Source organism: Gossypium hirsutum, chromosome D11 (genome assembly GCF_007990345.1).
Source record: "Gossypium hirsutum isolate 1008001.06 chromosome D11, Gossypium_hirsutum_v2.1, whole genome shotgun sequence".
NCBI classification, from domain to species: Eukaryota; Viridiplantae; Streptophyta; class Magnoliopsida; order Malvales; family Malvaceae; genus Gossypium; species Gossypium hirsutum.
The window spans coordinates 13,443,754-13,514,142 of NC_053447.1; the positions used below are offsets into that span (position 1 = coordinate 13,443,754).

Below are 70,389 nucleotides of genomic sequence, written 5' to 3' on the forward strand. Positions count from 1 at the left end.
GCGAGCTCTAAACCATGATTTGACGATCAGTATATGGATCAGTACCCATCGATGATGACTCCACAATCTCCACATTGTGATGTCGCCAACTCAGTAAGTCACATCGCGACTTCATGTATATCGATGTTGCAACGTCACTCATTGTCAACTCACGTTGCGACGATAGTAGTTGGTAGTCGTGATGAGACCCTTGTTTTTGGTAAAAATATCATTTGATTCCAATCCAATAATTTGTAACACAATCTAAATGATTCGTACATCTTTTATACCATAAAAAAAAACCATCTCAATTCCATACCATTTCATGTCAATAAAATCACTTACCATTTCAATCAAGCATTGAATATGTCGATTGCCACAAAATCATCAATTCAGTTCCAACTCACCTTTACACGTAAACATACCAAGTTTGAACTTATATACCAACTTATCACACCTTAACTACCCCACCTTTCAATTCATAACTTAATAAATCATGCAAATTCATGATCACCCTATTCACTAATATCAAACATAACTAAACATGCATCATCTAAGTCATTTATCAACTTAACATCCAAAAACATGTATCAACTTAGTCACATGAAAATTTAGCAAGTGCATACACAAACATTACCAAAACCACCTTCTTGGTACAAACGTTATGTTCACAATTCAAGTGACATATTGATCATATATACATGCCACAACACTTTAACCAAAATGAGCATAACTCTATCGTTTTGATGATAGTGTGAGCTTCTCTTCAATCCGACTCGAGAGGTTCGCAAGGTAATGATTTATAAGGAAGAAAACGACTAGAGTAAGCATATAGAATGCTTAGTAAATTCGATTATAAATTTACCATGCTTACCTTGTTCTTATATAAGCATAAACACAACTTTAATTTGGCATAATGTTGGCTAGTACAAGACATTCAAATAACAACAAAGTGAGCTTATAACAATGTTCAAGATCATCAATACTACATGAGACTTAAGCATACCAAATCACAATACACTCCCATATTCATTACAATGGCATATTCAATCCACAATTCACAATTCCATATCAAGCATACATGATTCAATACAAATATCTTTCTTCATAATCAATATATAAATGTATCCAATTACAATCAAGTCCATTTAATGGCAATTCAATGTGATTACTAATTCCATTTCATCCTCTGTTCAAGTTTCCAATTTCTTTTATAAGATTTTGCCCAATGAACCATAGTAAAACGGACTCGGATACATGGGTTAACTATACCACACCAAGTTATTCGTCTAAGCTAAATATATATATAAATCAGGTTACCCGTTCGAGCTAAACCTATATTACAACACATCAGGTTACTCGTCCAAGCTAAACTTATGTCACATAATACCCGAGAATCTGAAACAAATATTGGATCTCGTTAAAGTTTGTGATAATCCTTGTACAAGCGTGTATAAGACCTTATTGGCATGTTAATCGTATCCTAACCTTTTATTAAATTCACTCGGGCATCAATTTCACAAATTTCAATATCATTGCAGTAATTATCTATATTTCATATTGTACCTTGTATGTAATTGCATGTTTCAATTACATGCTCTGTACACATTCAAAATTTTACATTTTTACCCTATACTATTTTATTATAACCAAATATCATATAACTTTTCAATTCAATCCATACTAGTTATTTATGCCAAATTCACAAATGTTCTAATTTTGTACAAACATATCTAAATGGAATCTAATACAAAATCACACATAACATAAAATAAAATAGTAAATTTCATATGAACTTACCTATTTAACGAGGTGAAAAGAATGGATACTTCAGGGACTAATCCATAATTTTAGCTTTTCCTTTATTAGCTCCGCTTGGATCCAAGTATTGATCTATACAATTATTTTATATAACTAATCAATTGTAACACCCTTAACCCGTCTACATTAGTACCAAATTTTTTTCATATTATGTCATGATATTAATGAACCTATATGAACTCATTTTTAAATATCCCTAAATATCATAACACATTTTATTCAATTTAGTCCCCAAACTCAAGATAGCCATAACTTTCAATTCCTAACTTCGGATTAAAATTCGAGTTTATATATTCTCATTAGAAGCCTTAAACTTTCTAATTCTAACCTAATTTCATGACAAGCTTCACATTTATTCAATTTGGTCCCTAATGTAACAAAGTTAACTAACAAGCTAAATAACTTTACAATCTAGTCATTTTTTATAATTTAAGCTTAAAATCTATCAACTTCAAGCCTAATTTTTCAAGAAATCAACAATCGAAAATTTGTAAAACTTCAACAGTTTTACAAATCGGCACATGGACTAACTAAATAAAGCTCCCATGACCTCAATCTTATAAAAATTATAAGTAAATGACTTAAATTTCACACCTAAATGTTGGCTGAATGTCAAGCTTGTTTTCGAAGTTTTTCACACTTTAGCGGATGGCAAAGAGATGAAATGGTTAAAGAAGATAACCTTTCATCCACTAATTTAACTTATATAGTTTAATTAAGGTTTAATTAAACTATTTTAATTAACATAAACATGGTTTAAATTAATTTAATCTAACTTGATCATTCTTAATGGATTTTGACATCACCATCCACTAAATTCAACTTTAAAATGGTTTAACAATCATTTTGGACCTTTGGCTAATTGCAATTTAAGTCCTCAAGCCTTTTGCCAATTAGAAATCTATAACGACCAGACTTTTATAATTTAGTCCCTGAGCCTTAATTAATTATTAATTTAGCAAAATTACTAGACCAATCTTAAATATATTTTTATATTATTTAATATTTATGAACTCAATTTACGAAAATGAGGTTTCGAGACCGCATTTTCGATACCACTAAAAAGTAGGTTGTTACATATTTTGTCTTTATATATGTTTCACCAAACTTGCCTTTAAAGTTCTCGTCTTCAAGATCACTATACAAAATTTGTCTCCAAGGCATCTTACTTTGCCTCTCTAGGTCGACTTCACCGAGTTTGCTTCTCATGCATGTGAAAACCATCGACAAACCTTGCTAGGGATCCATAGCAAGCATCGTCAATAAATCAACTCAAGACAAATCACTTTGTAACCTACCTTTTGTCTAAGGGTAATTGTTATACCTATTCTTGCATACAACTATCAAGGCACCTTGTTGCAGCTTAATGAATCACCTATACCTCTATAACCACCCTATGTATAATAGGGCGTCATTCTAGTGGGACTTACACCAAAGCTTCATTTTTCCTATAAAACCTATTTCCATCACAAGAAGAAGGGAAGCTCAAAGAAATCTACCAAAGTTTTGCCAAATCTCTCCCAAAAAGCTCTTTCAACTCATAAGACCCCTTGAAACCACCATTCGTAATGGCTCTCTGTACTATCTACGGTATGAATCACCTCCACTTTAGCAATTCTTCATATCTTCTATGGTGTGAACTGCCATTACAAGCCACCCTTAACTTATTATGTTGTAACAATAATAACCAAATACCTGATAAAAATAAAAAATGCCTATGTTCTTTTCAGCTAAATAAAGGGTACTAGAATTTTCTACTTTTGATTATATTTGATCTTAACCAAAGAAATGGGATTTGGAAGGGCCAATAAAAAAAACAATAACGTGCATTATTAGCGATACAAACATTGTTTATTAATCGTCATTATCTCGAAATTGTAACATTGCCCTCTTAATTGTAATATACCCAAAAAAAATTGATAAAGTCTTTGGTTTATTGATAAGGATGAAGTCGAAAGATCTCAAAGTCAAGCTCAACGGAGCTCTTTCTAGACGTATTTTGGTTATTAGAACATTTATAGTTATTCAAATTAATAATTATAATTATAATTTTTTCAAAAAATAAAAAAATAATTATAAAGAAAGGATTTAAGGATTGAGGTTTTAAATATCAATCTGACTATAACATGCATGCAAAAGATATATTTTCTTTGGCAAGCTAGATAACCTTATATAGCTCCATTGAATTTAAACAACTACAACCTAACACCTATGCAACAACTACCAAAATGACATTAAGGACTAAGAATTCCAATGGTGTATTTCTAGGTTTGCCTCTGGTAGCTAACTAACAAGGCATTACAAATGACGTGCTATTATTTCCTGACGCTCTATTTCTGCTTGGAAACTTGCGATAAATTGCTCGTCCTTTGCATCAATTTCATTTATCATAAGCGATGCCAGTACTAATGATCGACTATCACACAAATCATCTCTCTGCTTTTCTAGTTCCTTGCTTGTTCTTACCTCAGCAACAACTTCGTCAACCAGCTTCTTTTTCTTTTCTGGTGGTTGCTGCGGAATATACTCCACCAATATAATGAGAGGTGCCTCTTTAAAAAGCTTATCAATGTAAATAGGCATAGCTGCAGTAGCTTTATTCTTGGAGACGTAGTAGTGTTGGAACCCAAAAAGAAGAACACAACGTCGCTTGTTACGGAGGTGTTGCCCCAAGAAAAGTGAGGGCCTTGTTGTTTTCAAAATAGTTGTTTGTAGATGAGTATTGTCGAGTTTCTTGATAGTTTTGGATTTGTGAAGTTTATGTAGTCTGGTTTGCAGTTTGGAAGTAAAGCTCTTCCATACTTTCTTGGCTAGAGGAAGCCTAATCTTCAAGCAAGACATCAAAAAAGAGATAGTAGGAGATATGGGAAATGGCAATGTAAATAATGTAGGAAAACAAGTGTTCAAATTGCGTATTTTTTATAAAAAAGACAGATGGCTTAGAATCTATGTATTGTTACCATTTGTTCTATGATTCATATTTTATCCATCTTGCAACTTTACGGGACTGGCTTAGATCTTATGCTAACAACTAGCCTTGTTTTATTTAATTTATGGGAATAAACCAACTGATTCAGGCATTTATCTAACCATTTGATCTAAACCCTTATTTAATATGTTTATGGGACAAACTGGAACCACATTTTTATGTATGTAAATTTATATAGCCATTCGATCTACCGCCAATCATCCTCCCCCCCCACCTTTTATTTTTACACTTCGGATATTACGCAACCCCTATGTTAGTTCACAAGATACCTCAATGGTGATGATCACTGGGAGACGTAAAGTTAAAATCATATATATTAGTATTAGAACAATCCATGCAAATTCGTGACTCAATTTTTCCAACTTTTCTAAGATGCTTTAATTCGGTTGGTATAAAATTGTACAAGTGTTCCAACAGGTTAATCCATCCTATCCTACTGAATGGCACAGAATCTAGTACCATCATATATTAATCTGTGTTAAAAAAATCCTAGGCAAAATCTGACACTGAAATAAACGAGTCTGTCATTGCCAAGTAAATTCTTTTATTTGCTCAAAATAATTGAAAAAATTTCTCTGGAAGAAAATTGTAACACCCCTTACCCGTAGTCAACACCGAAATAGGGTACGAGGCATTACCAGAACACATACGCTTGTAAACGTATATAACCGAGTTATAAATTTCATCTAAATTAAAATTTTCAAAATTATTAACATGCTTTTATAATTTTTCATAATATATCATCAAAATATTATGATCATAATAATTAGGGCCTACGAAACCCGATACATACTCATGCAATTTAATGCTTCATTTCCATTTCATTATTTCGATATTTCATGTACCATCATTTTCATGAATTTTGTACATACCAGTAATAGTTCATTTCAAATTCATGTTATCTCACTTCAAAACTTTACCCGTTATATCATTTAAATATCAATGGTTACATTTATTTCAGATAAATACCAATAATAATTCAATTCCATATTTTCTAATACCCTTATTATTTTCCATGTTTATCCCGTTGAATTTCTCAGAAATTCAATGGATTTTCAAAGGTACACTTTTAGTGTACAATTCCGGGTCCGTCAATTCATATTCATATGCGCACATTTCCATTTCAGAGAGCACACTCCCGTGAACCTCATCCTTACAGCGGGATTACCAGTCCAGGCTAAATCCCCTGCAAGATAGCACACTCCCGCGAACCCATCCTTACAGCGGGATTACCAGTCCAGGCTAAATCCCCTGTAATAAAAACTCATAGAGTATTGTCGGGATTACCAGTCCAGGCTAAATCCCTGCAACGACAATTACTCTAATGAGCTTGGATCTGAATTACCAGTCCAGGCTAAATTCAGACCTTAATTCGGATTACCCGTCCGGGCTAAATCCATTTTCCACATATTCTTCGGGAGGGCTATATCAAGATCACCCGTCCGGGCTAGATCTTTTTCACACATATTCTTCGGGAGGGCTATATCAGGATAGGATCACGCGTCCGGGCTAGATCCTTTTTACCGTCAATTCCTTTTCAGAGATCCATCGAATTTTCCTTTCATTCAACGGGGATTTATTTTCTCTTTTCATCAAGAATATCAATACTTCATCAATTATCATACAATAAACATCCAAATCATATTCACATCAATAAAAATATATTTCAAGCATTTAAGCACATAATTCAAGTTACACGAACTTACCGGGCTAAATTGTAAAAATACTAAAATACAAGAGCATTTTGGTAATTTTCAATTTTCTCAATTTTCTACCCGATCTTGATCTAAATTAATTTTTAATTTTAATAAAACAACTCATTTCATGCAAATTGGTCATTTTTGACATTTTTCCAAAATTGCCCCTAAAGTTTTACTTTTATTCAATTTAGTCCTCGAACCCAAATCATGTAAATTAACCATTTGTAATGCAAATCCATAATATTCATACATTTATTTTCCTCCTCCTCCTCTCCATTCCACATCCTTAATTTATATAACATGCTTATAAGTAATATTGTCTATAATTTTCACTATTTTCTTGTAAATTTATTCAAAGCTGTCCATTTGAGTCATAGTCACTAAATTATTTTTATCTTGAGATACAGAAATCAAAATTAATATCCGTTAATTTTCCCTGAAACTAGACTCACATGTCTTCTTGCCATAAAATTTTCAGAATTTTTGGTTTAGCCAAATGGTACAGTTTATTCTTTAAAGTTTCCCCTGTTTCACTGTCTGACAGTTCCAACCACTCTTCACTAAAAATGAATTATCTTATTGTACAGAATTCAGATGATGTTTCCGTTTGTTTTCTTTGAAAATAGACTCATCAAATATTCTAAGAATATAAATTTTATCCCATAATTATTTTTTTACAATTTTTAATGACTTTCCAAAGTTAGAACAGGGGAACTCAAAATCATTCTGACCTTATCTCACATAACCTATTATATCTCATAATTTATAATTTCATTGCTTACACTATTTCTTCTATATGAAACTAGACTCAATAAGCTTTAATTTCATATTTTATTCATCCTATAATTCAATTTCCACAATTTATGGTGATTTTTAAAAGTTAACCTACTGCTGCTGTCCAAAACTGCTTTAGTGCAGAATATTGATTACTAAGTCTATAACACTCTTATTTTCTTTTTTTTTACACTATTTCTCAACACTTTCTCTTATTTTCTCTTCACTAACATATCAAGAACATATAACTTTATATAATAAAACCCTACATTAACAACAATCTCACACTTTTTCAATAATATCAAACTCAAAAATATATTGAAATCATGATGTTCTTACCTTGCTCAATTGACTTCAATCTTTAACTTGATTTTCTCTCTCCTCCAGCCTCTATTTCTTGAATCTAACTTGATGTTCTAGCTCCCCATAGTCTCTTTGTCAATTTTCTCTCTTGGTGGCAATGGAAATTTCTTTGATTTCTAAGTAAAAATGGTGGATTTTTGGTGAAAGGACCAAATTGTAAAGAAAGCAAAGCTTTCTTTCTTCCTCTCTTCTTCTCACATTAATGCATGCAAAAATGGTGGGGATGGGTACTTTTCATCCTTCTTTCCACATATATATATATACTAAATAAATTAATAATAAAATAATATCATTTTAAAAAAATTAAATTAAAATATTAATAAACTAATATTTATTTATTTATTAATCTAAAATATCTCCAACATCATCATTATCTTCTAGATTTCTCTCTCTTCTAATTGACCATTTTGCCCTTTATGATCTTTTAAAATTCCATCATTGAGTCATCACTTTATTTGGTAAAATTGTGATTTAGTCCCTCGAACTTCTTCACCTTTTTCAATTTGGTCCTAATCCATCCATTTTTCTTAGTTTCTAGATTATTCCACCCTTAAAATATTTACATCATTGGTCCTTCAACTTTTTCATATTTACACTTTAACCCTTCAACTTTTAAGTATTTACTCTTGGGTAACAAAACTTTTCTCAATTTTGCGATTTAATCCTTTCTTGAATTAATATGTTATAATTTACTTCCCAATATTGCCATAACTCAAAATTACCCCTTTTTAGCACTTTATTTCCTTATTTTACTATATCAGAGATATTATCTTACTTTCCTTACTATAGAAATTTTCGGGGTATTACAAAAATTACTTACAAAACCCAGAGAGGATAAGCAAAAATAATAATAATCAAAGTAGGAGAGATCAATATCATTTTACGACATCCATTTGTAAAACCCCCTCCCCTCTTTTAAGATAAAAAAAACACTAGAAGAGGGCTTGTACATCGATTTGTTGCATTTCTCTAAGCTTCCATATGAGGTAGAGGGCACCCTCTCTGAGTTCTTCTACATCCACTTGTTGCATGGCCCAGGCATAATACACAGTGTGAATTGTATCCTAGTAAAACACAAATTCATCAACACATAGTCAATGTCTATGCTATACACACATGAAATGGTAAATTAAAGATCAAAAATCATTTAAAACAAAGGTATAATTAACACAACACTAACATATCTCCCACCGATTTATCCAAAAGTTCAATTAATGTAGTTAATTTCATACACAAATTTCACCTGAAACAAGATATGAGCATATGTACCAGCAATGCATGCAAAAAAAAACTAACTAGTTAGTCATATACCTTCTCGCCTTCTGTTATTTTACCCTTTCTATCACGTACGCAATAGATCTACTGAGTTTGAAACTGTGAACATTGAAAGGGAAAAGACAATCAACATCAGCTTCAGAAACCTTAAGAAGCTTGAAATCAAGTATGAAAAAACTGTTGATGCAAAAAAAGAAACTCATACTACCACAATGATAATGGGGGATGTCCTCATCATTTTGGTCTCTCTAACTTTTATTTCAGATATATGTAGAAGCTGCAACAAAGTAGGCCCAAATTAATAACATCACTTCATATCAAGTATACTTCAATATGACATGTAGAATGAAATCATCCCGAATGCAACCTGAATTGCCAAGGCCAAGATAATTTAAAAATCATATTTGTTTATATAAGGTCAATATTTTCATACTAACTTTGTTTGCAACAAAAACTTCATACAACTCAGCTTACAAGATTAACCATCTTATCGAGATCCATATAACATGAGTTAGCTATATAGTTTAACAAACTTGTCACTTTCTTACCTTATTTGTAATACCCCTTACCCGACCCGGTATCCAAACCAGAGTAAATAGATACTATAGTAACATTCCACAACCAATAATCACTTACTAAACAATAGTTACTTATTGATAATTGATATTCTAAATAATCAAGCATAATAAGTTTTAAAACTCTAAAAGCACCTCATTGTAAAATCCAAGCATAGAATAGGATAGGTTTACAAAATTTCTAAAGTTTTAATGAAAATATTGAAAATCCGTAGTTGGTATCAATATTGAAATGATACCTTTTTGAAAATCGATACCAAAATTGACTATTGTTTTCTTTGCAAAACAATGGTATCGATACTTATTTTAGGGTACCGATATTTTATGAAAAAGTATCAATACTCAAATAAAAATCGATACCAAATTAGCATTCTGTTTAGTTAGAAAATTGTTCAAATGGTCAAATATCGATACCAAATGCTAAAGTATCAATACTTGTTTTTAAAATGGTAAAACCTCATATTTAAAAGTTCAATTCAGGCCAAAATTCACCTATCTTACAATAGACAATTAAAATAACCTATTCAAACATCTATAAGACTAACCAATGTGTCCTCATTGACACCACAATTCAATATCCAAACTAAAATAACATTCCAAACCAAAGTAATTGCTTTTAAAGTACTTAAACATCCTTAACAATACATACCAAGATACCACCTCTTTCAATCTATAAGTCAAATTGTCATATTCACTCACTTTCATAAAATTTATGCCAAATATACCAAACAAGTTCCAAACATAAATATATACCAAACCAACAACATATTCACATGTACCAAATACATCTAAAGACAAGCATCATTCAAGTTTAACAACTTCACAAAATATCCACATAAATTCATTTAACCTATTACAAGCCATATAACCTAATACGATCATTCAAAAACTACCGATAGATTTTCGAATAGTGTGAATCTTGAAGTTGATCCGATCACCCGTATTTACAAGTACATATCTACAAGAAAATAGTAAATAAGCACAAGTAAGCTTACTTAAGCTTAGTAAGTTCTACAGAATAAAAATAATAATTAACTTACTGAATAAACTTAATCAATACAAAAAAGTTATAAATCATAGCCCTGTCATTCATAATCAAATCACAAGTGAATCAAAAACTTGTATACGAATGAATCAATTCAATCAATTATGTTATAACACTAAATATACCCGATGAACGTTGTAATGGATTTGGATACATGATTAACCAACCAAACACACCAAATCGCTCAAATGAGCTAACCAAACAAGAACACACTTGGGCACCAAGCATCAAGCCATAGGCTGACATCCCTCTGAAACACACCCCGGCATTAAGTGTCAAGCTCGTAGGCTTTACATCTGCCCCCGAAACACACCTGAAGCACTGTAATATAATGCGACAGTTCACAACAAATGCTGAACTTCGGTATATTCAGTAAACATTAATAAAACCAGAATAATCATCTCAGTATCAACCAAATCCCGTATAGTGTGCGTTATGACCTATTGACATGCCAAGCGTATCCTATCCTATGTTCATCGGCTCACATATCTATCATGTATCAACATTTAATACAACTTCTTTTCCAAATCATTCCACTTGCCACAATTCAATACTTCCAAGCCATTTTAATATTTTCATCCATAAGTAATTAAATGTTTAAAAATATATTAAAATTAACCCGTACGAACTTACCAGGGCCAAAATGCAGAAACATTAATTGTTTAGGGACTAATCCACAACCTTCCCTTTTCCATGATTATCAACTTGATCTTGATCTATAATATAATTTATTCCATTTATTAGCCTCAACTTCACATTCTATTCAATTTAATGTATCTAATTTCTTATTTACAATATTTACACATTTACTCCAAACATTTACATTCTATACAATTTGGTCCCCAAAGACCAAAACATGATTATTTCTAAAATTAACCTTTTTTTCCCATAGGATCAAATTTTAACCACTCCAAACCGGCCCCTACTCATGCTAAAATTTCTCAAGAAAGCGTAATAATTTTAACATTCTATTTATTTTATCCCTAATCTTAAAAAATCTTAAACGAAAATCGTGGAGAGAAAAAGAATTGGATGTATTTTCCTTCTCTCTCTCTCCAAAATCGACCTAATCCGATAATTTAAAAAAAATTGGCATTCTGGGGCAATTCACCCAAATATCTACTTTTAGTTATAGTTCCTCTTCATTTTTTTTAACTAGATCCTCTTCATTCTTAAATTGTAAAAATGAAGGAAAAAAACTTGGTTAGTTCATTCAAATCAATATTATAAATTAACTATTTATTTTTTAAAATCAATAAATGTAAAAATAACTACATAATTTTTTACTTCTCGTCCACGTTGCAGGTATATTTTTTTTATTTTTAGTTTCTCAAACATCAATATTATTATATTTATGGTCACTAAAATATTAGTAAGTTTACATTTTAATCACTTAACTTTAAAAGGTTATAAAATGATCATTGAATTATTCAAAAGCTTTCATTTAAGTCATTAAACCATTTGAAAGTTTTTTGTTTAAGTCATTAGGTTGTTAAGTTTTTATTTTAAAAAAGCCTGGCTTGCGAGCTCCAAGCAACAATTTGTATGGTAGATCAATAGCCATCAACAAGTAGAAAAACATATTATAAATCCAAGTCAATCTGACAATCAATGTTGAAGATTAAAGAATAAAGCTATTTTGATTTTGGTTCGCAGATTTATGATATTCAAATCTATTTCATGAAAAAAAAACTAAATTGTAGAAGAGAAGGAAAGTGAGAGAATTTAATTGGTGAAAACGGTGTGAGCAAAGAAGGCCATACAGTAATAATTTTAACAGCTCGATGACTTAAATAATTGAATAGTTAAAAGATCATTTTGTAACTTTTTAAAGTTGAGTGACCAAAACATATTTTATTAATAATTTAGTGACATCGAGTATAATTTACCCTGAAAATAATAATATTGATGTGTGACAAACCAGAATAAATAAAAAGAAAAAAAATTATACCCACCATTTTCATGAATAGGGTTCAAACTTCCAATTATACTATTAACAATCATCACACTAGACTTTGTAGTTACGGTATAAATGCTTTAAATTTATTTCTGCCAAGGATTTTTATCATTTTAAAATATTGTTTATAGTTTAAAACTAGTATATATTTTTTAAAAATGAATCAGTAATTCACAAGTAAAAAAATAAATATTTGACAAAAACCCAATAAAAAATTTGAAGATTACGGAATAGTTGAAACTGTTGGTAGTTCTGGTGTTCGGGAAAAAAACAAACATGTCAAAAGTCAACAAGAAAACCTCAAAAAAGAGAACGCTCCGGACGCGAACACCTTGATGCTATAATCTACTATTATCAGACCTTTAATGCCAGCGCTGGAAAGCAATACAGCTACTAAAACCTCATCTGGTTTTAATCTATAAAGGATCATATTCACTCTGCCCTCAATCATGTCCTCATATGACAGACATCAAATATAGCTATTAATTAACCAGAAGCCATTAATATCAGTACAACATGTTACAAAGTTAGACGCAACAGTTTACAACAAGGGAAGTTGGGGGAGACTCTATGCAAATAATTATCGATCATCTGTCAAGTCAAGGATAGTATTAGGTGAAATGAAAAAAAATAAAATAAAACGTACCAAGAACATTAATTCACTACACAATCCTATCCTATTTCTTATTTAAGACGTAGATGGGAACAGTGGGTTTGGTTTTATATCTATAGAGAACCTTCTTCTTGAGCAAGGGGTTATCAAAGGTTATAACTATCTTCCCTGGTTCACTAATATAAAATGAATTCCTAACACCCTCTCCTTTCTTCTTTTCCTTCTCGTTTTGGAGCAACACTTTGTACGACCCTTCATCGTCTGGAATGAACTCTTCCTTGTAGGATACATCACATGATACTACCACTGTTAAATCCCAAACCATTGTCACTCCAGCCTGATATAAATCACATACATACATTGGTTAGTTTTTTCTAGCTGGGTTTTTTTTTGGTATATTGGAGGGTTTGGGTCATTATATTTGTACCTGAGGAGCTGGAATTCGGATGTGCTCAAATGCATTTGCTCTAACCGTAACCTCTGAAACCTTGTCTTCTGGGGAAAAGTCGTCGTCGTTATCTCTTTTGAAACCTCCATATTCAACTGGAAGGTTTTCTGGGGGTATAAACCTAGTTTCCAGACAAAGATGGATTAAAAGGAGAAACAGGCTGTAAATATTTGTTACTGAATAGATTATAAGATTTCTTACTTGAGAAGAGTGGAAGTAACTTTCCCTGGTCTGGCAATAACAATCTTGCTTTTCTTTCTCTGAGTTTTCAGCCGGGAAGAAAACGTATGGGAGATATAATACCACAAGGGAACATTTATGATTATCTGCAATTATCTCAATGGTTAAGATATGGAGCAATGATCAATTAATCAAAACGTACGTACGTACGTATGTATGTATGTATGTATGTATGTATTATGTGGTTTTACATTTAGATGGATGAGGTGAGGATAATGATCTTGAAACAACTTCCAAGATTTTCGACAAACAGAACGAAGTTCCTTTGTGGTAGGCCCTTGTGCGTGCTTCATATCTATGATCTGAACAATGGAGTTGGTTCCACCGGGTTGAAACCTGAGTTCCTTGATAGCCTTCTCCATGTATTGAACTCTCCATCTCAAGAACTTTTCGCGCTTCTCTTCTGAAGCAAGTATCCTATATTGGGTTTGCTGGTCTTTCAAGGCACCGTATACGTTGTAATACACAGGGTGACCGTCCTTGTCTCTACTGTTTTGATAAGTCAAGTTTTCGAAACCAGGAACCAGATTTTCTTCCAGGATTTCATCGGCTTTGAATTCCTTCCGCCATTTTAACGTCCTCTGAAGCATCTCCAAGGCCTCAAGCACCTTGTAATCTTTTGCTTCCAAGAATTTCAACAGCACAATGTCGGTTCCTCCATGGCGTTTGCTTGGCATCAATGGTACACCCCAAAGTGTAATCTCTTTCAGTTGTTCAATGGCCTTTGCGTTGTCTTCTCCACCAACTTTGTTGCTTGGTTTCCCAAAGAGATAATCCCCAAGAATCGCATCTTCAACTCGGCACCTAAATTCAACCAAGGCCTTGAATTTCCTTTCCTTCATTCTCTTTGCAACATTCAGTCTATCTTCTCGAACGGATGGAGGTTCTTCAAAGGTTTCCTCATCGGTTTCTTGGTCGGAGTTGGTTTGACTTGGACACCCTTTCTCATGGCCCTCTTGAACTTGGAGGGCAATCTCATAATCAAATAGATTAGCCATGTTTTGATCCTGAACCTTGCCACTTTCTTTTGCTTTGTTGATGTTTTCTCTTTTCTTCCCCATTTCTAACCTTCTTCTGGTTAGGGGCTATTCCTTGAAAGAATATTCGGAATCTGGATGGAAACTGAATCCCTAAAGGTTAAGGGATTCATTGAAGAGGGATAAATAGAGAGATGTGGTAACAGCTGATTAACAGGCGCCAAATTTAGGGCGAGAGAAAAAGCATGAGCCCATTTGTTTGATTGCCAGGTTTGCAAACGCTTGAAATAGGTTCTTTTTGGGTATAAAAAAAATGTTCTCTTTTGGACCAATTAACATGACTTGTTTAATAGAGTGATTGTTTTGTTAGAAAAAGAAATGGGGATTTTGTATGCCACAATATAGATAACAGTCGAACAACAATTGAACATAATAAGTAAATTTATCAAAAACCATAATTATATATAGCATTTGCGGATGAAATTGAAACAAGACATGCCCATACATATACATAAAGTTAAAAACGCCCATGATACACCCTTATCCAGTAATAATAAATGCAGTGCAAGTGTGTCTATGTTTGTGTTTTGAGGGTAATGAAATAAAAACAATGACAAATGCAATCCAATACGAACTTTATATATGTTTTTATATTAGAAAGCATGTAAATTACACGACCTGATAAACTAGTATGCATTGGGACGGACTACTACGTAATCTTATTCAATACTTACAATAAGTCAACCATAAAGTTACCAGCACAAAAGTCGTGCATTGGAAATTAAAACCAAGGAAACGCTCTAAACTCCTTAATTCTCAATCGTGTTTTATTGTTACTGCTGGTTCATTAGTGTCTACTTTGTCGGAAGCACTTATCTTGGTTTCTTTATGGGTCGAGGGAGAAGCTGTTGTCTTGGTTTCATCATGTGTTGAAGGGGAATCACTGATCGTATTTTCGTTACAGGTCTCAACTGGAACAGTGGCATTAGCTGCAGTGGTGCCAGAGTTTTCGGTATGCTGTCTTCCAGACATTGAGCCGGCTTCCAGTTCCTCGAATTTGGAGATGACCTGTTGAAGCTCATCATTCAGATTCAGTGCCTCAAAGAGAATTCCATCATCATCAGTAGTGCCTTCTATGATCATCTGAATAACAGGCTGGGATTGCTTGCACTTCTCCAACATGCTCTTTGTCAACTCGTCCTGCAACCAAAAACTTTTCTCAGTTTTTTTTTTTCATTTGTTATATCATTCCAATTTGGAGAAGGGTTTGCATTCCGGGAGAATGCATTTAATAGATTCCTCGACTTGGAAGATATTATGCGGAAAAATTACATTGGAAGAACAACAAGCTTCATGATGCAGATAATAATAGCATTCTGAAAAATATAATAAAAACTAAATTGCAGTAACATTTCATTTCCTGGCATGCCAAAGGATCAAAGGCACTAGATCAGGTAAAAGTTAAATGAATTAAGGAAATAAAATCGCCAATTGAAGTAACAATAAATGTTCTAGTTTCAAATGACTACATAATATATATGGGTGGATTTGCAGCAAGGTCTGAAATACAGAAAACAAAGTACATACAGTTAAATCATGTTTTCAGCTAAAAACAGATTAATTACCATTGTGGGTTTCGGCTCGGTTTCCTTAACCAACATGCTAGAAAGCACCTCAAGGCTGTTCCGAGTTACTTCGAAAACTTCCTTCTTTTGCTCAACAGAAAGATTCCCATAGTTGTAGGCAAAATCACTGGCATGCAATTCTGGGTCATTGACAGGATAATCTTCAGAGGGAGGCAATCTCATACAAGACTCCAAGGAATACTGCAAAAGGCCTGATTTCCCGTTACCTACTGGTACATGTGTACTCCTTTCTTTCAAGCTCTGCTTTATGTCAAGATAGGAGAAAAAGTTAAAACAAAAACTAACGACAGGTTTCATTGTTGCTAAACATATTTTTGAAAAAACACCCATAGAATTTTCCTAGGCATAATCATAAATCAGTATGTTGATAGATTACAATGATATAGGATGATAGATTACAATGAAGAAACTACAAATGCTATTGCCCATTGATTGACATCAAAACACTGCCTAAACCAACATAACATGGAACACGGAAACGTAAGAAGAACACGAAATCAAAGTGAAAATTTGTTTTTTTCTTTTTACCTCATAAGTTTGGTGAAACACAGGGAGGTAAGCAAGATCCTGAGATTGTCCCCAAGCACGAATCAACTGCAAGGCCCTTCCTCTATTCCCGTGATCAGTGTTGGGATTCTCAATCATCTTCATCATCTCTTCCAAAACTTTCTCGGAAGCCACCTCGGAAGCTACCTTCTCGCAATTGGTGGTACAAGCTTCCAACAAATCGAGGCTCAACCATTGGGTGACGGCGTTTTTGCCCGAAATCTTCTTCTTGATGGCCCTAACAATTTCGGTCCCATTGAACTCTTCGCTGTTGATCATAGCACATATCTTCATGTTCAATCCCCAGTTGGGTTCTTCTAATGTCTCAGAAGTGGCCTCATCGACGACTTTCCACTCGGATGTGGGGCCTTGAAGAATTTCCTTCATTTTCCCACTAACCATTCTACTCATTTGAGCTCCACCCGTTCTCAGTTTCTCGCCCCATTCAGAGAGTTTTGCTTTATCCATACCTCCTTGTTTGCGTTACTAACCAAACCAGATCTCCACTTGATTTGAAGCTAAACGAAGAAAAATACCCTAAATTGAAAAAAATTGACTAGGTTAAAAAAATTGCCCCAAGTAAAGCACGACGTTGTTTATAAGCAGAGACGATAGAGAAAATGGGCAACTTGAAAACATCGTAGCATAAACATTAAATAAAAAGAAAAAGAGAATATCTGAGAGCTGAGTTACGGTAAGAGAGGGACTGAGTTGGAATCGGTCATTTGCTTAGCGAAAAGAGAGAGAGAGACGATGAGGAGGAGAATCGTCCGAGTCTAAGATACGCGTGTCTCGTCTAGCGACCTTGTGTTTCCTGGGCCCGCTAGGATGGGTCCTTTTCAAAGAAGTCGTACATCGGCTCACGTGTGTCAGGTTTTTTCAAATGTTTATTTAGGAAACTTGTATGTATATATTGATTTTTTTTTTAATTCAAAGATATTGGTGGGGTAGAGGTGTTCGGTAGGCTGAATTTGTGCTGAGCCTAGATATAATGTTAAATTTAAGTTGAATTCTTTATATTATTTTAAAACTTTTATATATTTTTATTTATTAAATTTACATTAACATTTTTTTAATGTTATATTATAATAATATATAATATTATTATAGATTTAATTTTTATGTATTACAAATTATATAATATATATAAATAATATAATATAAAATATTATAAAATTAAAAACAAGTCATACTACTATATTTTAAACAGGCTTAATTTTTTTATTTATTAAGTGTAATATTTTTTTTAAATCCTTTCAAATTTTTTGTGAGCCTTCGGACTTAAAGGACTAGCTTACCCCATAAACATGTATATGATAAAGTAGTTTGCATAGTAACACCCTAAATTAATTATTGAATAATCGATTAACTAAAAGACGCATGTACCATAAACCTAAATGGACTACTCATTAGTCGACTTACTGCCATGTCAGATAAGCGACTGTTAAGTTGTCGGTTTTAGGCTTTTAATGGTGAAATGTTGGGACCGTAAAATCGACCAGCCAATATCTATTTTAAGTTTAATGTAACAGTATTGGCTCAATCGAAGCCAATGTTGGATCAATCAATGATGGGTGAATCAAAGCTAGTATTACGTCAATCAATACTAGTGGGTCTAAAAAAATAACTTTAAGCACGGAGTAAAATTCGATTTGATTTAAAAAATTTGATAAAAATTTTAAATTTTAAATTAAATAGTTTAAAGTATTCGAGTTAATTGAGTTATTCAGATCAACTTGAATAAAAAAAATTAATTTTTTTAGTTTAACTCAAATATAAATTACACAATTTGAGTTATTCGAAAATTCGAATAAGAAAATATATAATTACTCCGTTTTGATAAATATTTATCTTTTCTAAAGTTAAAAGTCAAAACTATTAAATTAAAAGGCAAAACTATGTCGTTTTGATAAATGTTTACCCGTTAGCGTTACTTATGTAGTTAAATAATTTTGTATTTCATCTACTAGTTAAATAATCAGTCCATGTAAACATAACATTGATTATAAATAATATGATTCGTTAACTCAACTCGACTTGACTTGAAATTTTTCGACTCGATTCGAAAAATTTTCAAATTGAGTTTGGTTCTTAAAATAGGATTCGTCAACTCGACTAACTCGAATTTTTTTAACTTAATTCGACTTGACTCGACCGAATGCTCACTCCTACTTATTTCCGCTTCACCCTTTAAAACCTACCCCTAGGTTGTATAAACCCTCCTCTACTCCACTTCAAAACATATAGAGAGTTCCGAATTATTTGGGGTCCACAACACTACTGCACCTACTTTTACAATCCTAATTTTATTTTTTAAGTATTTATTTAACTTTCAGAATATTAAATAAGTATTGTTAATTTTTTATTTTTGATAAAAAATTATATTATATTATATTATATTATATTATATTATATTATATTAAGGGCCTTTATGGATATGTGTTTACCTTTAGTGCAGTGTGTTAACTTTCTTTTTATTTCACACTACAATATCGCTAAAGTATATAGTATCACTGCCACAATTGTTTTTACACCAACAGCAGGTAAACGCATCGCCCATCTAAAGGGACCCTAAGTATTGTTAATATATATTAATTTATTGCTTTTTTTTTGCAAGTTTAAGGTTCAAATATGGACAAAAAATTCTTTGTAAACAGTCTATTATAATAAAAAAATTCATGAAATTGAAGTCATTTTTATTTTTCAATCAAGACATCAGATACGTATATTTTTCAATACAACTGTCAAAATTGATGAATTAATGTCAAGGATCAATTAAAAAATCATAGCTCAATGTAGGAGGATATTGTTTAGACTGGTGCATAGATTTAAAATGTCATTTAAGCCACTCATTTATAACACGCTTGAACTTTATGATGATGATGTTGAGACTATGATACCAACCCATTTTTCAACTGAAAATGATGCAACAAAGTTGTAGCTGAGTTGTATGATGCTGAGCAAGATTGTGGAGTAGGTGATATTCCAAGTTCATCCATGCCTGTCATTAATATTTCTCCAACTATATGTGAACTACATGAGGGGGGAACCTGTATACAAAGTTATCATATGCACCAATGGGAAGATGATCGTTTATATATGGGTTGGATCCTGACCCAAACGAAGCTTTGGACGATTCGTACCAATATGTTGCACCATAAAAATCGTTGATGCTTATTAATTCGAACATGGATGACGAGCAATACAAATTTTTAAACGAAGAAGAATATATTAATGACTTTAGTGATCTTCAAATTAAAGGTGTTCCCAATGGCAACATTAATAAAGAGGAGGAGGGGGGAGAAGAAAAAGAATAAGAAGAAGATGATGATTTTGACAATAATGCCAACGACAATACTGCTGCAAATTGCTAGAAGCTTAAAGAGATCGTATCATTCTTCATCTCTATGAACCTTCATCCCATACGCACAACATTAACATAAATGAAATCGAGGCCTTGAAATTTCCAGAATATCCCGGCATAGTGCTAAGTTATATGATGAGTTCAGCTACAAATTGCAAATATCTATATGTAGAGGCATAATTTCCATTAACGTATGCAGTTGTGGCAGCCATCAAACACTACAACATCAAAGCTTGTGTTGATTATAAAATTGAGGTATCTTCACCGACTTTGTATGTTGGGCAAGTGCTGGAAGTATAACAATGGGTATAATTGGAGAGTTAGGGTTGTGTTAAGGAAGAGGACACAAATTTGGGAGATCCGAAAATGGAATGGATCACACACTTGCACTTTTTCTTGACTTTCACAAGATCACCGAAAATTAGATTTAGACTTAATTTGCAATCGCATTATGCAGTTGGTGAAGGCAAGCCCGACTATTCCAGTTGTTGTTCCAATCGCTGACATGCAATCTCAATATAATTACACTGTCAGTTATCATAAAGCTTGGTATGCAAAACAAAAGGCCATTTATTGATTATATGAAAATTGGGACAATTCTTATAACGAGTTGCAGTCATGGTTAGCAACAATGCAACAATTTACACTAGGTGTCGTGGTGGAATTGCAAACCTTCGATGGATATGAACCATCTAGTCAACTAGTTAAGGGCACAAAAATACTCGACAGATTATATTAGACATAAAGCGTGACCAATTGTAAGCTCGTTGTCCAAATAAACGGGACTTGGATGTAAGGTAAGTATATGCAATCTTTCTAATTGTTGTTGCTTAAGACACAAATTGAAACACCATTCTGATAACATTTGCGATCGTGGAGAAAAATAACATGAAGTCTTGACATTTTTTTTCTTACAAACTTAAGACGATATGTTATTAAGGAGCGTATATATGCTTGATATTTGATTGAGCCAAATCAATTAGTGCAACAATAAGGCTTTTTGGAGTTCAATGAAGTCCTCCCAATGCTTACCCAATTTACTACCTTCGTCATATTACATGTAATTTTATGGTGGAGTTCCATAATGCCAAGCTACGGAAAGAAATTATTAACATAGGTACATACCGGATGCATTAGTTCTTTTACATGTATAAATATCAATTCTAATGTTAACAATACCTAAACTTAAATAGGATACGAACTTTAAAGATTGGAGAGATTACATGTATATATATATTTGATGAAGTACTATATTATTTATATCTACTATGGGTACAATTTCCTCAAAATATAAATAAATAATATTATATTTTGTACTTTTTCATAATACATAAAAATCATTTAACTATATTTATATTTAATTATATGTGTTTGATGATCAAATTGATAGAATTTATAAATGTGGAGGGTTAAATTTATTAAATTATTTAGAATTATGATCAAATTAATAGAATGTGTAAGTATTGAGGACTAAATGTGTTCCTATACCAATTAGAAAAAGCCACATCATTATTTCCATTAACCATTTAACGGAGAGCGACCAAAATATAATCAATCTAAAACATCAGTGACAAAATTAGAACTTTTTATAGTTTAATGACAAAAACAAAAACACGCTAATAATGGGGCGACTAAGTGTATAATTACCCTTCATTATAATAGTTAAGTTTGCTATAAAATCGAATTTTTATATTTTATCTTCTATAACAACTTTTCATCTATAACATCAATAATAACTACGAAGAATGAAATTAGTTGAGATATCTATAACAAATTTTCATTTATAACATTAATACTCTTTAATGAGTTAGGTTTTTATAATAACCTATTGTCTCAAATTTGTGTAAAATTAATTGTTTTTCTAAATAAAATAAATATAATAAACTTTAGTTAAGTTATTATTGTAATAAAATATTTAAAATTTATATAAAAATATATTAATCAAATTTAATTAAATAAAAATAATATTTAATAAATGAAACAACATTTGTCAATCTTAATAAAGATATTGACTAAATCTCACAAATTAATAATATTATTAATATATTATAAATTTGAAATTTGAAAAATCGAAATATAATTTAAATCCCAAATATTATTATAATTGTCTTAAATGTTATTATAAATAGAATGAAGTAGAGAGATTGATGGAACATAAAGTATAGTAATTACTGTGTAAGCAAGTCTTTATTAATGGTTTATTATAAAGTTAAAATATGTTACAGTTGTATGTGCTCTTTTCAAAATTTTAAACTTTATTCTCTATATCTTTATTTCATAGAATTTAATTCTTCTAGTTTTCAAAATTTAAAGTATATATTAAATTACTAACACAGTTAAATCTTTTATCAAATTGGTTGGTGTGACATTTTAAAATTAAAAAATTATTTGGTAGCAAGATAATTTAAAAAATGACGTTGCAATGAGCTTGAATTTAACAAAATAATTTTAATAGTATTAACAATTGGACCTAAGTTTTAAAAATTGAAAAGTAAAAGGGCTAAATTTTAGAAATAAAAGAATAAGGACTAAATATCAAAATTAGAAAAAGTACAGTGACTGTTTGCAGATTTTAACCTTATTATAATTTCCAAAAAAGGGGAAAAAAGAAAAACAGGAAAAACCTCGGTTTACTTCAAAGTACATAAACCCTGCGAGGTGAATGCAAGAGCGCCACAAAAACGCCTTCTTTTGGAGCTTCACCAGAATCCCCCCAAACCCATGTCGCACGCACTTCATCTTGTTTCCAATAACGTTCCTGGTAAATTTCTCTTCCTTTGCATCTTATTTTCTTGGGAGATTTTAATTCAATTTCCTTCGTTTTCTGTTTGGTTGCCAAGAAACCATGAGAAATGAAATGAGAGGAAAGGAAATGTTTGCTCTATTAGGTTGAGGATGGGTATTTATATACATACATATCCCATTTTTGTTAAACATAGCTGCGCTCTAGAGGTTTCGTACTCTGTTGTTAACTTATCCAGACTGCCCTCCTTTTAAAAAAAGAACCTGTTTAATCCATACTAATCTTATATTATTTTGACCATTCATCCTGGTTTCTCTAAAATATTTGAAGATTATTCAGTTTTACATGTTAAATATATTTAGGTATGGGAGGTTGTTTAATTGTGTTATGCTTTCTTCTTTTCTTTTATTTTTGGGAAAAATATGTTATAGAATAATGCTTTTGATTGTAGCATCACCAGTCAGTAGTTTTCATAGTTAGAGCAGGCGAGAGTCATGCAAAAGGGTTAAATGGTCTTTGAGTTTTCTCAGACTCAGTGATGGCACACACAGTGAATATTTAATAGCTGATAGAGGGAAGTTGAGGACATTGTGCATCCATACAACCTTTAGACGAATGCAGAGGTGGTTGGGAAGAGGAAACTAAGCCTTATCTGCCATTTATATTTGCCCCAATAAGTAGAAACTTCGATGTATGTTTAGTAGGCAATGCTTATATATGTTTGAGAGAAACTTCGTTTTCATTTTTTCCTGTTTAAGTGATTTAAACTTTGGGACGATTGATGTTGATTGTGGGATTCACCTAAGGGAGCTATGAGACTAGATTGTCAAATCGTCAGTTTGTGTAATTTATTGACTATTTTTTATTTGGGTTTCTGGTAAGTGTCATGGGTGAAGAAATAGGCTATAAACGATCTTGCTTCTTAAATGGTTATCTTCTTAAATTTGTCTCTGAGTACTGATATTATTGTAGGTTATGGACCAGCAGACTGCAGATATCGCTCCTGCTCAGGTATTTCTGGAAGAGCCTTGACATTATCTCCTTGCTCTTCATATAGCGAACGCAGAATTTGTTCGCTGGTGAAGATAAGATCTTCAAAATGTGGTTCCAGGGGAACACCTTTTGCATGCAAAGCAAGTTCTAGTGGTCATAGGAGGAGCCCTGACTTCTCAAGGCAAAGACATGGGTTGCAAGGTAGGAATAGGCAAAATGAAGACAAATATAGTTTTGAAAATCTTGATGAATCTGAAATGTTATCTTCGAAAAATGGGCCAGTTCTCTCGCTATCCGGTTCGACAAATTTTCAAGCTACAGCAGCCCCATCTCCAAGGGAGAAGGAGATTGTGGAGCTTTTCAAGAAGGTCCAAGCTAAACTTCGAGAAAGAGCAGCTGCTAAAGAAGATAAGAGAGCTGAAGCCTTACAAAGAAAAAGCAATGAGAGTGAAACAGTTGATTCGCTCCTTAAACTGTTGAGGAAACACTCAGTCGAACAAGGAAAGAAAAATGACGGCATTGGCAACAGCAGCGGCCTGCATTTGGATCATCCGGAAGTGAATGACTCTTCCATTGAAGATAAAAGCTCCAGCTTCTTTGATTCTAATGTTAGAGTGAAGACCGAGGACAAAAAACCTTATGCCCCTACTTTAAGTAGACCAGCATCAAATTTTCGACGCAAGTCACCTGTTCTGCGAACAAAATATCAGCAAGTTTATTCCAGTGAGGAGACCATAAATTCAGACGGAAATTTGAGTTTGGTTGAGTCACCTGCTGCGCCTGATCACTTGCCGGAACTAGAGTCTGAATCTGAGGCTGAGTCAATCTATCAAGAACCTAACATGTTGGATGAGTTGTCAGAGAGCAAATCTACGGATGTTGGTAGAGATGAGAGTGAACAGCAGGTTGAACACGAAGATCTCAGTGCATTGAAGGTACAAGAACTAAGGGCACTTGCAAAATCTCGGGGTTTGAAAGGATTCTCCAAAATGAAGAAGAGCGAGTTGGTGGTCTTGCTGAGTTAGTTCACGATGAAGCTACCAAAAACGAAAGATGACTTGCATTTTGATAGCTGTGAGATGCTGGTTTTTAAACTTTTAATACCACTTACATTTTATTTATCATTGGGAGATGGGAAACCATGGATGTTTAGATATTCAGTCATTAAAGAAATCAATCTTCTTTAACGTTATATTATATTAACAAAGCGCAAGTACTCATTTTTTAAAATTCTAAAACAGGCGAGTTTTGTATATTACCTGATTACACAAAATGTTATCTAATTTGGTTAATATAAAAGTTGTAATAATTTATATAATTAAATAATATTTTAAGTTGTAATAATCTTTTTTTTGGTTTATGTTTTTATATTAGTAAAATTATAAACATTATTTAATTTTTTTATATTGTTCGTTATCCTCCAATACAGTCTTTATCATTGTTGACATTTTCTTTAAATTTTTTTATCAATAATTATTAATTGAGTAATATGCAATTTCTTTTATTAAAATCGTATACTTTTTAAACGATAACTATTAAATAAACAATCTTTTACATTTTTATTAATTTTAGTTTAATTTACGAAAATGTGATGGAATTGAACATGGATCCACTTGGCTGTTTAGGTGTGGCTATTCTCACCGTATCAATCTGACAAATTATCTTCCCTCAACTCTCTGTTTCCCTTTGTCTTCCAATTAATACAATGCAATATTTACAACTTCTTTAGAAGTTTCCTCCTACAAATCTTCATCACTACCACCCGCTTTCGCTTCCTTCAAACCTCTGGCGCACTTCTTGTTTTTGCTTCAAAAATATTTGTGGGTAAAAGCTTATAGATGGGTCAGAAACTTGATACGATGCGCCCAAAGCCATCAAAAGACGAGTTGCTTTATCAGGCTGCAATTGCCGGGAACGTGGATGGCATTAAATCTCTTTGCAGAGAAGGTACTGGCCTTGAGGTGCGTATACTTCAACTATTTGTTCCCCTTACATAGTTATATTCAGTCAGTTTTCTAAGGTAATTTTGATGGAAAGTCGATAAAGAGTTGGCCTTTAGGGAACGTTGGTTTGTTGTTCAGTTCGCCTTAAATTGTACATGTTAAAGTCTGGGTGTCGTTCGTGGTTCCCAGAAAAGCAGAAAATAAGTAAAAAAAGAAGTAATTTGATCATTTATGGTTGATTCTTGCTTATATGTGTGTTTTGTATAATGAAATTATGAAAGTTATAGTCTGAGTTGTTTTTGTGATGTAGTGGATAGACAGAGATGGAAAGACTGCCCTCATTGTGGCATGCATGAATCCTGAATTAATAGATGTGGCCAAGACACTGATTGAGATGGGTGCCAATGTCAATGCTTACCGCCCTGGTAGGTTTCTTTTGATAGTATATTTTGATTTTTGCCCAAGATTCGTTTTTGTAATAAGTTCTAAATTTCTGGACAAGTTATTTACTCTGTTGCATGGTGTACGCACTCTCACTTTATAATTAAAAGTTAAAAACATTCTGAATTGGGTGCATAAACATTGAACAGTTGTGTGTGTGTGTGTGTGTTTTGTTTTTTTTTTGTTTTTATGTTTTTTCCTTGGTAATAAAAAGCATCTTGTGTTAACTCTGCTTCTTACTTAACCTTCATTCGCAGGACGTAATGCAGGGACTCCGTTACATCATGCTGCAAAAAGAGGCCTGGAGCAAACTGTTAAGCTGCTTCTTTCTCGTGGCGGTATGTCTTCCTATTTGCTTAACTCGGGAATTATGATCTAGTTCGGTATTTGTTATTTGTATTATAAGCTCTTGTTTGACATTAATGTTTTCAGCTAATTTTTTATTGAGGAATGATGATTGTCAGACACCGCTTGAGGTTGCCAGAAATAAAGGGTGTACAAATATTGTCCGTGCAATTGAGGTACGCTTGAGGGAAATACGTGCATAATTAATTAATCTTTTTTGCTATGGTAGGTTGTTTTTCCTAGGCTTCATGCATGTGTTGTTCTATCCAGAATCATTTTTGCTGTTTCTCTGGCTGGTTTCGGGAGTTTCACGGTCCAAGCTTCCTTGGTGGATTTGCTCCTCAGTTGTTATCAAGGAAAATGTCTGTACAATGTACATTTACTGCCTTTATATCCAACTTTTCTTGATATTTTCCACACTTTTTAGTTTATCTAGAGCATATCTGATTCTCATTAAAATTATATATATAATGTTAACTGATCAAGTCCCTTTAAATGCACTACTTGTGTACTAATTAATGTGCTTTCTTACAGCTGGGTTGTGATTATACCTTGTGGTTCTGGTAATCCCATGAGGCCTCCCAGATTCGAGCTTGCAATATATTCCACTTTGCAGGTTAGGCCACTAAAATGGTCATCTTGTTTTCAACGCAATGCTTTAAATTTTCATTTACTCAATTTGCCCTTTACCCTAGTCCCCTGGAAGAATATAGTCTGACTTTGAGAATTATTCAATAAATAACTTGTGAAGAGAAGTTCATATAGCCATTTTATTCATCATATAATGTCATAATCCCCTTTTTGTTTTCCTTTTAAGTTTGCCTTTCAGGCATGGATATAACTTTTAAAAATGTCATATATTTATAGTTAATATCTACATTCTTGATACGAGCAGGATGCCCAGCCTCAGACGGTCATCGCTCTTTGGAAGGCCAAAATTGAAGAACCCAAATTTCTTAAATCAGATCCAGCACTTGTCATATTTGATCAGACTACCAGTAACTTCCTATAGCTGAACCTATTGTCCTTTTTTTTTCTTTTCTGATAAGAAACTGATCTGGTAAGTATTTGGCTGTTTTTAAGAATACTCTTAGTCATGTTATGGTTCTTATTGTTCTCTACTCTCCTTAGGCACTGAATGTTATTAATTGAATTGCTTGTTCCATGTTTTGGTGTTGCATATGACCTTTATGCATCTGTAAAGCTCCTGCATCATGCTTGTTATTCTAGTGATATGATCAACTTTGCTATTTGATGGTGTCTATATAAATATGATTAATATAAAAATGGTTGATTAAAGGCATAAGTTCAGATCTATGATTGCTCTTTTTCTCTTTTATCATACCATTGTTTTGTCATACATATATATATCAATAAGATGAGGCAAGCTTCATCATTGATTATTTAATTTGCAGCTTTGGAATTGGAAGTATTCTGTGATAGCAAATTGTTTAGCTATGAATGAATGCAGTAATAAATCTAACTGTTAAGTGAAATAGACATTGGCTTTCTCATTTTCCCATTGTATTCACCAACAGTCCTTTTGTGTATAATATCCTTTGGTGTTTGAACCTTTTTACTCATTCCATTTTTATCTGTTAGAAACTCGATACAAGATTGCATCTGGAAATGATGGAGACAAGCAGCAGCTTCAATGGTTATATAGTGCATGCAAAGGAAATCTTCAGGTTTAGTTGATTCTATATATCACCCTGCTGAAATTTGTATCTCTTAGTTTTTGCGCAAAAAAGAACTGAATACATGCATGTTCGAAATTCTGAGAGGTGATAAAAATGGTGTCATTGGATATTTAATTCATTATGAAAATCAAAACTCTTATCTAATCAGATGGGGAGGAAATGAGTGTATAAATCATCTTTGGAAATAGGTTCTTTTATCTTTTATAGGAGGAATACTAGTGTTACTTCAAAATGTGTATTTGTATTGACAATTTCAGGTAAACTATATCACAATACATTCTTGTGAAAATAGTCATTGCATCATTGTAATTGTAATAGGCTCTAATTGGTCTAGTTTCAATTAGATTGGGATAGACTTATGCTCGGATTCAAATGTGAACAGTTAAGAGTGGAAAACATGAGTTTGTTATTTTTCTGAGCATTTCGGTATAAATTATTTTGAATGCTGCTCTTCAAGTTATGGAGGCTATAAAATTAGAGGAGTGATGGAAAACATGCATGTGCTTGGTCCGTTGGTCTGTTAAAGAGGATTGCTTTAGAGGTCTGGTTTATGACTTAGCATCTTCATTTGTTCAGAAATCAAGTTAGTCAGGCAAGTGTAATTTGTTTTCTTGAAATTTCTGTCATTTTTCATTGGGGGACTTTGAATATTTTGTTGTAAGTAACTCAATGGTTATGTTGGATTAGTTTTGGAAAGTTGTGTTTTATGTTTCACAAATAGTACTATTTTTCTTCGTTTTGTTTGATAAATTGCATTATATAACATACAGGAAGCATCTTGCATACTAACAAGAGCTGCAATGTTTCTAGGTTGTCCCGTCCCCAACAGTTCTTGATACCCAAACTTCAAGTGCAGCAAATGCACATCAAACTGTTGCTGAATCTCCAGAACGTAATAATAACTGGTGCTCTGGGGCAGTTGATGCAAACGGTTGGGAGATTTCTACAAATGCTGAAAGTTATAATGGATGGGGTCCTACTGATGGACGGGAACATTCAGAGCTAGGTAACACAGGATGGATGGGTGGACCAACCAGAAAGGATTACAATGGTTGGGGTGTGTTAGATTCTGGACCCTCTGTCCAAACCCTTGGAGATCACAGTGGTTGGATGGATGCACGAACTAAAAAAGAGAACGACTGGGATGTGCCTGATTCTAGACCTACTGGTAAACAAAGTCATCAAGTCCAAAGCCTCTTGGATCCTCCTGCCCATGTCCAAACAAGTGGACTCAATGCTTCCATGTCTCCATCTGCTCCACCAATTCCTGATGATGTTTTAGTTGAAGAACCAAGTCAGTATCCTTCAATTGATTTCAATCCAGTGCATTTGCCTGCTACGACAACAACAGATCATGGAGCCTCAACCACAAATGATGCTAAAGGAGATGGTTCTTCCTCTTGTATAATATGTTGGGAAGCTCCGGTAGAAGGTGCATGCATCCCCTGTGGTCATATGGCTGGTTGCATGTCTTGCTTAAATGAGATAAAGGCCAAAAATGGACTATGCCCCGTTTGCCGAAGCAAGATAGATAAAGTTATAAGGCTCTATACCGTATGATGGGTGGAAAAACCAATAATACACATGGATTGTCTTATGCATGGCAGATTAAACTTATTGAAATTTTAAAGTTTTTGTTACAAAATCAAGTTACTGTAAATGACATTATCATATACTAAGAAAAACATTATTTAGTGAAATATACAATTCCTTATCAGTGTCATTCCTGGAAACTTCATTTGATTTGAGTGATATAACTTGAAGCTGAAGCAAGTGAATCAGTAACTCTGACAGGTTTGCCTTTCTGTCTGTTTTCAGACATGTGTATGTTTCGTTATAAAAGTAATCGCTGTAAATCTCCCTTTACCAAAAACAAAGAAAAGGAGCATTTTAAGGATCATGTCCTGCAGAGAAAAAAAAGAGCTTATGTTTTTATGATGTCTTGGCCACGAAAGTAGTCAATTTTAGTCTTAAAAGTAGAAGCACTAAAAGGAGCCCACCATTGCAACAGCAAGACCCTTCCCACATCTCCAGAATCTCCTGCTCCTTGCTACAGTCCAAATTTACTGTAGTTTCGTAGTGCCAGATTGATAGAACGAAGCATCACTTTATTTTTCACTGTGAATGAAAACTTACCACGATCATGGGTTTGAGATTACTGTCGACAAAGGAATCATAGAGATTGATTGAACTGTAAGGCCGCTTACTGTCGAGACGTAAGCATTTCTAGTTGTTTGCTACTGGATTGACCATGTGACCGACACTTGAAGATCTTGGTAGATTGGGATAAGGTAGTTTTGAAAGTAAAGCTAGCCTTAAATGAAGCCTTGGAATCTTAGACCAGTGTCGGTCCAAAGTAAAATATAAAAGCAAAAATAAAAATAAAAATTAAATTGTAAGATCAAGGGGGGTGAGTAATGTAATCTGATGTGATTTATTAAAAGTGGGATTTGCAAGCATGTGTTTCTGAAAAACTAAAATAGAAGTCAAAGCAGTTAAAAAGAGTTTGAGCAATTAATTTGGGTCATTAAGCAAACCCTTTTTAACCAGGTGAAGTGATTGACTTGTGTGACCTCCATTAACTAAGGTACTTTAGGAGGTTTATAAGCTAGTTTTGTACAAAAAGAAACAAAGTAATGACAGTAATTTCCCACGAAATAGATGAAAGTGGGGAGACACATGACATGATGCAACTTATGAACTGAAAAAGGGGATGATTTGGAGAGGTTTGGTTCATCTTCAGGAAATATGTTTGATAGCTCGCAATGGATCAACAGGACCCAAAAATGGGGCAATCTGTTATAATTAAAGCAGCTAAGGGACCTGAAAGTTTGTCTTTGTTTGTACTTATGTCAATTTGTAATGAATGGTAACTATGGGGTTTAAATTTTATTTTTAAAGAAATAGTGTTTTATAATATATTTTATTATTAGACTCAATAATATTAAAACATATTTTTTTAATAGAAATAATATTTTATCATTAGACTAGAGGTGTTTATGGGCCGGGCTGGGCCCAAAAAATTTCAACCCGCTTCCTAGGCTCGGGCCAAAATATGGGCCTGAGATTTGTCTAGGCCCAGCCCGGAGAAAAAAATATGGAACCCAAGCCTGGTCCGGCCCGTTTTCTAATTAAAATTAAAATTATATTTTTATTAAAATTAAAACTAATTGTTATTAAAATTAATTGTTATCAAAATTAATTGTTATTAAAATTGTATCAAATTATATTTTTTTGTACTAGTCAACATTTTGTAAAATTTAACATTTTGTTAGTAAAATTATTAATTGTTAATTGTATTAATTGTTACTAAAATTATCAAATTATATCAAATTATTAATTATTAATTGTTACTAACATTTTGTTAGTAAAATTATTAATTGTTAATTGTATTAGTTGTTAGTAAAATTATCAAATTATATCAAATTATTAATTGCTAATTGTATTAATTGTTGTAACAAAATCTAACATTTTCTAACTTAAAACTTAAAATAAAACTAAAACTAGTATATTTTAAAAATAAAAAATATATATTTAATATATTTTCGGGCCGGGCCAAAAAAATTTTGTCCGAAACGGGCCTCGTTTTTTACCCAAGCCCATATTTCGAGCCTATATTTTTATCCGAACCCTCTCATATTTTGGACGGGCCGAGCCAGGCCGCCCGACACATGAACACCTCTAAATTAGACCCAACAATATTAAAACATGCAATTTTCGTATAAAATATATAAAAATAAAATTAATCTCGAAATTCAAATTACCTCAGTAGAAACGTTACTTCAAATGTTTGTAACACTTTGTTTGAAACTCCCCTTTGTTTTATGTAATAATGGTGATTAATTACAAGTCTCCTCCTGACAAATCTTCGGCCAAATAGGGGTCCCGCCCAGTTCAACCTTCTCTTTCTTTTCTTTTTGTGTGTTTCCTTATTGGGTTCCAGTTCTGTCAGCTTTCTCCCTCATGCAACTTTTCTGGGGAAAAAGAAAAAAAAGCTGAGCTTGAAGTTGTCATGTTTAATGCTTCAGGGTTTAATATTTGATTTTTTTTTTCAGGTTTATGTCATTACTCAAATGTACATCAAGATCCTTGCTTTCTTCGTTTCACCAGCTTAAACCCACTTCAAGAAACAGGTATATATATTTCTTTATGGTGTAATAATATGTCGGTGTGTTTTTCATTATATAAATTGGATTTAAGCACTGGGAAGCTCTTGTAGTTTAATGTGAATGTTATTTTTGAGTGCTGTTTGTTCTTGTTGCTGTGATGTAGCATTTGAAATATATATTTTTAATAGACTGAGTGTAAGAAAAAAAAAACCAGGTTGAGTGAGTTTACTGATTAGCCATTTTTGGTTGGAAGCTTTGCTAACTCCGTTAAACTTGGCTTTTGATTTTGTTGTACTTCAAATTTGTATTTACATTTCTTCAACTAGTAACTGAAGAATGAATTTGTTTTTCATATTAATGTTTTAAGAATTCTCTATCCATGTCACTTTAGCTCTGTTAAGAAACAATGAGGTGTGTATTATACATTTATACACACTTTTATGAAGCTTCTTTGTTTTTCAATCAAAATCCTCTTTCCTTTAATTTGTGTTGGATAGCTAAGTCTAAGGATTTTAGACCATATTGGAAAAAGTCAACAGTGATATTAGTCAAAAAGCCCTTTTCTTTATACTCGATTTTTTTTATTTATTAAAATTTGCTTGTTTTAAGGAAATTTAAATTTTGTAAAGTAAGTTTGATAAAAGGTTTCCCATGGCATTGGTGAACAATTTCCAGTAGCAGTGCATGTGTTTGTCTATGTTCCCCATAGAGACATCAATCAAAAGCCTTTCACTTGCTATGAAAAATTGTAAAAATATCTGATCTTTATCCTTTTGCTCGAAATCTAGAAGACTGGACTACCTTAGATTATGGGTAAAAGACAACACCGACAATGGTGCAAACTTCAAATTTCTTCAATGGCTTTTTTTTAATAAATTCTGATTTGCTGCATACATTACAGGTCAGATGGAAACAACCTCTGTGAGATATCTCATCAACAGCATCTCTCGATTTATTCATCTCACATCATGCCAGACAATAAAAGTTGTTCCCATGGAAAAGAATTACAGAAATATGGTTGTTGTGTTAAAAATTTTAAAACCACTGCTTGATGATATTGTTGATTGCAAGATACCTTCAGATGAAACTCTATATAAAGAGTGCGAAGAGCTAGATTTGCTTGTGAATGAGGCTCGAGAATTCGTGGAGAAGTGGTGTTATAATATGAGCAAAATCCACAGGGTAAGTTTAATTTCAATCTGTACTGAACACTATCTGTTGTAACATCAGTGTTCTATGATCATATTCTAGTTTTTGATCATTATGCTTTTCTATTGTTCACTTTTTAAAACCAGTATCCAAGCATATTTTAATGGCATTGCTTCAAATAAAACAGAGAAGCCAAGCTTGAATTTTGGATATTGAGATGAATTATGTATACCTTCTTCAGTAAAAGAAGTAGGGCTTTTAGGCTTCAACTACTATCATATTTCAGTTTATTTATTTATTTATGTTTTAAAAACATATACAGGTTCTTCAGAGTGAGTCTTTTCTGATAAAAATGCAAAGCTCTTCGCTTCAGATATGTCAAGTATTACATAGATCATTGCAATCATCACTATCCACTTCAAGTATAACCACTGTTCAGGTACGAAAAAGGTCAAATTTATTGCTCATGCCATTATTGGATGACAAAAATTCTATCTCATTTTTGGAGCCTTTTCTGATAAAAATGCAAAGCTCTTCACTTCACTTCAGTTATGTCACATATTATATAGATCGAATTCGAAGTCATCATCATAAGAAAAGATCGAATTTGTTGTTTCATACTATGTTTGGATGAAAAAAGAAATGGTAGTCATTTTCTTTCTACAAATTTTATTGTCCTTCTGGAAATTGTCAAGGCATATAACTTTTTCAGTGTTGTGTCGGTTTTGTGTAGTGACACTAACTAATATTCAATTGTTTCAGCACTGTATGCGGGAAATTAAACATCTACAGCAGGAGAGACCATTGGAAGATGTAGGAGAGGCTTTGATAAGTCTAAGAGATGATGCTATTCCTTGCACTGATCATTTGATAAAAGTTTTCAAATCACTGAACTTGTCGTCAAGCCGGGAGTTGTTCAAAGAAACTGTGGCTGTGGAAAAAGAGAGAATGAATGTGCAAGTCAACAGTGCAAAAGGGAAATTAGATCAAATCAACCAGATTGTGGATCTCATCTCTTGTATACGTGATTATATGCTTAAAACACAGCACTTTGTACCCACATGTGGTATTTTGATACCTCCACGCTTCCTTTGCCCCTTGTCGTTGGAACTTATGATGGATCCTGTTATTGTCGCTTCTGGGCAAACTTATGACCGCACTTCCATCCAAAAGTGGCTTGATAGTGGACTGTCCATTTGCCCAAAGACGCATCAAACACTTACACATACAAAGCTCATTCCAAATGACATAGTCAAAGCTATGGTAGCAAGTTGGTGTGAGGAAAACAACTTACAACTTTCTAGTAACAGCGGCCGTGCAAAACTTGTCTCAATTTCTCCTTCAAATCATTTATCATCTCAAGATTTAACTCACACTGATAGTACTTGCTTTGCAAACGGTAGTTGCTCCACATCAAGATCATCTCCTGAAGGTGGAAATGGTTTAGAGAAGCAGAAGATTGACACCTCATCAAAATATAACCAAGTATGCTATGGATACCAAAGCAGGGAGATTGACAAGTATGATCAGCAATCCTCCAATCAGTCATTTTTTCACAGCAGGACTGAATCAGCCTCAAGTGAAGTTTCTAGCATTGATTGTGCCTCTAGTAGTTCAAAGAAACATGAAAGGAATGACTTAGCTGAAATTTCATCTGAGGGCCTTGGTACTTCCTCATTAACAAAAGAAGCTGGACTTTCTTCCTGGATAACAGGAAAGCAGTTGCAGGCCTCTGGAGCAAAAATAGAAAAGTCAGTCAACGGAAACCATAATTATAACAGCCCTTATTTCATTGAATCTGGGTCAGGATGTGATGATTTGACGACGAGTTCCCATGTGAAGACGTTAGTGGACAACCTTAAAAGCCTATCCAATGAAGTCCAAACAGCAGCTGCTGCAGAATTGCGCTTTCTTGCAAAGCACAACATGGAAAATCGAATAATTATAGGTCAATGTGGTGCTATTGCGCCATTACTTTCTCTATTATACTCAAAAGTAAAGCTAACGCAAGAGCATGCTGTTACAGCCCTTCTAAACCTCTCAATTAATGAAGATAACAAGGCTAGAATTGCAAAATCGGGAGCAATAGAGCCACTAATTCATGTTTTAAAGTCTGGAAATGATGGAGGCAAAGAAAACTCTGCGGCAGCTTTGTTCAGTCTTTCTGTCTTGGAAGAGTACAAGGCAAGGATCGGCCGCTCTGGTGCTGTAAAAGCCTTGGTAAATCTTCTAGGCTCAGGAACATTGAGAGGAAGAAAAGATGCTGCTACTGCTTTGTTTAACTTGTCAATCTTTCATGAAAATAAGGCTCGTATAGTGCAAGCTGGCACGGTGAAATACCTTGTCAAGTTTTTGGATCCTGATAGTGGGATGGTTGACAAGGCAGTTGCTCTTCTCTCGAACCTGTCCACAATTGCGGAAGGGCGTTTGGCAATTGTACAGGAAGACGGTATCCCAGTACTAATGGAAGTTGTTGAATCAGGGTCGCCGAGGGGTAAGGAAAATGCTGCCTCTGCATTGCTGCAACTATGCCTTAACAGTTCCAAGTTTTGTACCTTGGTTTTGCAAGAAGGGGCCATTCCATCCCTAGTTGCACTGTCTCAGTCCGGCACACCAAGAGCAAAGGAAAAGGTATGCAGCTTAGTTTTTAACTCTTCTTCTGTTACAATGCTACAGTCCTTGCATTGTCTGCTTCTGTGTCTGGAATTTCAAATAGTAAGCGGAATTGTGATTATATTCCTTAATGTAGTTAATTAGATTGGTTTGGAAAAATGTGTTATGTAATGCGAATTTTCGGGATGCACATCATAAAGCATATGATATATTGTTTTTTTAATGTTGCAGGCACAGCAGCTTCTTAGTCACTTCCGGAATCAGAGAGAAGGTGCGACAGGGAAGGGCAGGATGTGACATATGATAACTTGTGTTATATTTTTATTTTCTGATTCTTTTGATACCCTTCTTGCATGTAAGTTGTTCTTTTCTCATGTTATCTTGTTGGAGCTCCCTCTTCCCATACGTTCTTTAGTTGTCAAGCTATATGCATGGGCATTGTGAACTCTATTCTTTGTTTCTTTTTGATCCCTATGGGAAAATAGGGCAAGCTTTCCAGTGAGGTGTTCGGTTTGACTATAATTTGCTTCGAATATTTCCATGGAGCATAATAGCTTGCCATAGGATTATGGTATGACAGCTTCACTTTGTTTTTCTTCATTTAGTTTAGTTCATGCAATAACTGGTTCTGATTTGTTCCTTAAGTTTTGTAAATATGTTGTACATGTAATCTACTATATAGGTTCTTGTTAAAAGGATACTTTTGCAATTTGGTTTGGTTTGAAATGTTCCATTTTCTGTGATTTGGTATACCTGTTTGTCACTGCAGGACAGCATGCAATATTCGATAATAGGTCAATTTGGGCAGTGCTGTCACCTAAAAGTTGCAGCATTCATTCAAGGCCCTACTTCTCTAGTCGTATGTTTTAGTGTTTAGGAAAAAGGGAGTAGCCGAAGGCATGCACTGGTCCACTCATGTTAGTCATGGGGTGGGCTGAAAGTGAAATTATACAACAGCTGGCATTTATGGTACCATTCCATAATAATTAATACTTCTGACCAGACTCCTCCGGCGTTTGATCTCTCATGGCCTTTCCACCACTTTTCTTTCTTTAATGATGTCAGAGGGTAGAATTTGTGATTCCAATTGCACCCGTAAGCACTTTGATTCACATTTTATTGTTAGCAAGATGAAGAACGTTTCTCTGTTTAGTGTTTTTTTCTACCGCAAATAATAAATAAATTTGCCGACAAACATTAACTTGATTTGTTGCCAAGGCCGAGAGTTTTTACAACCCAAAATTCATAGTGGGTCTAGAGATCTTATAATTGGGCCTGCTACAATTGTGATCCACAGAAAACAAGTATGAAAGATATAGTGGACGTAGAGAGATTTTATAATACTTTTCCTCCTTTCGCACCACACTGTTTACACTTGTCGTTAACCGTTGATGGTTTTTTTCTGGACAAGATTAACATTTGCTGGGTTTGTTCCAACTGTGCCCCACTGTTGTGCCATGTTGTATATTGGTGATGGAGTTTTATTTTGGTCCACATGGACATCTATTTTACTCTTAGGTTGAGTGTTGTTCCGTGACAGATAATGACGCTCGACTTAAATGTTTAATGCTGAGGAGAAATATAAATTTAAATTTTAAAGTCATTATTAGGAGAGATGGCTTCAATGATTATTACCGTTAAAAAAAATCTTTCACCCAATCAAAGATTGACACATAGTATTTTTAATTATATATTAATTATAATTTTTTTTAATGGAAAGTATTTTTTTGAACCATAATAATTACATAATTATAATTTAAATACATGCTTAGAATAAATACCTAACTAAAAAATTAGTTTTAGGGATTATTATTCAAATTAAGCATACATAAAAACACCCTATGGTGACGAGGATTTGGGGGGCTTGGTAGTGCCATTCAGTGTGTCATGTGAGTGGTTTACTTTCTTTGTGGGACAGCAACGACAAAGCTGGCTCCTTTTCTGTCAAATCACCATGTAATGTGTTTTTTTAATGATGTCTGTGTGGTGGGAAATTTCAACTATAACATGATATGGAAGTTAAAAGCCCCGCCCAAAGTCCACTGGTTTTTAATGGCTCATGATGAGTGTGAGTGGATCCGAGTATTCTGGAACAAATTTTCTCTTGGCGGGCTATTATTTGGTATAATCCTGTTAATCTTAAATCTTTCCTTTTGAGTTCCTGTGGTGGATCTGGTTGACTCGAAACGAATTTGTATTTCAAGGTACACTATGGTCGGCGGGTGAGCTATTTTTCACAAAGAAGTTAAAGGTCAATCTTTTGGGCTCAAGCATACTGGGGAGATGCTTTCATCGTTGAAAGAGCGTGATGGAAACATCCATTGCAGTGTGCACCATGCATAGGCGGCTTTGGACTCCTCCACCCGCGGGCGTCGTAAAATTTAACGTCAATGGGGCTGCAAGGGGTAAACCTGGTTGGTGCAAGAGAACTGAACCGATGGTGGAGTCTGACTAATACAAAGTTGTTTTCTGGTGTAGCTTTTATGCCTCACGAGTGACGCCCCTGGAGGTTTCTTATGGGATACTTTCAATGAGATGGAGGGTACGATCAAAGGAACTGGAGCTGTTCTTTTTTTTCATGTATTCAGGGAAGTAGGAAGCCAACAGCTTTGCTCATGCACTTTACCATCCATTGATCAAGTTTTCTTTTACCCTGGTGGTAGTGTACTATGCTGGACCCTTTGTGTTTTGCTACTTTCTTGCTGGTCCCTCTCTGTTTGTTTTGTTTTGTGATTACCTTAATGAGTTTTGGAGGTGTTTTCTTTTTTGGTGGAATCAATTCCTGGATTCTTATTGATCTTCAAGTTATACCTGTTATTATATCTGGAAAAAGAAGATGTTTCTCGAGGAAAGAGGAAAAAGGAAAAACTTTATATTAAACAAATTCAGAGAATAAAGACATTTGTTAGTAGCTCGAGTGCTCCCTCTTGAGCTACTAACTACGTTAAGGTTCGACTATCAACGACAGGTTGAGAAGCTCATGGAAAAAGCAACATGCTTTGTATTGGCTATAGTATTACGTTTAGAATGTCCATTTTACCGAGTAGATATATGATTGTTAACCATCTTGTGGCCAAGAAGTTACCGAGGGTTAAACTGAGGTATTTGATTCTCTATTTTTCACAACTCTCTTTCATTTTGATGATAATCAACAGTAGAAATGGGTCAGAAAATGAGTAATTCTGGAAAAGAAAATGTGAGAAGGTAATAATGGTAAAATTTATTGAAAAATTTCGTATTCAAAATTTAAAATCTAAAGATAACATTATTGAAAAAACAACCATAAATTTAAAAAAAATTAATTTTCATGCTGATTAAAAAGGACATAAAAAAAACACCTTAATTAAAATTTAAATTAACCCAAATTTACTAAATGTCACAATATTTTAATAGTAATTAAATTGATTAAATTGTAAATCTAATGATTCATGCGGTCAACTTTATCTGTTTCTGCAAAGACACATTTTTTTTTAATCAAGCAAACACTCCCACTTGCCGAGTAGGTTAACAAGCACTGCATTTGTATTTTGTAACTGGAGGGTGGATGGGTTGTTTTTTTGTTTAGGCTGTTCCCAGGCAAGGAGGTCACACTGTTAACCGAAGATATCATCTTATTCTTATACTCTGATTGCGAGCCATTGATTTTAGTTGAGTTCACAGTTCAATTTTAGGGAAAAACACAAACCATGCAGGCGGAGATAGCTAGTTAGCATATGGCTAAATCTATCCCTTAATACTAAAACAACTTGTTTGTTTCCTCTTCTTTTACAATATTCTGTGGGAGAATTTCGTGCAGGTTACCACTCCAATTGTCCACAAACACCCAAAAGCTTCAAGCTATCAAATTGAAGCCAACACCAGACAAAACTAAAACCATACATAACAAAGCGTCATGCTTGTTACTGCACAACTGCATGCATATTTGATGATAGGTTAATTTTGGCAGTGCTGTCGCCTGAAACTTGCAGCATGCCATGCATGGCCCTACTTCTCTAATCGTATTACTGTTTGGGAAAAGAAAGTAGCCGAGTCAAGCCCTGGTCCACTCTTGCTATGCATGGGGGAGGGGAATTTATACAGCAGCTTGCACCTTGGGTACGTTTGATCTCCCATGGCCCCAACCTTCCACGAATTTTCTTTCACGGCAAACGGGCAGAATTTGTGATTCCAACTGCACCATATGCACTTTGAATCCCATTTTATTATTACAAGATGATTTCTTCTTTAATGAAATTGATTTCATTTGGTTGATTAATATATATTTTTACACGCATTAAAATAAAACTATAAAATAATAAAGGTTAAAATATGATTCGAATTTCTTTATTTTTCATATTTTATAATTTAGCCTTTGTAATTTTTTTATTTTTTAAAATTTAATCTCTTTTCATTTTAAATTTATACAATCTTAATTATTAATATTATTAAAATTATTCAATCATTTTTTTTCTTATTCCGTGATTATTGAATGAATAATTTTTATTTTAAAATATCGTATAACGAATTTAATAAAATAATTTTAATTATAATAACAATTATAATAATATAGACTTAAAAGCATTTTTTTTGTAAAGAGAGATGATGAATTTTGATTTTTGGAGATGTCAATTCCATTTATAGTGTTGGCACATAGATCGAGGAGATTGTAATCAATAATAACATATTTGGTTAAATTGTAATTTGATTAAATTTAAGATTTTTTGATTTGAAAATATTAATTCAATCATTAAAATTGTAAGTATTTTCTATCAAAAATTATCAATTTGACATAGTGATTATTGATTAGGTTGTTCTAATGTGATGTAGCATATGATTAATTAGAAAAAAGAACATGTTACGATGACAAATTTAAACATAAACTACTAACAACGATAATGATTGAACTTGAATTGATGAAAAAGTAAGAGAATCGAATTTTTAATTTTTTAAAATATATAGATTAAATATCAAAAGAAGAACAGATTTTAACCTAAAATAAATTTGCCGACAAACATTAACTGTTTAATTTGGGCAAAGATTTGCAGTGATGGAAAAAGAAAGTGAAAACTACAGTTGCTGTGTTTCCAAAAGCATCACATGTTAGAGTTTTTGGAATTTGGAGCCAACAAATCAGGGAAAAGGAAATCGTTTTTTAATAAATTCCCAACGACCTGATTTGCTTAAAACAAATAATATCTCAAGGATTGTCTGTTTAATTAGGTTTAGCTTGTAAGTTTATTGGTTGATGAAGAATTTTTAGCTTAAAAAAGTACAGAGATGAGTGCTTTGGCTTGGCCTTATGATGTTAAGATATGAAAGTTGCAGCATAAAACAAAAAGAGAACCCAGTGACCTCCATAAATTTCTAAAATTGAAAATAAAAAAGAAAAAGAAGAAGGGACTGAAACAGTTGGATGATATTTTGTGAGGGTAAATTAGAGAAATGCTAGTGGCAGAAAATAAAAGGTCTGTTTTATGGAAAAAGTGGTGAATGAAGAATGAAGTGTCATTTCAAACTACAGAGCTTGTTTGCCCCCCAAGGAAATTAGGGTCTCTTTATTCCCCCATTTTGTACCAAAAGTAGTGCAGAAATTCATTCAATGGAAACCAACCTCAAAGTTTCCCCATGCTTTTACTTGACCATCATCTCCTCCATAAAATCACATAAAGCTACCCGACATAAAATCAACCTTTTCCTTTTCAATAACTCAAATTATACATTTACCCATAATTTATATTATACTTTATTCTTAATGTCTTAAATTTTATATTTTTCTTACCTTCTTTTATTTTTATTTCAAGAAATTTAGTAATTTAATTATTAATACCTTTAAAATTCCTCTGTTGAATTTAAGTTTATTATAACCTCAATTTTATCGTTACATGGCTATTAAGTAAATATTTTTTTTATTTCAAAGTGTCACACTAGTAATTTTAACAAAATAAAAATAAAAGGATTATTAACAATGAATTACCATTAATATCATAAATTATTTTTTATATTTTCATTATAATCTAAGTTAAATATTTGTTAATATACCAAAATAATACAAAGACACAAGAAAAGAAATATATTCCGCACTTAATCAATTATTCTATCGATTATGAATTTTTATTAATTTATAATAATTATATTTATCTGTGATTTGAGTATGTAAAACATCATATATATATATATATTCAAATTGAATTTTATACATAATTTATAAGGACAAATATCAAAGTTACAGATGTACTTTGGTCTGACGTATAACTTTATTCATGAACTTTAATTTTGTGTAATTACACACATGAAACTTTGTTTATGGTTCACATGTATACATGAAATTTTATTTTTATTCAATTGTACTCTTTTAAATCAATTATACACGTTTAAAAACATAAATACATTAATCTATTTTTATATTAGATTAATATAATAATTTGTGTATGTAATATACAAACGTAAAATGGTGTTAGATCAGTTTGTAAAAATTGAATCAAATTAAATTTAATATACAGATTACACTCATTCAAAATTCATATATAGTTTTGATATTTATCCCTAATTTATATTAATAATTTAAAAATTATTTAAAATTGATATTTCATGTATTGTAGGGGTTAGTATTTGGTGCAGTGGTAGTGTATTTTTTTTTATTTCACAAGCAACCTTAACAATTTATCACGTGTCTCTTTTTTTAAATATTTATTTTTAAATATTTTACTATATTTCTATAAGTTACTTGTCAACCTCTTGACCCTGCTTGTAGAGGATAAAAACTCCACTATGAGTGTGTCAAATATTTTCTCATATTATAATATTAACAATTTTAAATATCATTTAAATTAACTTATTTTTTATTTTACAACATCATATTTAAAATAGATATTTTTAGCTTTTCATAACATTTTTTTATGATAATTCTAAGGGTAAACTACACATATAGTCACCTAACTATAGGAAGGAACTGTAAGAACTTTATTCTTGGGACCATGTGATGCCATTGGTGCAGATTCAGCTGAATTAGGAGCAATAATTTCAGCGTTGGATGTAATAATTGAGATAGGGTAGAGGGGATTTGGTTTGAATATTATTGTTGAAATCGGGTCACTGGTGGCGTATAACTGGTTATTGAACAAAGATAGGAGACCTTGGTCTCAACAAACTACATCTGCAGATATGGAAAGGAGACTAGCCTGTGTGGGTGAGGTAGCATTTTCAAAAGCAGACCAGCATGGCAATGAAATGGCAGAAACATTAGCGACAATAGGTATTAATCCTAGGGTTATGTTCAAGGTGTGGTGGTGAATGTTAGATTGGTGGTTGGAATGCCTGGTTTTCATGTTATAATAGCTTTTGTGACAATTGTATTGTTTGACTGGAACTACTATTATGTTGCTTTTAAACATATAGTTTGAATGAAGCAAAAAAAAAAAAAGTTCATTTAGGCATCCAAAATAAGAAGTTTTCAATTTAAGCACTCACGTTATATAGTTGAGTCATTTTGGTTACGCCCGATAAAATCACAAACGACAAGCTGACATGGCTGTTAAAAATCGGTATATAATAACAAATTTAGCCTTCAACTTTTACATTTTATTTAAATTTAGTCATAATTTTAAAAAATTAACCCTCAAAATTTTCAAATGATCTCAATTTTCTCCTAATTCAAAAAAAAAATCAAAAAATATATAAATATGCATAAATATTTTCAAAAAAGAAAAAAATATTGTTGATAAGAAATAATAATATATAAAATTTTCAGAAAATATAAAATATAATATATTATATAGCTTAACCCTCAAGTTTGAGCTCAACTCAATAATTAAGTTTAGGGTAAATAATATATATGAAGCACATAACATAATTTAATAATATAAAAATATGAAAAGCTTGATAAGGTTCACGAGCTGTTCAAGTCAAGTATTACTAAGCTCGAATTTGGCTCGATCGATAGCTTGAGCTTGAGCTCAGCTTGATAATTACCGAATCAAATTTAAATTTTCTTCGAGTTAAATTCGAATAGCTTGCGAGCACCAATGTCTCATTTACATCTTTATGTTTCCGCTAAATTGAGTGTAATTGGACACTCATAAATTCTTATGGAGGGTGAAAATTGAAATAATTATGTGGATAATTACAAATAATTAAACTCAAATCCAATTATCACATGCCCGTGCATAATTTAAGATTAAAATTGTTTATACAATAATAATATTTTAATTTTAGGATATATATATATTTAAATATAATTATATGTTATTTTATTGATTTCGCTTAAATAATCTGAAAATCTTTTATTGATGATATAACTTTCTCTACATTTTGACCTACTAAATAATTAATTGAATTAATAATATATTATATAAATTATTTATACTAAAATTAACGTAATTATTATTAATTATTTATATTTGGTAACGACGGTTTGATGATAATCAAAAGTATATATTTGATGTTTTATTTTCTCAGCCAAAATAACTTACTTTAATTAAATCCAAAAGGAAAAAAAAAAACCCAGCAGAAGGTTAGTAAACACGAAATGACAACACACACGGCCAGCTCTCGAAAATGCGCCATACAACATAAAACATCATCTTATGACAACATACACTGCGTAGAATATTAGAGAGAAAACATTGTTGAGATAAAAATCATTGTTGAATATTCTTTTGGATTCACATATTATACAAGATGATTTAATTTTAAAATTTGAGATCTTTTCTCAAATATTATTAATAATTTTATAATAATTAAATATATATTTTAAAATTTTAAATTATACTTCATCAATCAAATATGTTTATGTTTAGTGAATTATTATAATTACAAAGTGATGCAATGTGTCCAAACATACTTTATATAGATTTATAATAATTACATTTGACATACAATTATTTCACTTTTTTGAAATTATTTATATCATTATATATTTTAATTTCAAAGCTATATTCTTATATATTCAAATTAAATTTTACAAATAATTATATTAATATCTAACATTAAACATTTGAAATTAAAAAAAAATAATTTCACTTTTTTTTCACGGTATTTTGTTCAACCCTCTTTGAAATGCATTTTCTTGACCTTAAAACGTTGAAAAGGGTAGAAAGCTAAAATAAATTATAAGAAAGCGAAGTTGTGAGTTCTTCAGTATCTTCAACAGTAGTATTGCAACTGTGTTTTGCTTAGCTTAGTTTAAGTCTTATAATTAGACTGTTTTAAGGTTACCAAGTGTGTTTATTATCCTACGAAACACAAAAGTAAAGGAAACCCTAAAATCAAAGTAGCTGAACCAAGAAGAGAAAGTACTACCGCACTAATCTTCATCTTCTTCTTCTTTTTTATTCCAATTGTTAACCGATAAAGCCCAAAAAGAATTATTTGTTGTAGACGATACTATTAAAAACTGTGCTCTCTCTCCATGCCCATGGATTCATTTCCAGAAATGGATAGCTTCAACTTGGAAAACGCTAGCCTCAACGTTAGCAATAACGGTGCCACATCACTTGCAACCCCGTCTTCTTCGACGTCAAGCCGGTACGAGAACCAAAAGCGCCGTGACTGGAATACCTTTGGACAGTACCTGAAGAATCATAGGCCCCCACTTTCACTCTCCATGTGTAGTGGAGCTCACGTCCTGGAGTTCCTTCGCTACCTCGATCAATTTGGAAAAACCAAAGTCCACACTTTTAACTGCCCCTTCTATGGCCTCCCAAACCCACCTGCCCCTTGTCCATGCCCACTCCGTCAAGCCTGGGGTAGCCTCGATGCTCTCATCGGCCGCCTCCGAGCTGCCTTTGAAGAAAATGGCGGAAAACCTGAAGCAAACCCGTTTGGAACCCGAGCTGTGAGGCTTTATCTTCGTGAGGTTCGCGATTTGCAGTCAAAAGCAAGAGGGATTAGCTATGAAAAGAAGAAGCGTAAGCGACCCCTAGCCAACCAAACCCCAACTCTTCCAGTGCCACCACCACCACCACCAAGTGCGAGCTGAAATATGCATCGCCAAAACCCCATAACCATAAGCAAGTTGCAGTTTAATTAGTCTAGCGTATAACTAAATGTTCCTCCCTGGCTGCTGCTTTGCTTGATCTATGAAGGGTAGTTTTCTTTCACTTTTTCCATCAGCTACATGGTATTGGTTTGAGACATAAGTACTATATTATTTTTAGGATAGTTTTACTTCTCGATGCCTTGTGCCTTTCTACTTTCTGTTAGAGTGGTAAAAACTGGTAATGCTTTTGAGACTTTTGGGGACTCCTTTGAAATCTACTTTTGATGCAAACAGTGTCAGTATCCTCAGTAATGAACTAGTACTAAAAAAACAGTCATTCTAGGAGTGACTGTACTAGCAGTTGTTATTGCCTAAGTGGAACTGATCATTGCCAAACTAATTAACCATATGTTTGAAGTTCATATCTTTCTTCATCTCTCTGTGTCTCTCTTCCCAGTCCAATTCTTGGCAGTCACCTTCATTGCTGTTTATAGCATCAGCTTGAAACAACTTTACATGAGGATCATGTGTCAGATATGTGGAGAGCACTATATTTGTTTAATGGCTCGGCTTTGTTGCAGATGGAAGTCAGTTTTCATCTCTCTGCTACTCATCTTTTCTCTCCTTTCTTGTCTTCACATTTTAAACATCAACATCAAATCATTTGAAGATTGATCTTAATATATAGTGCTAATACTTAGATCGAGAGGAAGTGTAATATATGTATGTAAGGATTTTGTGATTAACATTTGGCTTTAAAGAATGATTGAGACCTTCCCTCTTAAGTTTTAAATAAGATAATTGGATTGCTTTAGCCAATTAAGTTATTACTAATAATATTGGAACATAAGGTTATATATAGACGCTAGAGACAACCTTCTTTTCCCATTAACGAGAGTGGACATGATCTTAAATATGGGTGTAATTGAATGTTTTTTTGAGAATGTGCGTGAGAACAAAAGACATAAAACAGCTTTCCGATGTGCTGGAAAGCTTAGTTAGTTTATCCATTAATGGCTATACTTCATCATTTCAATATAAGAAATGCCTAGGGTTAAGCTTTTGTTATTTTCCTTCACTTTATTGCTTAATACAAGGAATCAAGAAATTGGGATTTTGTGATGTATAAATTGAATTTTAAATTTAATCGAGTCGAAAAGTTTGGTAAAAAAAAATTGGTATGAAAAAATTGAGATTTTCATTAGAGGTTTGGATGGTTGATGATTGATTTCTTTATTTTTCTCGAAGTTTAGATATTCTTGCTCTCCACTCTCAATATTGTATAGTCGGGTGGATATAATCTTTTCTTTTATATTTTTATAGTTTTTTTTTTAAATTGAGGATAGGGAATAAGGTTGTTTAGGGTTGAACCTAAATTTTTATACCTACAAAATAATATTTTTGCAGTGAAAGGATCGTATGAAACTGTGATTTCACGTCATCTTTATCCCTTTTCAATAAGTGAATGACAAAATATATTTTTCTTCCTCATTTTTAACATTTTTAGTTGGATTTGAATTTTTTCAGGAGGAAAAAGTTAAAAATTAGGAGAAAAAAAATATGATTTGTCATTTTTCTATTGAAAAGAGATAAAGATAACGTGTAATTACAGTTTCATACAATCTTTTCTCTATTCTTGCCAGCAGATTAAAGGACTGTTGGGTGTATCTTTATAGTTAATACACTCTTTTTTTGGGAAGGTATATGGCAACTTCAAAAATCCTTTAGAAAGAGTAAAAATAATATTAGAAATTAGTGAGATAATTCTCTCACCAACTAACTAAATACATTACTAGATGGATTCATTATGTTTAAAATTAGTAGGAAAATCAGTTGTATGTCCACCTAAATAAATTGTAAAATTGTTATCACATATAGGAAGTAAAAAGGGTCATGCAAGATTAAAAAGAAAACAATATATTAAAAAATTATACCTCGGACCAAGGACAGACACCAAGGAGATTCAACTTCTCCCTTATCTTAGCTTTGGCCAAACTGTCTGTCATCTCGTCGGAATCAACCGAATCTATAACACTTCTGAATCAAGTCTTTGAGCACACACGGTGCATTGTTAGAAAACTTAAGCCAATTCACACCATTGCTACAATATGGCTCAAAGATAACCCTACGGAACTTAGACCATTTCGATGCAGCAAAAATCAAACAAGCTTCTTTAATTGCCAATAATTCCGCAGTAAAAATTTAGTTAAATGATAATTTTTTTATTTTTGGGCACCCTTCTAAAAAAATTAACAGTTGAGTTTAAATCTTCTTAACACAAAATTTTAGCTTTAAACCTCAATTTTTACATTTTATCTCAGCAGATTTCTAACTTTACCTTAGCCTAGAGGTATAATTAGCTAACAACAATCAAGATGAGATCCCCAGCTATTCCTTTAATTTCCTATATCTAGCTTTACACATTTAATTTTCCTCTGTCCTTGTAAAGTTTAGAAAAGCTAAGAAAATGTACATACTATACCAAGAAAATGATGACACAAAAAATTTGGTTTTTAATAAATATCCGGAGAGATGATTGTAAATCCAACTTATGTAAAAAAAAAAAAATAGTACTACAAAGTGTTAGATACTTGTGAATATTACATAGCAAATCGGCCCAAAATTTAGCTTCCTGATAAACTACCCTATGTGATTTATAGTATACTATCTAGATATATCTCATCACATGCATGTTATTAGGGTGGACAAAAAAAGTTTGCTTCCCACTGCTCCGCCCTCCATAATCCATGTCATTTTGGTGTAGGAGTAGGGAGGTAGCAGATACAGTTCAATTTTAACTGCTATATTGCTTTATAGGTGAACTAGTATCTATTGACTGCTACAAATGCAACTGTCGGCATGTTGGATGCCACTGCTCCATTTTCTTTGCCGGGAAACTTAAATTTATGTCTTTTCTCATCGCCTGGCCCAATGCATTGGGCTTTATTCACAGTTTGGCTACTTGTCATTCCGTAATATATTTTATTACAAAAGCATAACAGCAACAAAAAACAAACAGCCTATAATATAATTCCACGTAGTATTTAATATCTTTTTTTAAAATTTAATTTAATTCCCCGTGCTTTCTCTCTCTCTCTCTCACCCCTGTATGTAATATATGCATATATATATGGGAAAGTGTATGTAATGTAATACATGCACTGTTCAATAAATCTTCACATATAGCAGCAATGGGTAAATGCAAATAAGTTCATGGCACCATAGATTTCTTATCTGAGTTTTAAAATAATCCATTAACTTCAAGCATTACTATGGTATGATTTAAGAGCATACCCTCAATGATTACTAAGTTTTACTAACAATTACTAAGCATGTACCTGTCAGAATCTACAATCTAAGACCAAAAACATCAAGAGGGAACTGTTGCTCTCTCCTTTGTCCGACGATGGTTCGATTGTCGGTTTCTTTGCTGAGCCCGAATCTACTGCTCCTATACTCATTAAAACACACTTCACGCCCCGTCCTACAACATCGAGATGTGTGAACTTAGTAACCCCATTACTAAACTAAGCAGATAGATAAAAAGGAGAAAACAGAAATTTGAAATACTCTATAATATGAATTCTGATGCATTTTATTGAATGAATAATGAAACCTGAATTACAACTGAAAAATCACTAAAAAATAACTAAAAAATAGGAACAAACCTGATATGTAAATCACTAGAAAATATCAACTAATATGATACTCTTAAAGTCCAGCAACAATAAGTTTTGACTGAATCAATAATTTTATTCAAATCAGTAAACTAACAAATTTAACTCTAACACCCATTTGTATGAAAAGTGAAAACAGTTGGAGAGTAAAAAACTCCATTACTGTAAATAGTTTCCATTTGCGATGAGCTCCCCCACAAGACAACGGGAGATTCACTCTTCTCACGACCCTTGCCTTGGCAGAAGCCATAAACCACATGACCATGAATATTTTGATATCAGTAGCCAGAAACTTAAGCTGTGATGTGTGGGTGGGTGGGTGGGTGTGGGGAGATAGAGAGAGTTTAAAATTAGTTTTTATTTTAATTTAATTAAATTTAATATTAAAAAATATTAAATGCCATGTGGCATCTTATTATAGGCTGATTACTTTTTTTTTATGTTTTTGGACTAAAATATACAGAAGGATGATTGTATCAAAATAAGACTAAATTAAAAAAAAGGAATAAATCCAGGTAAAATTATGAATAAAGCTTAAAAGTTATAGATTTTGATCTTATAAACTGATATTGAATTTTTTTTATTAAATTTCATTGTCACATAATTATCTTAATTTTATATATGTTGTGCTGTTTTAGGGGACATCAAGTGTATATATTTCCTCTTTATCAAAAAAAAAAGTGTATATATTTCCTCTAAAAAAATCCATTTAATAATTAATGTAATTAATAAATACGTATACTCCATGCAGACGTATCCAAAACTCTTCCTTTATTTACCGCGAAAAATTAACTGCCAAATCTAGACGCGCTCATTTGAACCAAAGGAAAAAAGTAAAACTAAACGCGCTCTCTTTCTTCCTTCGCAAACATTTTATGCAAAACAACAGAGAAAAATATATCAAGATCTGAGAGCATCTACAATGGGGTCGCTTCCTCCGTCACTGGACCTCCCATCTCCGCCGTTGGGAAAGCCCCCTCACCTCCAACTCCTTTCCGAAACTACCCTTCTCAACCTCTTCAAATCGCAACAAAACCACCTCAATTACTTCTTCCAAAACCTCGACTTTTCCCAAGCATTGTCCTTCACCCAAACCCTCCTCAATTCTCGCGGCACCATTTTCTTCTCCGGTGTCGGAAAATCCGGTTTCGTCGCCAGCAAGATCTCCCAAACCCTAGTCTCCCTAGACATCCGCTCCTCTTTCCTCTGCCCTCTCGACGCTCTCCACGGCGACATTGGCGCACTCTCCTCTGCCGACGTTCTCGTTCTCTTTTCTAAATCCGGCTCCACTGAAGAACTCCTCCGTCTCCTTCCCTGTGCCAGAGCCAAGGGGGTTTATCTCATTTCTGTTACCTCCGTTTCTAACAATGCCCTGGCCAACGCTTGCGACATGAATGTGCATTTGCCGTTGGAGAGGGAGTTGTGTCCCTTTGATCTGGCGCCGGTCACTTCCACTGCGATCCAGATGCTATTTGGCGACACCGTGGCTATTGCGCTTATGGGAGCTAGGAGCTTGACTAAGGAGCAATACGCGGCCAATCATCCCGCTGGGAGGATTGGGAAAAGCCTTATTTTCAAGGTTTGCTTTTTCTCTTTTTTCCCCTTATTCTTAAATGCTGCCTTTGGGATTAGATTTTTGATAAATTTAATTGCTTCTGATGATGAGTCTTTTTTGTTAGTGGGTGTTTAATCATCTTTGATAAAGTTGATCGCTCTCAAATTGTTCGAGATCTGGGCTTTCAAAGACTGTTCTTTTTGTTTGCTAATATTTGGTTCATATAAGAAGCTGTAGAACGATAAAACCTGAAAAAAAGAAAAAATAATAATAAAAATGTTTGATTTATTGCTCGTTGTAGTAATTTTGATGCATTTATTTGAATTTCTATTTTTAGGGATCATGTCATTGTCAAGATAATTGGGATTGATGGACATTTGAAACTGAAATTTGTCCTCTTTTTTAGTTTTTCTTTTTTTCTTTCATTTTTTTTCAGCTTAATTTGTGCTTTAGTTTCTTCATTGCTTAATTTTCAGCATTGGTAATGTGGAGGCAACATGAAGGACAAGAAAACAATCACTTTAAAAAAAAAAAAAAAACCTTGGACTTGTAGAATGATGGATTGGGGCTTTTGTGTTTGTAGGTAAAAGATGTGATGAAGAAGAAAGATGAGCTTCCAATTTGCAAGGAAGGCGATTTGATAATGGAGCAACTGGTGGAGCTGAGTAGCAAAGGATGCGGATGCTTGCTGGTTATAGATGATGAATATCACTTGCTTGGGACATTTACAGACGGTGATTTGCGGCGTACTCTTATTAAGGCCAGTGGAGAAGCAATATTCAAGCTCAGAGTTGGAGACATGTGCAACAGGTAAATATGCAAATGGAGCATTTTCAAATGAGTTGTAATAAATTGTGAAGTTGCTTCTCATTACCAGATCATCTTGTTTTGTGTCAAGTCACTTGATATTATATCCTTTTGGTTATATCAGAGAACCGAGAACCATTGGTCCGGATGCAATGGCAGTGGAAGCCATGCAAAAGATGGAATCACCACCTTCTCCTGTACAATTTCTGCCTGTTATTGATCATCAAAATGTCTTGATTGGCATTATCACATTGCATGGATTAGTGTCAGCTGGCCTTTGAGATGTATGTCTGGATTTCAATGTGACATAAGTGTTAACTAGAATTTATAGTTCAAACTATGATAGGATCTTATGTATACTGGACATAATTTCTGACCAATTTATTTATTCTATGTGATATGTTTGGGCATTTAAAGAGTAAATTTTTAGCTTGCTTTCGGCTTTGCAGTAGGCACCACGAGCTCATACTAGAATAATTATTTACACAAGTTGATCCCACCATGATAGTTCAGTTTAAGAAGCAGCAAGCTTTATTTCTAATAACAGGGGAGAAAATTGTCAGACATCATACTCTGCTATGGAGCTGAAATTTGGTTTTTCTTTTTTATGTAGCGAGGTCATTACTTCAGCATTTTCTGTAACACCTTGTAACAGCTCGTTTTTAGTAAAATCAGAATAGTGGTTTCGGGACCACAAATCCGAAGTCGGGAAAATTTATTTTTATTATTATTTTATGTTCTACTGTATGATAGAAATACAGTATAAAAATTTTGTTAAGAAATTTTACCGTTTACATACCTAATTTGATAAAAAGGACTAAATTGCATTAAGTGCAAAAGTTGAGTTCTAATAGCTAAAGGTATTAAATAGCTAAGAATTTTAAATTGGAGGTCTTTATTTAGTAAATAGACCATTAAAATGCTTAGTGGTTAAGCATGAATAGTCATTGTTAGAAATTTCATGAAATATTAAGGTTAATTTTAGAAATTATCAATTAAAGTGATATTAAATAAAATAAAATAAATTTATTATCATCATCTACCACCAAAAAAAAAAAGAGAACCTATCCATGGAAGCTTGAGATATTAGCAAGCTTGTTTTGCTTAATTAGGTATGTATTTTTGTCCCGTTTTTTATGATTTCTATGTTTCCGAGATCGTAGTAGCTTAATCTAGCTAGTTTGGGGATTAATTTGCAAAACCGATAAAGTATTAGGGTTTGCCGTTGATGAGTATGCTTGAATTTTGAAGCTTTATGATAAAAAAATGAAAAGTTGTTAGATAAACAACTTTTGTAAGAGAATTTTGATGAAATTATCAATTAGAAATTAAATTAAAAAAGATGATAAATTTATGGCAAAATTGTGAAATTGAATTATGTGGGCTGCTATTAATATGTATAAAAATTGACTAGGCTTGAGTAAGGATTAAATTGCATGAAAGTCATTTTCCGAGCCTAGGGATTAAATTGTAATAAATTAAAAGTATAGGTCAAAATAGTAATTTTGCCAAAAATATGTTGTTGAACTAAATTAAATATGAATTATATTGAATTGAGTTAAATTCATTCGTATAGATCCGGTTAGACCTAATACGGAGTTAGATCAAGACAAAGGAAAAATATCAGATTAGTCGTAAGTTCGTGTAATTAAATTGTACATTAATATGTGTTAAATTGAATTATTATTTGTGAATTGTACAATTTCCATTAATAAATTTCGGTTGTATATTTGATGATTACCGAGTTCCGTGTGAACCTTATGAAATTCGTAGGATATAAATGACATGTCATTAGGGTTACCAATTTGGTTGGGGTTCTGCATGTGTTGCGGACACACCACAGCTCGTATGAGCTTCTCGTTTTACAGCTCGCATGAGCTTCCCATTATACAGCTCGGATGAGCTTCCCATTATTCAGCTCGGAAGAGATTCTCGTTTACAGCTTGGAGGAGCATATATGAATATGAATTGATGGATTACAGTTCGGTACACCTCGTGTGTACCACCCTTGTATCCAATGATATTTTAAATGGTTCAACGGGTACAGTTCTGTTATGAAATTATATGAGTTTAATATGAACTATTACTTGTATTTATATGAAAAACTGAAATATGATTATTTGATGAATTCAACCATGTGTGTTGGATCTTATATGTGATTTTCATGGCTAATATGTTGTGATCATGTGTTTAGGCTTTTGGCCAAATGGATTGAGATATGTTATATTTACTTACCTATTTTATGGAAATATGGTAAGTTAAATTCTATATTATATGAACTTACTAAGCTTAAATGCTTACTCTGTGTTATTTTCCATGTTTTATAGTAATTTGGAAGCTCGTATAGGTTGGAAACTAGTCGGAGCTATTTCACACTATCCATTGGCTCTTTTGGTACTTTTAGTAAATTAATCCTGGTTATAATGGCATGTATAGGTTAATTTGGCTAATGTTGGTACATAAATGTTTTGTTGAGACTAACCATTTGAATGGCTTGTGTTTGGTATATTTTAATGTATTTATATATGTGGCCTTATCATATTTAATGTGTGTTTGATACGGTTAAATGATGGAAAACTTATAGGTATATTGATGATTGATTTTGAAATAGTATAATTGGTACAATTATGCATATATGCATTTGGTTATCTAGGTAAATATGGATATTAGTTGTATATTGTGATAATACATGTTTAAGACTTGATTTTAGCTTGATTTGAATGTCTTGTTATGGCTTGTTGATATGCAAATTTTTGTGTTTAGGTTGGTACCAAATTGGGTGAGAAATGTGGCTTAGAATTGACATATTTTTGTCCACACGGGCGTATGTCTTAGCTGTGTGTGACACACAGTTAGGTGACACGGCCGTGTGTCCCCTATATCTTTAAAATTGCGCAAGTCAGTATGCTCAACACGGCCTAGCACACGGGCGTGTGACTTGGCCGTGTGACCCAGTGTTACACGGGCATGGACACGGGCTGGGACACAGTCGTGTGTCCCTATTTCGAATGCTCACACGGCCTAAGACACGGCTATATTTCTTGGCCGTGTGAGTCACACAGCTAGGCCACACGTCGTGTGCCCCATGCATCTTTGAAAAATTTTCATGTTTTCAGAAAAATTCTTTGAGTATCCAATTTAGTCCCGACTTGTTTATAACTCGTATTTTGGGCCCCGATGGCTCATATAAGGGACAATATGTTTAATTTTGATGGGTTTCTGACATGAATGTTATATGATATGAAATGTATATTTATTTGATCTATAAACTCCAGTAATACTCTGTAACCCTGTTCCGGCGACGGATTCGGGTTAGGGGTGTTACAAGCCCAATCACCGGGTCAAGTCATCTGGATGTCACATTCGTTGCCAGAGAAATTACTAAAAATTTCTAATCAATTTATCATATTATTTGATTAATGTGGATCGTTTTACTCATTTTAGTAATAATGGAACCCCAATTGGGGTTCTACATCGAGACGTCACTTATTGACTTGGGCTTGTCGCGACATTATCTCCATTTTCCTACAAGTTCCATGTTTTTTTTATATCATTACCTAAACTGTATTTAGATGTCATAACCACCATTTCATTTTATATATCATCCACTTACATCTATTTCTAACCTCAAGTCCTCATAAAAACATGATATTCAATCAAAGATTACAAAGTTTATAAAAATTAACACAAATATTAAAATTTTACAATTAAGTCCATTGGAGGACTTGCACTTTCTAAAGTAGTTTACCCACTTTTTGTATATTTCATATTTATTTCTAAACTGTGCTAATCAATTTAATTCTTCATAAACTTTTAACCAAGATTCCAATATCACATAAATTAACAATTATTCACTTATTATTTTATCAATTCGTTTAAACATTCTCACATATGTTAATCATTCCATCACTTATAAAAATTTCGTAACATTTTATATTTATCTACTATTTTTTTTCTCCTTCTCCTCTCCATTCCACATCCTTTATGTATATATTTATCATAATTTTTAGCTTTTAATATAACATGCTTATATGTAACCTTATCTATTCCACTATTTACTTATGTGCTCGTATCAAAGTTGTCTACTTGTGTCATAGTCACTAAATTATTTATATCTTGAGCTACATAATTCAAAATTATGATCCTCTTGATTTTTTTAAAACTAGACTCAAATATCTTTTCACCATAAAATTTTAGAATTTTTACTTTAGTCAGTCAGTATAGTAAATTCTTCAAAATTTCTCCTGTTCTGCTGTTTGAGAGCTTCGACATTTCTTTACTAAAAAATAATTATATCTTAGTACAGGGTTCGGATCATATTTCCGTTTGTTTCTCTTGAAAATAGACTCATTAATCATTTAAAAATATATATCTCAAAATCCTAGTACAGGGTTCGGATCACATTTCTTTACTAATAGTTTTTATACAAATTTTGATGAAATTTCAAAGTCAGAATAAGGGAATCTGAAGCCATTCTTACCTTGTCCCATAAAAATTAATATATCTCAAAATCTATAATTCCGTTACTTACACCATTTCTTTCATACGAAACTAAACTTAATAAGCTTTAATTACATATTAAATTTAACCTCTAATTATATTTCTGCAAGCCATAAACTATTTGGTGAAATGTTTTACTTTTCAAAAATTAGATTAAGTATGTTATTCTTATCTTATTATCTTTACTCAATACTCATAATCATATTCTACACCGGCATTTAAAATCAATTTAAGAATAAACCTTTCGTAAGTACAAAAAAAGTACTTGTTTTCTTCTCTTGACTTCAACCCCTCTCTTTTAAATCCAAAATTTTCCTTCGTCTATCATTTTGTATTTCTCCTTTCATCCTTCTTTTTCTCTTCACTTTGCCAAGCTTTTCCTTCATTTTCTTCTTCTACTAATTAATTTCCATGATAGAAAATAATCTCGTAACACTTTAACATATCAAATTAGGCTATAATTTAAGGTAAAACTCAAAGAAAATCCATAAAAAATATTCTTCCTCTTTTTTCTCTCTCTTATCTTTTCTTTTCTTTCTTTTCCTTCTTTCTTTCCTTCTCTCCTGCTGCTTGCTGTCGTCCCGATAGAATAATATATATAATTCTACATTTTTTTCCTTTCAATTTTACCCTTATTTTCCTCCAACCAATTAAAATTCAACATATTTCATTCTTAATTACCAAATATTTCCAAATATCAATTTAATATGGTAAAATTACATTTAGGTCCTTCACCTACAATTTGGGAAATTACACTTTAGTCCCTATATTTTTCCATTTTATTCAACTTAATCCTTCTTTTAATTTTCCAAATTCACATAACAATATGTCTCCATTTCAAATTCATATATTTATTAAATTTTCACCCTTTTCTTAAAATAATAAATTGTATTTTTGGCCCCTTAACTTTCTCATATTTATATTTTATCCTTATAATTTTAAATACTTATATTAAGGCCACAACACTTTTTATATTTTTACGATGAAGGGGTTTCAGGATGTTACATTTTCCTTTTCTTACAATATAGATACATGGAACAATGAAACTATGTTATAATTAAATTTAAGTGTAATTATTTATAATTATATGTATTTGATATGTTTGAATAACTAGTCCATTTTTAGAGAAGAGGTCAAGAATTAGAGAAATTATAGAAGAAATTAATCTGGATATTAAGAAGAAAAGAACTACCAACCAAACACACCAAAAAGGAGAAGAGGAAAAATGCTTTCATATCATTAAATGGGAGGGGGCATGAAATTTGAGCATCTTTTTTTTTTCCCCCCCAAAAAAGGGAGTTCCATTAAGTAGCATATCTCAAAACATCGGAATGTATGAATTTACTAGTTATTGTCTGTCAGATATGATTTTACAGCATGATACCACAAGCCAGTGAAGGCACTCTTCTAAGGTTGGGTTTAGTGACCGGGGTCTGACTTCTGAGAGCTGAAATTATATAGAAATTCCGCCACTATCTCCGTACTATGACCTGCTACAAGCTTTTCCCATGCCTCATCTGCATCCTTACCACGCCAGCCGAAAACCTCCGTGGCATCCACCATATGTATCTTCCAGTTCTTCTTGTTCCTCAGCCGGTGAATCTTCTCCAATTGCCGACAAGCTAATTTGCTGGTATTCCTTTTGATTTCTTGTATTGCTTCTTGCAGCAGTTTACCACGTTGTTGTTTGTCCAAATATGGTTCGGCTCTGAAGTAGCGGTCGAATTCAGGGACTCCAATGGCTTTCCTAATCCCCACTGCGTAGTTGGCATTGGCGTCGAAGAAAGTCCTTACCTCATCGACCATCCCCATTTCCACCATCTTATCTACTCGCTCTGAATTCTGATACGCACTGATGGAGCACCGGCATTGCTACATGTACACATAGGAAACAGCATTTGTATCTAGATCGGAACTAAAAGTCCTCATCGTCAACTAAGGCCTCGATGTATGAATTCCAGCCCCCGGCTATGATCGGAACACGGCCGCCGGACAAAACCGAATCCATGGCATGTGAAGCCATGTCAACAAAATCCGTTGCCGTGAAATCTGTGTAGGGACTTATTTCACCTAACAGATGGTGTGGAACCCCACACCGTTCTTCCTCGGGATCTTCTTGGTCGTTATGTCGAGTCCCATCCGAATTTATTATTTCGGCCGGGAACCGGGTAGCAAGGTCGATGGAAAGCCGTGACTTGCCGGTTCCAGTCGCTCCCATTATGATCACAACCTTCTCTTTTTCTAGCCTTGGCCTAAAGAAATTGGATTTGAGCTCCCCAGGAGGTTTGTGTGGTAAAGACAATGTTTGCTTGCACAAAGTGAAGGAAACTAACATGATTGGTACCTGTTAAGAAACAGCAACATTTTAAGTAAAAGAATAGTTGAAAACTAATCTTTTCATTCCATTTGAATGACAATAAATTAAACAAGCAAATAATTATTCTTTCTGGGAAATCTTACCTTATGGTCTATGCAGCAGCAAACTGAGATCCAATAAGACGGTCCAAAGAGTGATATGCTAATTAAAAATCAGAGAATTTTATATGTGAAGAAAGTAATTAGAGACAACTACACAAGTGACAACGAAGGTGGAGCAAAGTTATTTTATAGGCAAAGGTGTCAACTTGCAGTCTAATTTTTTAGAAGGTTATAATTACCAGGCAAAGGTGTCAACTTGCAGTCTAATTTTTTAGAAGGTTATAATTACCAGTAGGAAGAGGTCTTTATATGTCGGGTCGGACCCAATAAAAATTTTAGGCCCGTTTACCTGGTTTGGATTCGGGCCTGGCCCAAAAAATGAGCTTAAAATTTTGTCCAAGCCTGACCGGATAAAAATGTTAAAATTCGAGTCTAATCTAGCCTGCCTATATTACTTTTTTTATATTATTTCTTATATAATTTTTTTAAAAAAATATAATACATCAAAAATACTAAAAACACAAAAATAAATAAATATATATATATACTAAAATAACATTAAGATATGTACAATTTTATAAACAAATACCTCTAAAATAGTAACAAAATTAACAATAAAACAAGAGTTATATAATATCCAAACAATAATAACAAAATAGTATCAACATAATATAAAATAGTAACAAAATAGTGAAAAATAATAATAAGAAAATAGCAAAAAAATAGTAATAATTTTTTTTTTACATATTCAAGTCAAATCGGGCCAAAAAAGCTTTACCAAGGCATGATAATAATCTTATTTTTTGTCTAAACTTATTTTTCATACTTTTATTTTTACTTAAACTCTTTCATTTTTCGAGAAAACCTTCAACACAGGGTCTACTAGTAGGTACTCTACTTTACCAGTAACCCGAGGTTTAGCAAAACAAGAGGCGATGATAGCTGGCAAAGGACTAGTAATAGCTTGAAATGAGTTTAAAAATAAAAATAACCACCACAACTAGGAATTGGATGGCTTATCATCATTTATAGGCACATGTTAACGCAATCTCTCACCTGGATTTCAACTACAAGGTGCTTCTATCTTCAAAATAAAAAAACAGGAGGCTGTGAATTTTCAAAATTTCCTACCATTTTAATGATATTATCAAAAACTTGTTGAAATGAACAATGCCACTGACACAATATGGTCATCAATTACTTTGGCCAAGTCAACAACAGGTAAAATTTCAACACAGCGCTAGGCGCAGACACTGCAATCAGACAGGTAAAAGGTGAATTGGCTGGCTATCTCATCCACAATGTTGACTATGAAACTGATAATGTAGCTGTAAAGTGTACATTTTATTGGGTGATATACCCATACCAATGTGGATGCTTGACCCTTGTTATTAAGCTAGCTCAAATTTATTTGTAAAGAATAATTATATGCTTTGTATATAGTTTTTACAATGCCCGATGTTGAAGACAAAAATAAATAAACCCTAAACTAGAAAATACACAAATCTTCTACCCATCCGTTTCAACATGAGTTGCATTTATCTTCGAAGGCAAACACCACAGATTCCTTTTTCCCTCCCTTAAATATTCAATGTCTTCCATAGGAAACTAGACTGTTATTAATCTCAAATCTCATGTCCTCCAAGTTGGAAGCCACCCCATGAACATCCCAAGCTGTTTTCTTCCATGTCCCACAAGAATTCATAGCCATCATGAACTTTGGAGCTAACTTCATTGCTGTTGTTCTCTTGATGGGAATTATATTGAAGCAGGTTTAGCAAGCATTGGGCGTGGCTTTGATAGGTAGGTGTGGTGGTGGACAAAGAGCTGATATGTTGGTAGGCTGTTTCGTGGGCATGATGAGTTGATGAGGTCTCCAACATCATTGGGGAGCTGAGTTTGGCGCTGTTCTCTTCTTTGCTCTTGTGAAACACTCTACATAAAACCCACTCTTCCTGTATATATATCACATGTCAATGTTTCAACTTATCAGCTTTACATACATAATATAATATATGGGCCCAAATAGAGTTCCAACATTAACATTCAGAAAAACTATCGTTGGTTTTTAAATGATTTACATTAATCAAATGTCATCATAATAAATGTATACATCAACACCAATAATTAAGATAATTATAAACGAGCATGGTAGAAAAGAGCAGGTAGGTAGCGATAGATACCTTAGGAGGCAAATGTGGAGTGTGGAGGCGGAATTCATGCATGATCCATCCAGTTTTGATACCATTGGGAGCTCGGTTTCTATAAAACACCAATGTTTTCCTCATCCCAACCACCTCTTCCGTTGTTGGGTCCAACACCATTCGATCTTTCCCTGTTGCTTTCCAGTAACCTGATGTCGTCGCCCGATTCGTTCGGAACCCCGTCGCGTATTTCCGGTCTCGGAAGCTAAAGAAATACCATTCATTTGCATTCAACTTTGCCACCTCTGTTAATTTAATCAAGTCCCCAATTAATCCCATGCAAACACAAATATATATTTTTAATTGTTTATGCTTTATTTTCCTTTTAATCAACATAAATTTTTATTAAAAAAATCCTATCTTTTCACTAACTCTTCCTCCCTGAATTACTTGAGTGTTGGTAAGTCTTTGTCACCGTATGGGTTATGTCTAATAAAGCTACAAGGCTTTGTCGGGCATGATAAGGAAATAATTCCTTTAGAAAAGAGGGTTAATTCCACTTTACGTCTTTAAATTATGGCTCAAAAAATAGTTTAATTGAGTTTTTAAAATATTTAGGTCATTTCACCAATTTTATCATTATTTTAGGCAATATGCATCTGACGTGGATAATATCTAAAACACTTGTGTACCTATTAAGTAATCTTAATTTTGATTAAAATTGCACCCGAGTTTGTCTATATGGTAGAGTGTTTACAATTTGATCCATGTGATTTATATACGTTGGTATTTAACACCCAAATTGACAGCTAGACTAACAAAAGAAGCTGATGAATACAATATTATTACTTTGACATTTTAATCAAAGTGCTTTGAAGTTAAACAACCAATATAAAATCTAGGTTATAGTTTCAGAATATTTGATAAAATTAACCCTTAGGAGAAAAATCTACAAGAATTACCCGTAATTTTTTTTGTCAAATGATGATATAATATTAAAAACGTCAACAACATAGAACAATGATAAAAAAAAATTGTGAACATCTTGATAACCGAAGTTCAAATCTTATTAACATACGTAACATGAGATATATTAAATAAATTGAATTTGTCCTATATTAAGAATATCTTAGACACCAACTTTAACCAACAATTACGTATACAGTTCACTTTACTGTTTGCTTCTATATTTAGAAAAATCTTATCTTATATAACACTAAAACAAGAACTACCACATGTTAATAAGAAAAAAATAATTAAGGAGCAAAAAAAAGTGAAATGCTTCTATTTATAGGTCACATTTTAGAGTCCAAGAATTGTCTTATGTAGCCCTATGTTTTCAAGTAACTTAACTCGTGATATTGTAATAATTTTCCTTATAATTAATATTAGGACTTGCTATTTTTGGGTGCATATGGGAAAAAGTATACTCTTAAATTAGAAAGTGCAGGAGCTAGCACAAAGATAAATAAAGAAGATATATGGTGGGCAAAATGCAGCTGTTTTCGCTGCCTAAGAGAGTTGGCAATATAAACAAATTATATATTATCATTTCTTTCATCTATAACTTTTACTTCACAAACTACTTCACCTTATAAAACACCTCTTACTGGTTTTGAAAGAAAAGATATCCATAATTTTAATCTATAGTTACTAAAATCTACATCTAACTTGAATTAAATTATTATTAAGTTAATTTACGAACAAAGTTTTGATTTAATGTGAAGATTTCAAAAATTTTAAATTTAAATTTTATTATGTGTAAATTTTATCAATTTTATACTTGTAATGATATAACAATTATAAGTACTCAAACAAAACAAAACAAAATAAACAAAGATGAAAAAAATTCATTTAAAAAAAAAAGAGGTTAATACTATTTTTTATATGACAAAAAAAAATATTAGTGGATTCATATTCAAAGAAATTTGGCTTAATGCTTAGTTTGATTTTCAAATTATATATGTTTTTCATTTTGGTTTCTAATTTTTTTTTATCTCAGGCTACATTCCATTACACAATTTAGCTCAATACATTAAAAAAGAAAAAGAAAAAGAAAAAGAAAAAAGGGCTAGCACATCACATTATTAGAACGTGCCACATTACCTTCTTTTATTTTTTAATATTATGCATTATATTAATAAAAATAAAAAAATATATATAACATATAAATATTTTAAATTTCCAAAAAAACCAATTTTAAAAAATAAAGTTAGAAAATTTTGAAATATATAAATGTAAAATAAAGTGAAAATAATATATAAAAATTTCAATAAATTTTAGGAAAAATAAAAAATTAATTAGTTAAATTTTTTTTAAAAAAACCCTCAAATTTTCCCAATATATATTCTATAATTTGCAATATTTTTTGTCTTTGTATTTTTTTTTGCAAAACACCCTTAAATATATAAAAATTCAAAACAATGGATCAGAATTTCAAAAATATTGAAAAAATTTAACCAAAAAAACATAAATTCTATTCCCTTCAACATAATTGAGTATATGCAGTATGTTTAATACTCTATTGCCTTCACATAATTGAATTAAACTAATTTGATTAGATGCAATTAATATTTATAAAAATAACTTTTTAATTAATTATAAATATATTTATTTTCGATTGAGTTTTAACATATAAATTAAGAATAAATAAATGTATACATTATATATACTATTATATTACCAATATATTAATATTATCTTTATATATAACATTAATTTCACACATTTAATTTTTATTAATTATAAAAAAATAGATTTAAACGTGATTAATTATTATCATATTTATATATAAGAATTATATTTATTTAATTAAAAAACTTAGATTTTTTTTGTTTTTAATTTATCAATTATATTAATAATTTTACAGATTTATAATTTTATTAATTAATAATATTGTATTATTTAATTACTTCTGAAAAATATATTTTTACTTTTTTTTAGGTCTAGTTAGATCTGACCTAAGTTAATACAAGACATAATAATTTATTTGACCCTCTAATTTAACAATAAAATGTTATATTAGCCCTTCATTTAACTTTTCACTTTTTTTAGCCGTTAAATTTGTGATGTTTGTCAAAATATCCCAAAATGAATGGAAAAGTTAACGTTTGTTCACTTTTTTATGCGGTATATACATGGATGCCATGTCAACAATTAATTATTATTTTTAGTTTAAAAAATAAAAAAACTATAAAAAATTTTGAAATATTTTTTAATATTTTAAAAATAAATAATTGTTAACTTGGTATATATGTGGGCTATGACACGTCAAAAAACTTAACAAGCGTTAATTTTTTCATTCATATTGAAGTGTGATTTGATAAAGAAAATACAAATTTAAAGATTAAAAAAACAAAAAATTAAATGAAGGGTTAAAATAATTTTTAAAAAAAAAAAAACAAATTTTGAATGCTAAGTGATTATGCCTTAAATGAAAACCTTAAATCTAAGAAGTTAATAATAGAATAGATATACATACAGACATGTAAATGCATGTGTACGGGTTTCTAAACATGTGAGAGAGAGATGCAATGTAATGTAATCTAAGAAATTGACGTGCTTCCTTTCCCATCCATCTCATCTCTCTATTCCATTCTAGAGAGAGAGAAAAAAAACATGTTTACTTGTCTGCTGTTTCTAACAGCAAACATGGCTGGCGGCCTGAGGCTTTGTGCCACTGATCACAATAATTCAATAATTTTCCTCTCTGTTTGTATTTTCAAAGACACACCACCAACAGGAATGAAAGAATAAGATTCCAAAGGAAAATTGAAGGAGAGAGGTGGTACCAGGAAGCTGCCATGGCTCGCATGTATGCAGATCAATTTCCACCAAAGTACCCTTCAACACTTGCTCATTCGCTATCTTTTTGTAGAGGTAATGGCACACCAACTCCTCATCGCTTGGATAAAACCTAAACCCTGGTGGCAGTGTTGCTCCTATGTCCCTTAGTCCCATTTTTATCTAACCACCAAAAATGGGATCTCAATAAATTAGAAAAGAGAAGGCAGAGGGGAAACTTTTTGTATAAGATAGGAGGAGATTGATTGAATGTAAATGAAGTGAAAGAAGATGAAATTTCTTTGATTAGGACTTGAAAATTAATGCATATATACAAGAGGAAAGCTTAGGATGAAGATTAAATTGTCTTTGGCTGTTAGAATTTCTTGGTGTAATCTACCATATATGTATATATAGGGGGCAATGGCCATGCTTGTGTAACTAGTTAGATAGAATTGGGATGTTAGAGGAAGACCAAAGTTACAAGAAATCTTCCCTATTAATTTTTTTTTTTTTTTTGGATATACATTGGGAAAATTCCAAACAATTTCATTAGACAAACACTGAAATAGCTTCTTCTTCTTTTAATTTATGACATTATTTATGTAAAACAAAAATATCTAAAATAAAAAAATATGAATTTTTATATAATATATTAATGATAGTGTTTACCAATCCCACAAATAAAATTAAATAATTATCCCACTATTAAAGCTGGACATGTATTATAATTTAGTAATTTGCATTTGAAAATCCTAGAAAATATATATTTATATTTTATGGTCAATTTTTCATGCTCATTTGTCTATAGTATATATTTTTGGTATGATCATAAGAAAATATCTATATGTTATGGTGAATTTTCCATGCTCATCACCATTTACTTTTGTCTATAATATTAATGTATGTATACCTAGGTGTAATTATAAGTATTATCCTTCATATTATGAACTGAATCAAATCATATTCAAATCGAATATAATATTAAAGTAAAATTCTCTTAAAAAAAAAGTTAACTTCCATTTTTCAATTCGTTTATTAATTATTTATAATATATTTTAATGTATATAAAATAAATGAAAAATGGAAATTAAATCACAAAATTAATGGGATAGGCTTCCCTTCATTAAAAGGAATAATTAATACATTTTATTATACGTAGGGAATAAAAATTAAAAAGTGAGAATTCCATGAAAGAGGGGCCATAACTAAAAAGAAAAGATAACCTAATGTCCCCAACCACGTGAACCATTTCACAGGACTGACCAACAACATAATTAGTATTATTATAAGAAATTAACCAAAGGAAATATATAGTGGTCGAATATTATTATATGTCACATTAATTTAATATAGAAGAAGAAAATTGCTAACGTAATAATTATGGACTCCCGTGTCTCTCATCCCTTCTTAGTGTTGATGAAGTAGGAGATTTTGGATGCCCCCTATGGGATCTACTAATAACTTATCTAGCTAAACATTAATAAATACCTTTTCTTCTTATTTTTTTATTTTAAGCGAATAATAATAATAAATATTTTATTGAGTTGGTGTCAATTATTGACTGAGTCTCGATTCAATAAATTACATAATTTATCCATAATGAGATTTGAACGAGGGATAATTTTTTTTATTTACCATTTGAACTAAAGCAATTTTTAGTTTTTATTTGAATTTTAATAAGTATGTATGTGTTCTAAATTTTTATATATCTGTGTATGTGAATAATGTTGTTGATTGAGTTAGTGTCACAAATGAACATGACACCAACTCAAAATTGATGACAAAATAATGATAAACAAATATTGTATTTATTTAGCGTTCTTAATTTGGTTGCTTTTATGTTTAAATTTCGATTTACTCACAATTTAATCTAATTTTTTTTATTTTAATATCCTGCATATTTCATGTGTTATTATTAATTAATTCCAAATCATACTTTTTTTTATTTTTTATTGTATGTTATTTTTAAACACATATTTGTGTTCTAAATATGTGATTTTCACACGTATATGTATACGTATACGTATGTAATAAGATTTCTAATTATTACTATTTGTCAACAATAAGAAGGCATATTCAAAGAATAATAATAAGGTCTAATTTTGCTATTAATCCCTATATTATGCGTAAGTTACGAATTTAATCTCTATAATCTAATTTTTCCAATTTTAGTCATGTGGTTTTCAAATGCTGAAGTTTTAGTATTGACTCAGATTGTAGAAATTAAATTCGTTAGGTCGAACTTTGCTAGTAATTTCATATTATTCGTAAGTTGGAATTAATCTCCACATTCTAATTTGATTATTTTTAGTTCTTATACTTTTTGAATTTTAAAATTTAAGTCCGAACACCAATGGAATTGTTAAATCCACTAACTAAAATGGCTTGACTTTCTGTATATATATATCGTGTGAAAATAGTAAGCTTATATGATATTACACATATGATAATATAATTGTCTTATAAGATTTTGGAAATAGTAAACTTTAACAAGTATCATTTGATCAGGACTGGAATTTTAAAATTCATAAAGTACAAGACTAAAATTGATCAAACTAAAAAATAAAGACTAATTGTGCAATTTAGATATAATATGGGGATTAATACCAGAATTTGACCTAATGGTAATGTGGACAAAAGGTTAATTGTCGTCATACCGCGGTAACAGTATATATAGCAGATAATGATTGGAGTGGGCTAGCCAATAGTTGGCACAATTAGATCGAAATAATGGAGCTCAAATGAATGTGACAGCAATAAATAAAATAAAATTATGGTAAGTCGATATTGCCCTTTTTGCTTTCAGGATTAACTTACATATCATGTTGAGTAGGCTAACTATTGAAATGAGGGGTCACTTTCACGTATGTATCAGTAGAAAGAAATTTACCATTCTTTAAATAAGGTTTTTAAGTTAGAGGAGGGTGTGAATAAAAATAAAAATAATAAATAAGACAATTTTAATGCGGTTATCAAATAAAAAAGAAACAAGTGTAGTATTACATTCTTTATTATTGATATTGTAGTTGTATATATGATATTAATATATTTTAGTTTCCTTAGGCCGGCTCGAAATATGAGCCTCAAATTTATTAAAACTTATTCATATTTGTAAATAACTAATCTATGTCCATTTTAAGTAGACTTGTCCAAGGGCCGAGAAACTTGCCTGGCCCGTATCAACTTGAGCAACGCTTGGATAAGGATTGTTTTTCACCTTGGGTTGGCCCAACCCAACCCAAATTCAATTTAAATAATAAAAAATATTTTTTTTAAAAATTAAATTTAATTATAAAATATATATAATATCAACTATTTTTTAATATTTTATTAATTTTTAAATAGTAAAACGAGCTTTTTGGACAAACCAACTTGAAAACGGGCTTGGGCTTGAAAAATTGTTTTGTGGCTCGACCAATAGACACCTCTACTTTTAAGCCAACCATAATTTTTTTTTAAAAAGTACTATTTTTAATTTAATATGTTTTTCTTTTATTAAAATTTTAAACATAGTCAAATTTAACATAATTTTAAGGTCTCTTTGGACAACACAGGGTAGTGATTACACTTTCTTGTAACAAAAAGAATTATAATTTCCAATACATGTTTGGGCGACAAATGTAATTACATCCTAATCCTATATTTCATATTAGTACAAATTGTAATTATACAGTTAAATAATTTATATTTTTTTAAAAAAAAATTAGTCATTATAAAAAGTTATCAATATGATAAAAGAATTTCTAAACGAGTAATAAAAATTAAAATAAACTAATCATATGTAACATGTTAGTCTAAGAAAGTAGTTCATAATATGATTACTAATAAAAATAACAGCTAAAATAAACATTGTATGCAATTTTATCTAATTTCTCTAGCATTACATATTGGTCGAATTTATTATCATCTAAATTTGAATTTGAATCTATATCTATGTGACCGCGTGCACATAAAACAAAAGATTTTATAAACCAAATTTAAGGTGTGGTTTTACTGCAAGCATACAGGTCAGTTGTAATATTTATAATCGTATAATGGAACACTTAGAGTATTCCAAAAATTGAACTCAAAGGAGTCGGCGATTTAATGATTTCTATTCAAAAATACACGCAAGAAAGGAGTCTAACTAGCTACTCAATAATTGTTATAGTACGACAAAGCATAAAGAGAGATTTTTAACACTAATTTCTAAATTAACTATCTTGAGGACTAAATTGTAAAGATTGTAAAAGTACTAAAAATTCACAAATAACTAATAATAGGGTGTTGGTTAACTTTGATGTAGTTAATTAATCTTTGAACTAAGGTTCTAAACTGCTTGAACTCCCAAAATGGCTCCATTTTACCTCTCGGTCTCAATTTTACCAAGTTAAAAAAATTAATTCAAATTACCTCTTAATCTCATCGGTTGCCCTGGGACTAATGAATTAGTGCCTAACAATATCTCCTTTCGGTCTCACTTGCCTAGATGTTCCCTTAAGGTCGTCAATCCTAATTTTTTAGGTTCATTTAATTAATCAAATTTATTGCAATTTAGTCCCTTTGATACGAACTCGTTTCGTGAATTGAATCGAGTCGTTAGTGTCGCCCGATCGTGAATTGAGTAGAATAGAATCGTTTCGGTTTAAAAGAAACAAAATAGAGTTAATGGCTTCAAACAAAGGTAATGAATTAAATAGGAAGGAAACAATAACAAATTAATTGGCTAAGACCAAAGATGAACCAGCAATAACGAGTTGTTGACCCGAATCTCAAAATGGTCTTTAGGTGTTTTTCGGTTAAAGGAAACAGCAAAGGAACCTTGACCCACTATCAACTATGATAGGAACCAAAGGTATATTGAACGCCACACCAAAGGTGATAAGTTCAGCAACAAAGAAAAGATGGACGCCACAAGCTATGCTTGATAAGTCAAATCAATTCCGTAAGAATAAAGAGAATTGGATATCTCACAATTCAAATATTTCATCTATATTCAGCAAAAAGTTCTTCTTTCTCTATGGCTGATTACATCTATTTATAATGCTAAAACAAGGTAACCGAATGGTCAAAAAACATCCACTTAATGTGCCATAAAAAACTGATGTCTTTTCTTATTCTTTGAACCAAATAACTCCTTCCATAAAATCACCTTAATTTAGCTGATTTGAATGTCTTTAATGGCTTAGAAAATGACTCTTGAGTTGTCCTTGGCTAGTT

The 70,389-nt window shown here is 32.2% G+C and overlaps 9 protein-coding genes, 2 long non-coding RNA genes and 1 pseudogene across 16 annotated transcripts; 6 read left to right on the forward strand and 6 right to left on the reverse strand.

The window, feature by feature from the left end:
- Positions 1-4,098: 4,098 nt before the first annotated feature.
- LOC107923346 (uncharacterized) lies at positions 4,099-4,641 on the reverse strand. Its single transcript, XM_016853549.1, has one exon. It carries the CDS (start codon positions 4,639-4,641, stop codon positions 4,099-4,101), a length of 543 nt encoding a protein of 180 aa, XP_016709038.1.
- Positions 4,642-12,782: 8,141 nt separating this feature from the next.
- Positions 12,783-15,195, reverse strand: LOC107924385 (patellin-4). The gene is made up of 4 exons (XM_016854810.2): positions 13,971-15,195; positions 13,741-13,865; positions 13,519-13,660; positions 12,783-13,428 (listed from the first exon to the last, which is right to left on the reverse strand). The coding sequence occupies exons 1-4, from the start codon at positions 14,838-14,840 to the stop codon at positions 13,156-13,158; spliced, it is 1,410 nt and encodes a 469-aa protein (XP_016710299.1). The 5' UTR covers positions 14,841-15,195; the 3' UTR covers positions 12,783-13,155.
- A 179-nt stretch (positions 15,196-15,374) lies between these two features.
- LOC107924386 (TOM1-like protein 2) lies at positions 15,375-17,824 on the reverse strand. Of its 2 annotated transcripts, XM_016854812.2 has the most exons (4): positions 17,642-17,824; positions 16,931-17,485; positions 16,382-16,642; positions 15,375-15,956 (listed from the first exon to the last, which is right to left on the reverse strand). In XM_016854812.2, exons 2-4 carry the CDS (start codon positions 17,414-17,416, stop codon positions 15,573-15,575), a joined length of 1,131 nt encoding a protein of 376 aa, XP_016710301.1. In that variant the 5' UTR covers positions 17,417-17,485; positions 17,642-17,824; the 3' UTR covers positions 15,375-15,572. The 2 variants fall into 2 exon arrangements, with proteins under 2 accessions (XP_016710301.1, XP_016710300.1); XM_016854811.2 differs by having other exon boundaries at positions 16,931-17,824.
- A 5,092-nt stretch (positions 17,825-22,916) lies between these two features.
- On the forward strand, positions 22,917-25,245 carry LOC107922964 (rho-N domain-containing protein 1, chloroplastic). Of its 2 annotated transcripts, XM_041106138.1 has the most exons (3): positions 22,930-23,073; positions 24,028-24,249; positions 24,331-25,245. In XM_041106138.1, the coding sequence occupies exons 1-3, from the start codon at positions 23,034-23,036 to the stop codon at positions 25,071-25,073; spliced, it is 1,005 nt and encodes a 334-aa protein (XP_040962072.1). In that variant the 5' UTR covers positions 22,930-23,033; the 3' UTR covers positions 25,074-25,245. The 2 variants fall into 2 exon arrangements, with proteins under 2 accessions (XP_016708654.1, XP_040962072.1); XM_016853165.2 differs by having other exon boundaries at positions 22,917-23,073; positions 24,028-25,245.
- Positions 25,246-25,646: 401 nt separating this feature from the next.
- On the forward strand, positions 25,647-30,200 carry LOC107924684 (putative E3 ubiquitin-protein ligase XBAT35). Of its 2 annotated transcripts, none has more exons than XM_016855237.2 (9): positions 25,647-26,009; positions 26,302-26,416; positions 26,690-26,770; positions 26,865-26,953; positions 27,048-27,139; positions 27,312-27,393; positions 27,673-27,775; positions 28,380-28,465; positions 29,288-30,200. In XM_016855237.2, exons 1-9 carry the CDS (start codon positions 25,887-25,889, stop codon positions 30,035-30,037), a joined length of 1,521 nt encoding a protein of 506 aa, XP_016710726.2. In that variant the 5' UTR covers positions 25,647-25,886; the 3' UTR covers positions 30,038-30,200. The 2 variants fall into 2 exon arrangements, with proteins under 2 accessions (XP_016710726.2, XP_016710727.2); XM_016855238.2 differs by having other exon boundaries at positions 25,975-26,009; positions 26,897-26,953.
- Positions 30,201-32,349: 2,149 nt separating this feature from the next.
- On the forward strand, positions 32,350-37,535 carry LOC107922821 (U-box domain-containing protein 3). 3 transcript variants are annotated; one of them, XR_005921114.1, is made up of 6 exons: positions 32,689-33,399; positions 33,488-33,768; positions 34,058-34,174; positions 34,498-36,366; positions 36,580-36,919; positions 37,118-37,535. XR_005921114.1 is itself a non-coding variant. In XM_016853000.2 (5 exons), the coding sequence occupies exons 2-5, from the start codon at positions 33,493-33,495 to the stop codon at positions 36,643-36,645; spliced, it is 2,328 nt and encodes a 775-aa protein (XP_016708489.2). In that variant the 5' UTR covers positions 32,350-32,610; positions 33,488-33,492; the 3' UTR covers positions 36,646-37,074. The 3 variants fall into 3 exon arrangements, 2 of the variants coding, with proteins under 2 accessions (XP_016708489.2, XP_040962073.1); XM_016853000.2 differs by lacking the exons at positions 32,689-33,399; positions 37,118-37,535 and adding an exon at positions 32,350-32,610 and having other exon boundaries at positions 36,580-37,074; XM_041106139.1 differs by lacking the exon at positions 37,118-37,535 and having other exon boundaries at positions 36,580-37,074.
- An 837-nt stretch (positions 37,536-38,372) lies between these two features.
- On the forward strand, positions 38,373-39,127 carry LOC121223768 (uncharacterized). Its single transcript, XR_005921115.1, has 2 exons — positions 38,373-38,470; positions 38,553-39,127. It is a non-coding gene; the product is annotated as an uncharacterized lncRNA (long non-coding RNA).
- A 6,319-nt stretch (positions 39,128-45,446) lies between these two features.
- On the forward strand, positions 45,447-46,725 carry LOC107923311 (protein G1-like3). The gene has a single exon (XM_016853515.2). It carries the CDS (start codon positions 45,734-45,736, stop codon positions 46,301-46,303), a length of 570 nt encoding a protein of 189 aa, XP_016709004.1. The 5' UTR covers positions 45,447-45,733; the 3' UTR covers positions 46,304-46,725.
- A 2,813-nt stretch (positions 46,726-49,538) lies between these two features.
- LOC121223769 (uncharacterized) lies at positions 49,539-50,284 on the reverse strand. The gene is made up of 2 exons (XR_005921116.1): positions 50,144-50,284; positions 49,539-49,787 (listed from the first exon to the last, which is right to left on the reverse strand). It is a non-coding gene; the product is annotated as an uncharacterized lncRNA (long non-coding RNA).
- A 17-nt stretch (positions 50,285-50,301) lies between these two features.
- LOC107936752 (probable arabinose 5-phosphate isomerase) lies at positions 50,302-52,752 on the forward strand. The gene is made up of 3 exons (XM_016869514.2): positions 50,302-51,559; positions 52,119-52,345; positions 52,467-52,752. Exons 1-3 carry the CDS (start codon positions 50,903-50,905, stop codon positions 52,621-52,623), a joined length of 1,041 nt encoding a protein of 346 aa, XP_016725003.1. The 5' UTR covers positions 50,302-50,902; the 3' UTR covers positions 52,624-52,752.
- Positions 52,753-58,057: 5,305 nt separating this feature from the next.
- LOC107936771 (adenylate isopentenyltransferase 3, chloroplastic-like) lies at positions 58,058-59,534 on the reverse strand (annotated as a pseudogene).
- Positions 59,535-60,802: 1,268 nt separating this feature from the next.
- Positions 60,803-65,451, reverse strand: LOC107923109 (protein CUP-SHAPED COTYLEDON 3-like). Its single transcript, NM_001327218.1, is given in 3 exon segments — positions 60,803-61,215; positions 61,444-61,709; positions 65,196-65,451. Coding segments are annotated over 3 exon segments (765 nt in total). The 5' UTR covers positions 65,365-65,451; the 3' UTR covers positions 60,803-60,885.
- Positions 65,452-70,389: the final 4,938 nt, after the last annotated feature.

What these genes read in the sequence shown, in the direction of transcription:
- LOC107924385 (XM_016854810.2), bottom strand. Translation starts at nt 14,840, where the DNA reads ATGGGGAAGAAAAGAGAAAACATCAACAAAGCAAAAGAAAGTGGCAAG. An exon ending in GTTACTTCCACTCTTCTCAA is followed by an intron (nt 13,661 to 13,740) that starts GTAAGAAATCTT and finishes TCTGGAAACTAG; the next exon opens with GTTTATACCCCCAGAAAACC. An exon ending in TCCGAATTCCAGCTCCTCAG is followed by an intron (nt 13,429 to 13,518) that starts GTACAAATATAA and finishes GATTTATATCAG; the next exon opens with GCTGGAGTGACAATGGTTTG.
- LOC107936752 (XM_016869514.2), top strand. Translation starts at nt 50,903, where the DNA reads ATGGGGTCGCTTCCTCCGTCACTGGACCTCCCATCTCCGCCGTTGGGA. An exon ending in GGAAAAGCCTTATTTTCAAG is followed by an intron (nt 51,560 to 52,118) that starts GTTTGCTTTTTC and finishes TTGTGTTTGTAG; the next exon opens with GTAAAAGATGTGATGAAGAA. An exon ending in GTTGGAGACATGTGCAACAG is followed by an intron (nt 52,346 to 52,466) that starts GTAAATATGCAA and finishes TGGTTATATCAG; the next exon opens with AGAACCGAGAACCATTGGTC.
- LOC107922964 (XM_016853165.2), top strand. Translation starts at nt 23,034, where the DNA reads ATGTCGCACGCACTTCATCTTGTTTCCAATAACGTTCCTG. An exon ending in TGTTTCCAATAACGTTCCTG is followed by an intron (nt 23,074 to 24,027) that starts GTAAATTTCTCT and finishes ATATTATTGTAG; the next exon opens with GTTATGGACCAGCAGACTGC.
- LOC107922821 (XM_041106139.1), top strand. An exon ending in CAAGTATAACCACTGTTCAG is followed by an intron (nt 34,175 to 34,497) that starts GTACGAAAAAGG and finishes CAATTGTTTCAG; the next exon opens with CACTGTATGCGGGAAATTAA. An exon ending in CACCAAGAGCAAAGGAAAAG is followed by an intron (nt 36,367 to 36,579) that starts GTATGCAGCTTA and finishes TTAATGTTGCAG; the next exon opens with GCACAGCAGCTTCTTAGTCA.
- LOC107923346 (XM_016853549.1), bottom strand. Translation starts at nt 4,641, where the DNA reads ATGTCTTGCTTGAAGATTAGGCTTCCTCTAGCCAAGAAAGTATGGAAG.
- LOC107924684 (XM_016855237.2), top strand. Translation starts at nt 25,887, where the DNA reads ATGGGTCAGAAACTTGATACGATGCGCCCAAAGCCATCAAAAGACGAG. An exon ending in TGTCAATGCTTACCGCCCTG is followed by an intron (nt 26,417 to 26,689) that starts GTAGGTTTCTTT and finishes CTTCATTCGCAG; the next exon opens with GACGTAATGCAGGGACTCCG. An exon ending in ATATTGTCCGTGCAATTGAG is followed by an intron (nt 26,954 to 27,047) that starts GTACGCTTGAGG and finishes TGTTCTATCCAG; the next exon opens with AATCATTTTTGCTGTTTCTC.
- LOC107924386 (XM_016854812.2), bottom strand. Translation starts at nt 17,416, where the DNA reads ATGGATAAAGCAAAACTCTCTGAATGGGGCGAGAAACTGAGAACGGGT. An exon ending in TGTTTCACCAAACTTATGAG is followed by an intron (nt 16,643 to 16,930) that starts GTAAAAAGAAAA and finishes GACATAAAGCAG; the next exon opens with AGCTTGAAAGAAAGGAGTAC. An exon ending in CCGAGCCGAAACCCACAATG is followed by an intron (nt 15,957 to 16,381) that starts GTAATTAATCTG and finishes TTTTGGTTGCAG; the next exon opens with GACGAGTTGACAAAGAGCAT.
- LOC107923311 (XM_016853515.2), top strand. Translation starts at nt 45,734, where the DNA reads ATGCCCATGGATTCATTTCCAGAAATGGATAGCTTCAACTTGGAAAAC.